Here is a 72,089-nt window from a genome sequence, read left to right on the forward strand (position 1 = left end):
GCTTTCAGTGGAGCCTTAGAGGCTTTAGATGAGTGTGGATTGAGAGCTCTGTTTGGTTCCTCAGGGCTGAGGGTGTGTCAAAGATGACACTCCCAGGTTAGGCGTGGTAAATCTCTCTTTCTTTTTTTTTTTTTTTTGATTCAAAAGGGAAGTAATTCCACACAGCTGAACGTAATTGGAGGTAGTTAGCAGGCAAATGATATACCCACAGGAGCCAGAGATCGGAAGCTCTTTCCCAAGGAGCACACAGGGAATCTGTGCTGCCCTCAGTGTGGGCTCCAATTCTCCTGCAGTCTCCCACTGGGTTGCCAAGTTAGATGCTAATCTCCTGTTATTTCACCCCTCCCCCCAGAGTCAGGTTTTTCTGCTAGGCTCAGGGCCGGTGCAGACCTGAGGTCGCCCTGCTTATGACGTATCTCCAAAATGGCGCCTGCTCTTTGTCTTGCTCGCCTTTGAGAGGTGAGCGGAGAGAGAGAAACTCATGTCTGTATCGGTCACGTTTTTTTTTTCCTCTCTCTCTTCTAGTTAGCCTGGTGAACTTTTCCCCACGGAGTTTCAAGCCTCGTTCCCTCTAGCCTCCTCTTTCCGCTTGCCCGCTGGTGTCTCGGGCTATGGAGGTTCGGCTCACCTCGCGTTCCAGCGCTGGTGTGTTGAGTCTGCCGCTGGTGTCCCGAACTTGGGCTCCCACGCTCTCCACGCAGGTCCACTGTGAATCAGTAGTTCCGGAAAAGTTTCCTCTGCTGTTTGCTCCCCTACTCTTCCTTGACCCTGCAGTATCTCCACTTATATTAAACTTTCTCTCCCTCCGGACTAATAGTGTGCTCCCTGCCTATTCCGCCATCTTCTTGTAGCCTCTACTAGTTGTTTCATTTCATTTTGATTCCTACTTAATATTTCATTTTCACGAGATTTTCTATCTTGTCCATTAAGGATTTCTGTAGTTCAAGAATTTGTTTTTGAGAACTTCTTAATGTTCTTATCAATTTTTTGAGATCTGCTTCTTGCATTTCCTCTATCTCTAAATCTTCATGACCTTGCATTGGGGTGTCTTGTTCATTTGGGGGCATCATAGTGTCTTCCTTGCTCTTGTTACCTCGGCTTGTACGTTTGTTGTTTGGCATGTTGGAGATAATTTATGTTTTTTTTTTTTTTGCTGTGGTGTTTTTTTCTCGTTATACTATGCCTCTAAGTGGGCTGTCTGCTTTGATGGATCCTTAGGGGCTGTGATGGGTGTGGCCAGAGAGCTCTGCTTGATTCTTCAGGTTTAAGGCTGTGCAAAAAGTGACTCACCCAGATTGTTCTCTCCCTTGCTCCTTGCTGGATCTCTCTCTCTCTCTCTCTCTTTTTTTTTCTTGACTCAGTTGGGAAGTAATTCCGCACAGCTGAGTGGAATTGAGGGTAGTTGAAATCTGGCCTCTGTGAGTATTCGTTTGATCTACCCCTGGGACCACACAAAGAGTTTATGCAGCCCTCAATGTGTTCTCAAGTTTCACTATAGTCCCAAAGTTACTGAGTTTTTGTACTGGTTGGCGCTTTACATATGTAAAATGGCACCTGCTCTTTGTTTTGCACAAGTGGAGAGAGAGGTCTGCCTTTCCCCACCAATGTCTCGGTTTTCTGAGGCTTTTGTCTTACCTGCAGTTCCCGTGCTGGCGAGATTCTGCGACTCAGCTCCCGAGGCGGGCTTCCACGTGGTGGGCTCCCTGTAGGTCCTCTGTGTCACATCCACTAGATCCGGAAGCGTTTCCTCTGCAGTTTTTTTCTTGAGTCTTTTCCTGAGGCTACAGTAATTCCACTTTTGTGAAACTTTATTTTCGCAGACTATCGACACACGTCCTCACTATCCGCCATCTTGGCTCCGACCCTGTTTCTGTGTGTCTTTCACATAAAATGAATATAAATCATGGTTCAGTGTTTGCAAAACAATCAGAGTGATACACCACATTAAAAGACTGCAGAAGAAAAACCATATGATTCTCTCAATAGACGCAGAGAAAGCATTTGATAAAATACAACACCCTTTCATGATGAAAACTCTAAGCAAACTGAGTATGAAAGGATCATTCCTCAATACAATCAAAGCAATATATGAAAAGCCCACAGCCAACATCCTATTGAATGCGGAAAAGTTGGAAGTATTTCCGCTGAGATCTGGTACCTGACAGGGATGCCCACTCTCACCACTGCTATTCAATATAGTTCTGGAAGTTTTAGCCAGAGCCATTAGGCAAGAAAAAGAAATTAAAGGGATACAAATTGGGAAGGAAGAATTCAAATGATCCCTCTTTGCAGATGATATGATTATTTAGGGGACCCAAAGAACTCTACTAAGAGACTACTGGAACTCATCAAAGAGTTTGGCAAAGTAGCAGGATATAAAATCAATGCACAAAAATCAACAGCCTTTGTATACACAGGCAATGCCACAGCTGAGGAAGAACTTCTAAGGTCATCCCATTCACAATAGCTACAAAAACAATCAAATACCTTGGAATAAACTTAACCAAGGACGTTAAAGATCTCTACGATGAAAATTACAAAACCATAGAGAAAGAAATAGAAGAGGATACCAAAAAATGGAAAAATCTTCCATGCTCATGGATTGGAAGAATCAATATCATCAAAATGTCCATTCTCCCAAAAGCAATTTATACATTCAATGCAATACCAATCAAGATACCAAAGACATTCTTCTCAGATCTGGAAAAAATGATGCTGAAATTCATATGGAGACACAGAAGACTTCGAATAGCCAAAGCAATCTTGTACAACAAAAACAAAGCCGGAGGCATCACAATACCAGATTTCAGGGCATACTACAGGGCAGTTGTCATCAAACAGTATGGTACTGGTACAGAAACAGATGCATAGACCAATGGAACAGAATAGAAACACCAGAAATCAATACAAACATCTACAGCCAACTTATATTTGATCAAAGATCCAAAATCAATCCCTGGAATAAGGACGGTCTATTCAATAAATGGTGCTTGGAAAATTGGATTTCCATGTGCAGAAGCTTGAAGCAAGACCCCTACCTTTCACCTTACACAAAAATTCACTCAACATGGATTAAAGACTTAAATCTACGACCTGAAACCATCAAATTACTATAGAGCATTGGAGAAACCCTGCAAGATATAGGTACTGGCAAAGATTTCATGGAAAATACCCCAGAAGCACAGGCAATCAAAGCCAAAATTAACTATTGGGAATGCATCAGATTGAAAAGTTTCTGTACTGCTAAAGATACAGTCAGGAAAATGAAGAGGCAACAGACAGAATGGGAAAAAATATTTGCAAACTATGCTACAGATAAAGGGTTGATAACAAGAATCTACAAAGAAATCAAGAAACTCCACAACATCAAAACAAAAATCCACTTAAGAGATGGGCCAACGACCTCAATAGACATTTTTCAAAAGAGGAAATCCAAATGCCCAACAGACACATGAAAAAATGTTCAAGATCACTAGCCATCAGGGAAATGCAAATCAAAACCACAATGAGGTTTCACCTCACCCCACTTAGAATGGCTCACATTCAAAAATCTACCAACAATAGATGCTGGAGAGGATGTGGGAAAAAGGGACACTAACCCACTGTTGGTGGGAATGCAAACTGGTTAAGCCACTATGGAAGTCTTCTGGAGATTCCTCAGAAACCTGAATATAAACCTACCATACAATGCAGCCATACCACTCCTTGGAATTTACCCAAACGAAATTAAATTGGCAAACAAAAAAGCCATCTGTACATTAATGTGTATTGCAGCTCAATTCACAATAGCTAAGACCTGGAACCAACCCAAATGCCCATCAAGAGTAGACTGGATAAAGAAGTTATGGGGTCTGGTGCCATGGCTCAACAGGCTAATGCTACGTGTAGCGGCTCCAGCACACCAGGTTCTAGTCCCGGTTGGGGCGCCGGATTCTGTCCCAGTTGCCCCTCTTCCAGGCCAGCACTCTGCTATGGCCCGGGAGTGCAGTGGAGGATGGCCCAGGTCCTTGGGCACTGCACCCGCATGGGAGACCAGGAGAAGCACATGGCTCCTGGCTTCGGATCTGCAAGATGCACCAGCCGCAGCGGCCATTGGAGGGTGAACCAACGGCGAAAAGGAAGACCTTTCTCTCTGTCTCTCTCTCTCTCACTATCCACTTTGCCTGTCAAAATATAAATAAAAAATAATTTAAAAAAAAGAAGTTATGGGACATGTACTCTATAGAATACTATACAGCAGTCAAAAAAAATGAAATCTGGTCATTTGCAACAAGATGGTGGAATCTGGAAAACATCATGCTGAGTGAACTAAGCCAGTCCCAAAGGGACAAATATCATATGTTCTCCCTGATTGACGATAACTAACTGAGCACCATGGGGAAAAATTTGAAGTGAAATGGACAGTATGAGAAACAGTAACTTGATCAGCTCTTGTCCTGACTGTTGATATACAATGTAATACTTTATCCATTTTAGTATTTTTTTGTTCTAGTACTATTGGTTGAACCCTGTAATTAACATACAACTATTCTAGGTATTTAAATTTTAACTGAAAAGTGATCCCTGTTAAATATAAGAGTGGGAATCAGAGAGGGAGGAGATGGACAATTTGGGACATGCTCAATCAGACATGCCCCAAATGGTGGAGTTAGGAATGTGCTAGCGGATTCCAATACAATCCCATCAAGGTGGCATGCACCAATGCCATCTCACTAGTCCAAGTGATCAATTTCAGTTCACAGTTGATGGCTCTGATAGGTCTAAGAGTCAAAGGGATCACATAAACAAGATTAGTGTCTGCTAATACTAACTGATAGAATCATAAGGGGAAAAAATGATCCAACATGGAAAGTGGGAGACACAGCAGACTCATAGAATGGCAGATGTCCTAAACAACACTCTGGCCTCAGAATCAGCCCTTAAGGCATTCGGATCTGGCTGAAGAGCTCATGAGAGTATTGTAGGCATGGAAAGCCAAGACACTCTGGTAGAAAAAAAAAGAAGACCTAAATGAAAGATCTCTGTGAGTGAGATCCCAGTGGAAAGAACGGGGCCATCAAAGGAGATACTTTTCTCTGAAGGGAGGAGAGAACTTCCACTTTGACTATAACCCTATCAGAATAAGATCAAAGTCGGCGAACCCTAAAGGCTTCCATAACCTTGGCATCTCATGACTAGAGCCTAGGGAGATTACTGACGCCATAAACAAGAGTGTCAAATTGTTAAGTCAACAACAGGAGTCACTGTGTACTTACATCTCATGTGGGATCTGTCCTTAATGTGTTGTCCAATGTGAAGTAATGCTATAACTAGTACTGAAACAGTATTTTTACACTTTGTGTTTCTGTGTGGGTGCAAACTGTTGAAATCCTTACTTAGTATATACAGAATTATCTTCTGTATATAAAGATAATTGAAAATGAAAAAAAAAACTTGGTTTTAATTGGAAATTGCGAGTCTCAGTGGAGCCAAGATGGCAGATAGTGAGAGCGCGCACCAATAGTCGGGGAAAAGATAGTTCAGGGATTGGAAAATCAAAGAAACACAAGAGAACACAAATAGCTAAAGCAATCCTAAACAACAAAAACAATGCCAGAGGCATCGTATTGCCATACTCCAGACATACTACAGGACAGTTATAATCAAAACAACCTGATAGTCAAACAAAAACAGACATGTAAACCAGTGTAACAGAGTAGAAACTCCAGAAATCAATCAACCAATCTACAACCAACTTATCTTTGACAAAATAGTTAAAATGAATCCCTGGAGCAAGGACAGTCTCCTCAACAAATAGTTCTGGGAAACTGTATCTCTGCATGTAGATGTGTGAAGCAAGAGCCCTGCTTTACTCTTTACACAATACTCTTCTCAAAGCCCTAAACTGTGTTAACTTACTAAAATTACTAAAGATGTTCAGAAAAATCATAGAAGACACTGGCATAGGTAACTTGGAAAAGACCCCAGAGCACAGGCAAAGACAAAATTGAAAAATGTGATTACATCAGACTGAGAAGCTATTGCACTGCAAGGGAAATACTCTCCAAAGTAAAGAGGCAAACAACAGATTGGGAAAAAATATTTGCAAACTATGCAACTGATAAAGCATTCATATTAAAGAGCTAAAGAAACTAACAACAACAAAACTAAAAATCCAGTTAAGAAATGAACAAAAAACTTGAACAGACATTTTTCAAGAGAGGAAATTCAAATGGCCAACAGACACTTGAAAAAATTCTCAGGATCACTAGCCATTTATGGAAATACAAATCAAAACCAAAATGAGGTTTCACCTCACCCCAGTTAGAATGGCTCTCATACAGAAATCATTAAACAACAAATGCTGCCACACATATTTGGACAAAGGTACCTAAATCCACTATTGATGGTAATGTATACTGCTGCAGCCACTGTGGAAGATAGTATGGAGATACCTTTGAAATCTGAATATAGACCTACCATATGACACAGCCATCCCCTACTGGGAATTTACCCAAATGCAAAGAAATCAGCATATGAAAGAGTGACCTGTACATCCAGGTTTATTGCAGCTTAACTCACAATAGCCAACATATGGGATCAACACAGATGTCCATCAGTGGAAGACTGGCTAAAGAAAATATGGTATATACATACTATGGAATAATACACAGTGGTAAAAAACAAATAAAATCCTTTCATTTGCAACAAAATAGATGTAACTGAAAACAATGATACTTAATGAAAAAAGCAAATCCCAAAAAGACAAATCTAGAAGTCTCAAAAATAAAAATGGGAATAGTAGAAGGAGGAGGAAGAGGGATGGGAGTCTGGGTGGGAGCGAAGGTCAGATGGGAAGAATCACTATGTCCCTAAAACTGTATATATGAAATGCATGAAGTTTCTATTCCTCAAATAATTTTTTAAAAAGAATATGTTTGAAATTCTTAGGTATTTTTAAAAACATTAATACTTATTCCATTATTTTTACTTGTTTCTATTTTGATTCAATTTTGTCATATAAAATACCCTATGCTTTTGATCTCAGGCTTTCTTTATTATTCAGTATATAGTGTGAACACCTTATAAATATTCTGCACATGCTTGAAGATATGTGTATGTATTTTCTGATGCCAATGCTTCCTTGTTAGTTATTAGATAATTTTTTTAAACTTTTATTTAATGAATATAAATTTCCAAAGTACAGCTTATGGATTACAATGGCTCCCCCACCCCGCATAACTTCCCTCTCACCTGCAACCCTCCCCTTTCCTGCTCCCTCTCCCCTTCCATTCACATCAAGATTCATTTTCAATTCTCTTTATATACAGAAGATCAGTTTACTATATATTAAGTAAAGATTTGAACAGTTTGCCCTCACATAGCACACAAAGTGAAAAAATACTGTTGGAGTACTAGTTATAGCAATAAATAACAGTGTACAGCACATTAAAGACAGAGATCCTACATGATATTTTTAAAAAATTAATTAATTTTCTATGCAATTTCCAATTTAACACCAGGTTTTTTTTTCATTTACAATTATCTTTATATACAGAAGATCAATTCAGTATATACTAAGTAAAGATTTCATCCGTTTGCACCCATACAGAAACACAAAGTGTAAAAATACTCTTTCAGTACTAGTTATAGCATTACTTCACATTGGACAACACATTAAGGACAGATCCCACATGGGATGTAAGTACACAGTGACTCCTGTTGTTGACTTAACAATTTGACACTCCTGTTCATGGCGTCAGTAATCTCCCTAGGCTCTAGTCATGAGTTGCCAAGGCTATGGAAGCCTTTAGGGTTCATTATTAGATAATTTTTTAAAGATGGTCTTCACACATACTTTTGTCTTATTCACTTAAGTTTGTAGGTCTTTTCTGTCAGGTAATAATTACAGTTGTGAATTTGCCTGGTTCTCATTTTTATTTCTCAGGTTTTGCATCATTTTTTGAAACTATGTTATCTTGACTATAAAATCAGGATTAGTACAAATTCCTAGTTGACGATGTATTTTCACATTATGAAATGTCTCTCCTTATGCTTAGTTGCAGGGTCTTAGTCCACCCACACAGGATGGACTGGGTCCGAGGAAACGTGAGTGCGCCGCTCGCCCATTCCCCAGCCTCCCAATCCCGGAGACAGTCAGACGCAGTGGGGAGCCAAGTCTAGTAGCAAGAACTCATTTACTTTGTGCATAATAGTACCTTTTATAGCACAAAACTACAGAGTCATTGGGGCAGGGCTAAGGACCAACAAATCACTTAAAAAATCACCTACAGGGGGATTTCTATAGGACTAGCCATGTCTATACACTTGTTACTAGTTTTGTTACCTCCCCTGATGTTGTGCAGCCAAATAGTTTTAGTGCTAAACAACTTTGGATTCTGCCCATCTTACTTCCTCTGGGCACCATCTTACTTGGCTCCGCGCGGCTCCGTTCCGTGCAGCTCGGGCGGGGGCACCTGGGGGCAGCTGCGTATGCAGAGCCCCTGGGCCTGGCCTGGCCACGCCATGGCTGCAGTCATGCCCCGCACTTAGTAACAATTTTCTCCTAAATTCTACCTGGTCTGATTATCAGTATAACTGTGCCTGCTTTCTTTTGACTAGTTTTCACATAGATTTTATTGTTTTTATCCTTTACTCTGCATTCTCCTATGCAATATTTACCTTAGTATTTCAATATATTTTGAAAATGTTTTATTTATTTATAGAACTTATTTCTTTGACTTTTATACATTGCTGCTATATTTGTGCAGAGAAACCATTCTTCTATGCATTTGTAATTTATTCTCTTTTATTATATTTTATATTAATAATTAATCAAACATTATTACATTTTCCTCACCCATTTGTTCAATTGCAAGATGATATATTACTCACCTTTAAGTGGTTGGCTCAGCAACTGTGAAATGTCTTAGCTCTATAATAGACTAATTTGTTAGTATTTTGGTAATTTATATTCTCTATGAGCCAAATTTTGGTGATTCCAAGTCTATGTTGTTTAGTGGAAAAACAATATAAAAGAATATCTATAGGATGCTATTCTTCAAGTAAGGAAGCTAGTAATAAAGTAAAATATGCATTAATAGAAAGAAAACAGTTGGGATGAAGAATAGATGACAATTCTCTGAATACATCTTTCTGTAAAGTTTTCTTAGAAACATAGTAGTTTTTCAAGTATTACTCCTCAGATTAATTAAAATTATAATTAATTAAAAATTAACTATTATCTATCAGAATGTGATTGTAACATAAATGTGATTTAAAATTCAATAAAATTTAAATTTCCAAAATAAATAACACAACCACATTAAAGGATGAAAAATACTCACCTAGGTGACATTGAGGAAACAAGTGTTTTGAAGAAATACTGCAAGGACACAAAAAGAGCTCTACACAAATCCCATCTTCTAGTTACTGTATCTTTCCCATGTTAAGTTTAGATAGCTATTCTTAAACTACTCTATATTTTATTAAAATATGTTACTAAGTAATCTACAAAATGTAAGTCAGTTTTTTCACTGTCAGAAAAAAATTGTAAATAAATAATGAGAGGATATCTGAATGAATTTTGTGATGTTACATGAATTGATGGTATTGGTATGACCTCATGGTTTTAAATATACATATATAGTATCACAGAGGGAGAGACAAATGGTAGTAAAATGTGTATGAATAGATTAACATATCTTCAGTAACAAGCATAATATCTGTTTGTTATGATGCAAAATGTTCCTATATTTTATTTCAAATTATCATTCTCTAATAAAAATGACCTTGGCTCCTTGGATAAATGGTAAATTTCAGGATTAAAGTAAGGTAAATACAAAATTACCTCGAAGTCTTGAAGTATCTTGTGATGTCAGAAAGAGTTTGTAAAAGGATAAGCATGTTGAAAAAGCACAAGAGCTAACAAGAATGACCTTCTAATGGCCAAAGTTGAAAGAATTTGAGCAACAGAACAATTAATGATAATATTGTGTAATAATCCATAAAATAAATATTGAGTAGTCCATTTTTAAGAAGAAAAAAGCACTGTTTTACAATAGAGACAAGGGCTGTAAATAATCATCAAATCTCAAAATGTCAAGTTCACTCCTATACACTACATTTTTGGTATTCTGTTAGTTACTAGAGATCAGGAAAAACATATGATATTTGTCTTTTTAGGACTGGCTTATTTCACTAACTATAATGGTTTCCAGTTGCATCCATTTTATCGCAAAAGATGTGATTTCATTCTTTGTTTACAGCCTAGTAATATTCAATACTATTTATATATAGATAGATACAGATATCAATATATATATATATGTGTGTATATATATATATATATGTATATATCACAACTTCTTTGTCCAGTCATCAGCTGATTGACATCTGACTTGATTCCATATCTTGGCTATTGTAAATTGAATTACAATAACCATGTGAGTACAGATAACTCTTTCATATGCTGATTTCTTTACATTTGGGTAAATTTCCAAGAGTGGGATGGGTGATCATATGATAAATCTATTTTCAGATTTCTGAGGAATTTCCATAATATCTTCCACAACAGCTACACTAGTATACATTCCCAGTGTATTATGGTACCTTTTTCTCCATATCCTCAACAGCATTAATTGTTAATTTCTATATGAGAGCCGTTGTAACTCAGGTGAGGTGAAACCTCATTGTGGTTATGAGTTATATTTCCGTGATGGCTAGTGACCCTGAGTATTTTTAAATGTGTCTCTTGGCCATTTGAAATTCCTCTTTTGAAAAATGTCTGTTAAAGTCCATTGCACATTTCTTAACTGGATTGCTAGTTTTGTTCTTGTTGAGTTTCTTGAGCTATTTATAGATTCCTGCTATTAATCCTTTATTAATTGCAAAGTTTGCAATTATTTTTGCCCATTCTGTCAGTTTTCTCTTCACTTTGTTTTTTTAAATTTTTTAAAAAGATTTATTTATGTTGCTTTTTTCTTTTTTTAACTTTTATTTAATAAATATAAATTTCCAAAGTACAACTTTTGGATTATAGCAGCTTTTAACCCATAACCTCCCTTCCACCTGCAACTATCCAATCTCCCACTCCCTCTCCCATCCATTTCAAATCAAGATTCATTTTCAATTATATTTACATACAGAAGATCAATTTAGTATATACTAAGCAAAGATTTCAACAGTTTGAACTGACAGAGAAAAACAAAATATAAAGTACTGCTTGAGTACTAATTATACCGTTAATTGACATAGTACAACACATTAAGGACAAAGATCCTACATGAGGAGTAAGTGCACAGTGATTCCTGTTGTTGATTTAACAATTGACATTCTTGTTTATGGCGTCAGTAATCTCCCTAGGCTCTGGTCATGAGCTGCCAAGACTATGGAAGCCTCTTGAGTTCGACAGCTCTGATCTTATTAGACAAGGTCATAGTCAAAGTGGAAGTTCTCTCCTCCCTTTAGAGAAATGTATCTCCTTCTTTGATGGCCCATTCTTTTCGCTGGGATTTCACTCACAGAGATCTTTCATTTAGGTCATTTTTTTATTTTCCACAGTGTTTTGGTTTTTCTATGCCTGAAAAACTCTCATGGGATTTTAGCTGGATTGAATGCCTTAAGGTCTGATTCGGAGGCCAGAGTGCTGTTTAGGACATCTGCCATTCTATGAGGCTGCTGTGTATCCTGCTTTCCATGTTGGATCATTCTCTCCCTTTTTAATTCAATCAGTTAGTATTAGCAGGCACTAGTCTTGTTTATGTGATCCCTTTGACACTCAATCCTATCACTATGATTAGTAATGATATGAAACTGATCACTTTGACTAGTGAGATGGTATTGGTACATGACACCCTGATGGAATTGAATTGTAACCCACTGGCACGTTTCTAACAATACCATAAGGGGCTATACATCTCCTCCTTCTCTTATTCCCACTGTTATATTTAACGGGGATCACTTTACACATAAATTTAAACACCTAAAAATAATTGTGTGTTAATTAAAGAGTTCAACCAATGGTATTAAGTAGAAAAAGAAAATACTAAAAGGAATAAAGCAGTAATTTGTTCCTCAATAGTCAACACAAGTGCTGATCAAGTCATTGTTTCTCATAGTGTCCATTTCACCTCAACAGATTTCCTTTTAGGTGCTCAGTTAGTTGTTACCGATCAGGGATAACATATGATATTTGTCCTTTAGGGATTGCTTATTTCACTCTGCATGATGTTTTCCAGATTACTCCATTTTGTTGCAAATGACCGAATTTTATTCTTTTTTACTCCTGTATAATATTATATAGAGTATATATCACATAATATTTTATCCAGTCTTCTCTTGATGGGCATTTAAGTTGATTTAGGTCTTAGTTATTGTGAATTGAGCTGCAATAAACATTAATGTGCAGATGGTATTTTTACTTGCCAATTTAATTTCCTGTGGGTAAATTCCAAGGAGTTGGATGGCTGGGTTGTATGGTAGGATTATATTCAGGTTTCTGAGGAATCTCCAGACTGACTTCCATAGTGGCTTAACCAGTTTGCATTCCCATCAACAGTGGGTTAGTGTCCTTTTTACCCACATCCTCGCCAGCATCTGTTGTTGGTAGATTTCTGTATGTAAGCCATTCTATGCTGGGTGAGGTGAAACCTCATTGTGGTTTTGATTTGCATTTCTCTGATTGCTAGTGGTCCTGAACATTTTTTCAGGTGTCTATTGTCCATATGGATTTCCTCTTTTGAAAAATGTCTATTGAGGTCCTTGGCCCATCTCTTAAGTGGGTTGCTTGTTTTGTTGTGGTGGAGTTTCTTAATCTCTTTGTAGATTCTGGTAATTAAACCTGTATTGGTTGCATAGCTTTCAAATATTTTTTCCCATTCTGTTGGTTGCCTCTTCACTTTCCTGACTGTTTCTTTTGAAGTACAGAAACTTCTCAATTTGATGCAATCCCAATTGTTAATTTTGACATTGACTGCCTGTGCCTCCAGAGTCTTTTACAAGAAGTCTTTGCATGTGCCTATATCTTGCAGGGTTTCTGCAATGCTCTCTAATAATTTGATGGTGTCAGGTCATAGATTTAGATCTTTAACCCATGTTGAGTGGATTTTTGTGTAAGGTGAAAGGTAGGGGTTTGCTTCATGCTTCTGCATGTGGAAATCTAGTTTTCCTGCCACCATTTGTTGAATACACTGTCCTTGCTCCAGGAATTAGTTTTAGAACCTTAATCAAATATGAGCTGGCTGTAGATGTTTGGATTGATTTCTGTTGTTTCAATTCTGTTCCATTGGTCTATCCATCTGTTTCTGTACCAGTACCATGCTGTTTTGGTTATAAAAGCCCTGTTATGTCCTGAAATCTGGTATTGTGATGCCTCAGGCTTTGTTTTTTGTTGTACAAAATTGCTTTAGCTATTCGAGGTCTCCTGTGCCTCCATATGAATTTCAGCATCATTTTTTCCAGATCTGAGAAGAATGTCTTTGGTATTTTGATTGGTATTGCATTGAATCTATAACTTGCTTTTGGGAAAATGGATATTTTGTTGATATTGATTCTTCCAATCCATGAGCATGGAAGATTTTTCCATTTTTTGTATCCTCATATTTCTCTCTTTAAGATTTTGTAATTCTCATTGTAGAGATGTTTAACGTCTTTGGTTAAGTTTATTCCAAGGTATTTGATTGTTTTTGTAGCTATTCTGAAAGGGATTGATCTTAGAAGTTCTTTCTCAGCAGGGACATTGCCTGTATATAATAAGGCTGTTGATTTATTTGCATTGATTTATCCTGCTACTTTGCCAAACTCTTCTATTAGTTCCTATAATCTCTTAGTAGAGTTCCTTAGATCCCTTAAATATTCATATCATCTGCAAAGAGGGTTAATTTGACTTCTTTCTTCCCAATTTATATCCCTTTAATTTCTTTTTCTTGTTTAAAGGCTCTGGATAAGACTTCCAGTACTACAATGAATAGCAATGGTGACAGTGGGCATCCCTGTCTGGTACCATATCTCAGTGGAAATACTTCCAACTTTTCCCCATTCAATAGGATGCTGGCCCTGCATTTTTCATAAATTGCTTTGATTGTATTGAGGAATGTTCCTTCCACACCCAGCTTGCTTAGAGTTTTCATTATGGAAGGGTGTTGTATTTTATCAAATGCTTTGTCTGCATCTATTGAGATAGTCATATGGTTTTTCCTCTGCAGTTTGTTAATGTGGTGTATCACGTTGATTTATTTGCAGACAATGAAACATCCCTGAATACCAGGGGTAAATCCCACTTGGTTTTGGTGGATGATCTTTCTTATGTGTTGTTGCATTCTATTGGCCACAATTTTATTGAGGATTTTTGCATCTATGTTCATCAGGGAAATTGGTGTGTAATTCTCTTTCAATGTTGCATCTTTTCAGGTTTAAGAAATAAGATGTGGCTGGCTTCATAGAAAGATTTTGGGAGGATTCCCTCTTACTCGATTGTTCTGAATAGTTTGGGAATTGGAGTTAGTTCTTCTTTAAATATCTGGTAAAATTCAGCAGTGAATCCATCTGCTCCTGGGCTTTTCTTTCTTGGAAGGGATTTTATTACTTATTCAATTTCTGTCTCAGTTATGGGTCTGTTTAGGTTTTCTATGTCTTCATGGTTCAATTTCAATAGGTTGGATGTGTCCAGGAACCTATCCATTTCTTATAGATTTCCCTGTTTGGTGGCATAAAACTCTTTGTAGTAATTTCTGATGACTTTATTTCTGTGGTGTCTGTTGTTACATTTCCTTTTGCATCTCTGATTTTATAGATTTGTGTCTTTTCTTCTCTTATTTTAGTTACTTGGGCCAATGGGGTGTCAATTTTGTTTATTTTTTCAAAAAACCAGCTCTTCGTTGTGCTGATCTTTTGTAATGTTTTTTTATTCAATTATGTTGATTTCTTCTCTAATTTTAATAATTTCACTTCTCCTACTAGTTTTCGGTCTGGTCTGCTGCAGTTTTTCTAGATCCTTGAGATGCATTAATAGCTAATTTATGTGGTACCTTTCCAATTTCTTTTTGTAGGCACGTATTGCTGTAAACTTTCCTCTTAACACTGCTTTTGCTGTATCCCATAAGTTTGGTATGTTGTGTTGTTATCCTCATTTACTTCCAGAAAGTTTTTGAGTTCTCTTTTGATTTCTTCTATGACCAAGGGTTCATTCAGGAGTATGTTGTTTGGTCTCCATGTGTTTGCATATGTTCTAAGGATTCCTGAGTTACTGATATCCAGACTGATCCACTGTGGTATTAAAAGATTCATGGTATGATTTTAATTCTTTTGAATTTGCTGAGACTTGCTTTATGACCTAGTATGTGGTCAATCCTAGAGTAGGTTCCATGTACTGCTGAGAAGAATGTGTATTCTCTAAGTGTAGGATGAAAAGTATTGTAGATATCTATTAGATCCATTTGGGCTATAGTGTCGAGTAAATCTACTGTTTCCTTGTTGATCTTCTGTCTGGTTATCTGTCTATTTCTGAGAGTGGAGTATTGAAGTCCCCCGATACTATTGTAATGGAGTCTAAGTCTCCCTTTTAGTTCCTTGGCATATCTTTTAAATAAACTGGTGCCCTGTAATTAGGTGCATATACATTGATAATTGTTATATCTTCCTGTTGAATTGATCCCTTAATCATTATATAGTGTCCCTCTTTGTCTCTCTTAACAGTTTTTTTGTTAAAGTTTATGTTGTCTGATATTAAGATGGCTATGCCCGCTCTTTTTACATTTCTGTTGGCATGGTATATCTTTTCCAACCTTTCACTTTCAATCTGCATGCATCTTTGTTGGAAAGATATGTTTCTTGTAAGCAGAAAGTAGATGGGTTTTGTTTGTTTAATCCATTCAGCCAGTCTGTGTCTTTTAACTGGAGAGTTAAGGTCGTTTACATTCAATGTGACTATTGATAAGTAGTGACTTTGCCCTGCCATTTTCCCAAAGATATTTCTAATATATGCTTTGAACTTCCTGTGATCTTTTACTGGGAGATTTTTTTTTCCTTTACCTGCTTTCATATTGGAGGCAGTGTTTCTGTGTTTTGTGTGTAACAATCTTTAAGTAACTTTTGCAGGAATAGATGAGTGGTCACAAATTCTTTCAACTTCTGTTTGCTATGAAAGCTCTTTATTTCACCTTCATTCACAAATGAGAGCTTTGCAGGGTATAATATTCAGGGATGGGAGTTTCTTTCTCTTTATACTTGGGCTATATCTTGCCATTCCCTCCTAGCCTGTAGGGTTTCTGATAAGTCTGCTGTGAGTCTAATTGGAGATCCTCTGAGAGTAATCTGGCGTTTCTCTCTTGCACATTTTAGAATCTTTTATTTGTGTTTCACTGTGTTGAGTTTGATTACAATGTGTCGTGATGAGGATTTCTTTTGGTCATGTTTATTCTGGGTTCTATGTGCTTCCTGTACTTGGATGTCTCTTTCCTTCTCCTAACCTGGGAAATTTTCTGCTAGTATCTCACTAAAAAGGCCTTCTAATCCTTTCTCTCTCCCCATGCCTTCAGGAACTCCTAGAACCCGAATGTTGAGTTTTTTAATAGTATCCTGTAGATTCCCAACAATATTTTTAGATTTCTAATTTCCTCTTCTTTTCTTTGGTTTGACTGTGTACTTCCCTGTGCTCTGTCTTCTAAGTACAATGTTCTCTCTTCTATCTCACTGATTCTGTTTTTAAGGCTCTCAAATGTGTTTTTCATTTGTTCTATTGAATTCTTCATTTCATTTTGATTTCTCTTCAATATCTTAATTTCATTTTCTACTAAATTCCTCATTTCATTTTGATTCCTCCTTAAGATTTCGTTTTCCGGGGCCATCAAAGATGGAGGTACCTTTCTCCGAAGGGAGGAGAGAACTTCCACTTTGACTATGACCCTATCGGAATAAGATCAAAGTCAGCGAACTCTAAAGGCTTCCATAGCCTTGGTAACTCATGACTAGAGCCTAGGGAGATTACTGACGCCCTAAACAAGAGTGTCAAATTGTTAAGTCAACAACAGGAGTCACTATGTACTTTCATCCCATGTGGGATCTGTCCTTAATGTGTTGTCCAATGTGAAGTGATGCTATAACTAGTACTGAAACAGTATTTTTACACTTTGTGTTTCTGTGTGGGTGCAAACGGATGAAATCTTTACTAATTCTATACAGAATCGATCTTCTATATAAAAAGATAATTGGAAATGGGAAAAAAACCTGGTGTTAAATTGGAAATGGCATAGAAAATTAATTTTTAAAAAATATTATGTAGGATCTCTGTCTTTAATGTGCTGTACACTGTTATTTAATGCTATAACTAGTACTCCAACGGTAGTTTTTTCACTTTGTGTGCTATGTGAGGGCAAACTGTTCAAATCTTTACTTAATATATGCTAAACTGATCTTCTATATATAAAGAGAATTGAAAATGAATCTTGATGTGAATGGAAGGGGAGAGGGAATGGGGAAGGGGAGGGTTGGGGGTGGGAGGGAAGTTATGGGAGGGGGGAAGCCATTTTAATCCATAAGCTGTACTTTGGAAATTTATATTCATTAAATAAAAGTTTAATAAAAAAAAAAGATTTCGTTTTCATGAGAGAGATTTTATGTCCTGTCCTGTATTAATTTCTGTAGTTCATGCATTTGTTTTTGATAACTTCTAAATGTTCTTTTCATAAATTTTTTAAATCTGTATCTTTTATTTCTTCTATCTCATCATCTTCATAATCTTCTATTGGAGTGTTATGTTCATTATGCGTCATAATGTCTTCCTTATTCTTGTTTCCTCATTTTCTCCATTTGTTGTTTGACATTGTGGAGATATTCTATGTTCTTCTTTTTTCCTCACTGTGGTGGCTTTTTTCATTATACTATGACTCTGTATTAAGTGGACTGTCTGCTTTTGGTGAATCTCTAGAGGCTTGTGGTAGGTGTGGCCAGAGAGCTCTGTTCAGTTCTTCAGGGTTAAGGGTGTGCCAAATGTGACACACCCAGGTTTGGTGTGGTAAATCTTCTCTCTTTTTTTTAATTCAGAAGGGAAGTATTTCCACTTAGCTGAGCTCATCTCCTTGATGGCAATCAGTGCCTGAGTGCTAGCCCCAGTGGATATAATATCCATCTGCTCTGTCCCAAGCACCACACAAAGGATCTGTGCTGTCCTCAGTGTAACCACAGATTACCCTGCAATGTCTCTCACCTGGTATCCAAAGCCACCCGAATTTGTCCCGTCTACCAGAGACTACTCATGCCTTAGCCACACTGTAAGTTCTCCCACTCACCCTCAGTTGTTGTTTTTTTTTCACAGTCCCAATTCATAAGCTCCACACATTCACTAGGTCTTAGTCTCCTATTATTTCTCCCCACCAGAGTCAGGTTTTTTCCTGCTTGGCTGAGGGCAGGCACAGCACCGAGCTGGTGCAGCTGTTACATATGTCCAAAAAGGGCACCTGCTCTATTATCTTGCTCGCCTTTGTAAGGTGAGTGGAGAGAGAGAATTGTGTCCATACCAGTCCCTTTTATTTATTTATTTCTCTCTCCTCTTGTTAGGCTGGTGTACTTTCCCCCAAGGGGCTTCAAGCCTCGTTTCCTCTGGGCTCTTCCTGCCACTTTTCCGCCAGTTTCTCAGGCTACTGCAGTTTTACCTCACTTCTCTTTCCAGTGCTTATGCATAGACTCGGAAGCTGGGATCCTGAGCCATGGGTGCCTGTGCCCTCCACATTGGTCCACTGTGTTCCTCTAATTCTGGAAGAGTTTTCTCTGCAGTTTTTCCCTAACCTTTCCCTCAGACTAATGTTATCTCCACTTTTATTAAACTATCTTTTCCCAGATTATCAGTGAGCTCCCTCCCTATTCCACCATCTTGGAGCCCTGTTTTATGTTTTTTTATGGTACAAGAGCTTCTTGGTTTGATGTAATCACATTTGTCAATTTGAGCTTTGCTTGCCTATGCTTCTGGGGTCTTTTCCAAAAAGTTCTGGTTTAGGAATTAGGGTGATGCTATACTCATGGAAGGAATGTGGGAGCTTTCCCTCCTTTCAATTGTCTTGAATAGCTTGAAAAGAATTAGAGTTAGTTCTTCCTTAAATGTCTGGAAGAATTCAGCAGTAAAGCCATCTGGTCCTGGGTTTTTCTTTTTTGAGAAGGTCTTTATTACTGATTCAATTTCCATCTTGCTTATTTGTCTGTTTATGTATTATATGTCCATTACTCAACATTGGTAGATTGTATGTGTTCAGGAATCTAACCATTTCTTCTAGATTTTCTGATTTGTTGGCATACAGCTCTTTGTAGTAATTCCTGATGATTCTTTTTACTTCTTTGGTGTCTGTTGCTATCTTTCCTTTTTCATCTTTGATTTTCTTGAATTGTGATTTCTCCCTCTTTTTTGTATAGTTTTTCCAATGCTATATCAGTTTTACTTTTTCAAAAACCAGCTTTTTATTTCACTGATCTTTTGTATTGTTTTTTGTTTCAATTTTGTTAATATCTACTCCAATTTTAATTATTTCCTTCCTCCTACTAAATTTGGGTTTGGTTTGTTGTTTTTCTAGGTCCTTGACATGCATTGACAGCTCATTTATCTGGTGCCTTACCAGTTTTTAGATGTAGGCACCAATTGCTATAAACTTCACTCATAACACTGTTTTTCTATCTCCCATAAGTTTCAATATGTTGTATTGTCATCTTCTTTCATTTCCAGATTTTTTTAATTTCCCTATTGATTTCGTCTATGACTTCCTGTTCATTCAGGGGTGTATTTTTCAGTCTCCATGTGTTTGCATATATTCTAGTTTTTTGAGTTGTTGATTTCCAGCTTCATCCCATTGTGGACAGAGAATATGCATGATATGATTTCAGCTTTTTTGAATTTTTTCTGTATTGTCCACAGAGAGAGTGTTGATATCCCCATAGTCAGATGCCTGTGGACATGCCACCTTGACATTTCAGCACCAGCTCCTGTGATTTGTTGAGAGGCTGGGGCTACTTCTCAGTATTATGCAGGTGCCCAGTCCTCTGTCAACCCTCTGTGCCAGACTCAAAAAACAATCAGAAACTCGTATATTTCTCTCTGGTAAAGTGCCACAGCCACTACTGGTGTCAAAATTATGCCTATTCCTGCATATTTCCAGGTGCCCTTGTGGGGGATTTGGAGAAAAAGAAACATGCTTCTCTTTTTATTGTTTAGTTAGATGCTTTGCCTCACATTAAGGTTCTGGGCCAGACTCAAATATAGTGTGGTCCACAAGGCTCTGCCTCTGGCAATATCACTGGTGCCTTGTGCTGCTGCAGTCTATCTTCCCCTTGCTCTCTAAATCTGGTGTATTACCCAGCTCTCAGCTGCAGTGGTTATGTCCAGGCTCATTGCTGCATGTCCACACCTTCCACATTAATACATGGCATCCCTCTTCCTTCAGTAGAATTTCTATTGCAAATTTCTGTCCAGCTCTCCCCTGGGAATGCACTCCTTCCACTTTTTTCTGCTATTTTTCCCTTATCCAAAGCAGCACAACTTTTCCCTATTCATCCATCTTGGAAAATAAATCCTTAATTAAAGGAAATGAGGAAGGAATGATGGAAAAAGTAAAGGGATGAATTGAAATTTCTCAATTTTAATTGAGAAATATGGAAAGAATGAAGGAAACAAAATTAACAGTAGACAAATACCACAGTAATAACTGTTGCAGGTAAGATCCACCAACAGATGCTAAAATTACAAGGTGACAATTTGAGGAGACACAGAGTATTTCCTCAGACATGAAGTATTTCTCCTAAGTTGTTTAATTTCAAATGGAAAATTGGTAAATTTACACTGAGAACACCCTTAACATACTTTCCTAACCAAGAGAACAAGGATAACATATGCATTCTGTTACCATAAATACATATGGGCACTTCAACCTAATAATGAGATAAAACCAGGCAAAATCAAATTCAGACTATGAGTAACAATAATTTGCAGGCTAGAAGACAGGGTTTTGAATGTTCCCAACACAATGAAATCATAAATGATTGAGGTAACAGATGTGCTAATTAACCTGACTTGGTCATCACATGTTATATGCATGCATAGAAATACCATACTTTACTCTATAAATATGTACAATTATTATGTATCAGTTTTAAGAAGATTTTTGCAAACCATCTGACCAGAACTCTTCAAAAGTGTCAAAGTCATAAAAGACAAGGAAACACTATGATACTGTCATAGATTGAAATAGTTTAAGAGATGTAACAACTGAATTCAATTTGGACCACTGGGTTGAATCCTGGAATAGAAAAAGTACCATATTTTTAAAAATTGAAATTCTAATTAGGTTTTTGGTTTATGTAACATGTATAATTGTACCCACATAAATTTTCTCATTTTGATCATTAATATTAAGGACATGTAGTATTAACATCAAGAAAGCTGGCTACAGTTAAATGAAATTTTACTATAAATTTGGAATAATTTCTAAAATACAAGTTTAATACAGCATATAAGCAATAAAAAGTATTGCCCAAATAATTACTAAGAATGCTGAATTCTTGAAAAGTTGCTCAAGGCAAGCTTCTAACTTGTGGATAATGAAGTGAATGTCGATAATAAGGGCCTTTTCTCTGTATGAAAATGCACTGAGCTCTACATTTGTAGTTTGTCCTCTATATTTATGCTATATTAAATTAAAATTTAGCTAAAAATTAAATCATTCGTTAAAAAGGTAAAGACTATATAGAAGTAATAAGATTTATGTGAGTTTGGGAATATCACTTTCATTAGTGTCTTCACCCATTATATGTTTAAAATTATAAGATTTTAAATTATTTTGGTAATCATATTGCTTGTTAGACATTTGAATGTCCTCATTCACCAAGGAAACTTTAATTTGAATATGAAATAGCTATAATTATTAATGCCAGTCAAATTATATTTTATAAATAATCATTTGGATACTTCAAAAAGTTAGTTTAAATATAATTAAGGAGGTATCTTTTCTGAAGGGAGGAGAGAACTTCCACTTTGATTATGGCCTTGTCTAAATAATGTCAGAGTTTGTGGACTCAAGAGGCTTCCATCATAGTCTTGGAGCTCATCACAAGAGGCTCGGGTGATCACTGACGTCATAAGAGTGTCAATTGTTAAATCAACAGTAGGAGTCACTGTGCACTTGCTCCCTATGAAGGACCTCTGTCCTTAATGTGTTGTACTTTGAGAAATCACTGTAAAACTAGTCTTCAAACAGTTCTTTATACTTTGTGTGTCTGTGTGGGTGCAACCTATTTAAATGTTTACTTAGTATACACTAAGTTGATCTTCTGTATATAAAGATAATTAAAGACCTGGAACCCACCCAAATGCCCATCAACAGTAGACTGGATAAAGAAATTAGGGGACATGTACTCCATAGAATACTATACAGCAGTAAGAAACAACAAAACCCGGTCATTTGCAAGAAGATGGAGGAATCTGGAAAACATCATGCTGAGTGAATTAAGCCAGTCCCAAAGAGACAAATATCATTTGTTTTCCCTGATTGGCGACAACTAACTGAGCACCAAAGGAGAAACCTGTTGAAGTGAAATGGATACTATAAGAAACAATGAACTGATCAGCTCTTGTCCTGACTCTAGATGCACAATGTAATACTTTATCCTTTTTAGTATTTGTTGTTGTTGTTGTAGTTGTTGTTCTAGTACTAGTGGTTGAACTCTGTAATTAAGACACAATTATTCTTAGGTGTTTATTTTAACTTAAAAGTGATCCCTGTTAAATTTAAGAGTGGAAAAAGAGAGGGAGGAGATGTATAATTTGGAAGATGCTCAATCTTACTTGCCGCAAATGGTGGAGTTAGAAATGTGCCAGGGGATGCCAATACAATCCCATCAAGGTGGCATGTACCATCTCACTAGTCCAAGTGATCAATTTCAGTTCACAACTGATGGCTCTGATAGGTCTAAGAGTCAAAGGGATCACACAAACAAGACAAGTGTCTGCTAATACTAACTGATAGAATCAAAAATGGAGGGAAAGATCCAACATGGGAAGTGGGATACACAGCAGACTCACAGAATGGCAGATGTCCTAAACAACACTCTGGCCTCAGAATCAGCCCTTAAGGCATTCGGATGTGGCTGAAGAGCCCATGAGAGTATTGTAGGCATGGAAAGCCAAGATACCATGAAAAAGAAAAAAAAGAAGATGACCTAAATGAAAGATCTCTGCGAGTGAGATCCCAGTGGAAAGAACAGGGCCATCAAAGAAGGAGGTACCTTTCTCTGAAGGGAGGAGAGAACTTCCACTTTGACTATGACCCTATCAGAATAAGATCAAAGTCAGCGAACTCTAAAGGCTTCCATAGCCCTGGCAACTCATGACTAGAGCCTAGGGAGATTACTGACGCCATGAACAGGAGTGTCAAATTGTTAAGTCAACAACAGGAGTCACTGTGTACTTACATCCCATGTGGGATCTGTCCTTAATGTGTTGTCTAATGTGCATAGATGCTGTAACTAGTACTGAAACAGTATTTTTACACTTTGTGTTTCTGCGTGGGTACAAACTGATGAAATCTTTACTAATTATATACTGAATCGATCTTCTGTATATAAAGATAATTGGAAATGAAAAAAAAAACCCTGGTGTTAAATTGGAAATGGCATAGAAAAATAATTAATTTTTTAAAAAATATGATGTTGGATCTCTGTCTTTAATGTGCTGTACACTCTTATTTAATGCTATAACTAGTATTCCAACAGTATTTTTTTTTCATTTTGTGTTGCTATATGGGGGCAAACTGTTGAAATCTTTACCTAATATATACTAAACTGATCTTCTGTATATAAAGAGAATTGAAAATGAATCTTGATGTGAATGGAAGGGGAGAGGGAGTGGGAAAGGGGAGGGTTGCGGGTGGGAGGGAAGTTATGGGAGGGGGGAAGCCATTGTAACCCATAAACTGTACATTGGAAATTTATATTCATTAAATAAAAGTTTAATAAATGAAAATAAATGAATCTTAATGAAGAATGGGATGGGAGAGGGAGTAGGAAATGGGATGGTTTGGGGGTGGGATGGTGAGTATGGAGAGAAGAACTGCTATAATCCAAAAGTTGTACTTATGAAATTTATATTTATCAAATAAAAATTTTCTACAAAAAAAACCCTTTATGCTCAACATGAGAAATTTTTTCATAAATTCTACAAAATTATATCAATTAAAAATAAATACCATATAAATGACAGATGCTAATATTTTTGTTATTTTTAAATCTATGTTCAGGTGGTGGGCACTGTGGTTCAGGGGCTTGAACTACCACTTGACATGTCCACATCCCTTATGTAAGTGTCAGTTTGAGTCCCAGATACTCTGCTTCAGATCCAACTTCCTGCTGCTATTCCTGGAAAGGCAGTCAGTGATGGCCTAAGTACGTGGGTCCATGCCACTCACATGAGAGTTCATGGATTCTGGCTTTAGCCTGGCCAAGCTCCGGCTGTTGGAAGCATTTGTAGAGTGAACTAGCAGATGAAAGCGCTCTCTCTCTCTCTCTCTTTCTCTCTCTCTCTTTCTCTCTCTGACTTTCATATAAGTAAACAAATTTTTAAAACTTTTTGAAAGTTATGTTCACCTGTGAAATTTAACATGCAGAATTAATGCCAATACTTAAAATTGTATTTGCATATTTTGTCTGAGATTCCAGGTTTGGAGCTAACAGGTTTGTCAAAAGGAATTGAGAACTATTTTGTGCTGTTGCAGGATGCCTAAGAAAGTTACAGAGTTACCCATGTCACTTCATCAATGTTTTCAGGTCAATGAAAATTCAGTCTCATGGCTTATCTCCCTTGACTGCTTGTTTTGTGGATGGGAGAAATCAGAAAAAAATCCGGGGTGCGCTTAATCTCAGATAACTGTTCTGAATGAATAAAAATCAACATCCCCCAAAGGAGGAAAACTGTTAGATGATTGTGGCTTTCGAGAAAGCCTTCACACTTTCATGTAAACTATGAAAAGAACACCACTGCCCAGAGAAATATTGAATATGAGATCTGGAAAGGAAGATAAACATTCTCAGGTAATTCAAACTTCTGTAGTTGTGATACAAACTGTACCTCCATGACTTATAAGATTCAATTCTGTAATGAGAAATGTTTGCCATAACTGTGTCAACATGTCATTAGACATTAGAACAATAACCCTTATGTTAATAAAACCATAATGATATACACATGCACATATCCACAAATATTTATCTGTTCATAGACTCTTCAGAAAATAAGTTTAAAAGGATACATAGAGGTTCCAGAAAGGAGGATGAGAAAGATTCAGTAGGTAAACTCAGGGTGTTACCAGAAGGAAATTCCTATCCACTTTTATTTAGCAAATTTAGCTCTGCTCATTATAAATGAAAAGAGAAACTGGATCATGCCAAAAGCCTCAAATTCCTAGGAATTCCATGAGTATATTTTACATTTTGTCCTAAATACACTTACATTTGGGTCTGTTGTCAGCAACTTTTTTATTGCCCACTTAACTTCCTTCTCAAGGTGTAGATTAAAGGGTTAAGTGAGGGTGTCACCACAGTATAGAAGAGGGTGAGGGAGCGGCAAGATGGCGGAATAGGCAGGGAGCACACTATTAGTCCGGAGAGAGAGACAGGTTAATATAAGTGGAGATACTACAGGGTCAAGGAAGAGTAGGGGATGAAACAGCATAGGAAACTCTTCCGGAACTAGTGATTCACAGTGGACCTGCGTGGAGAGCGTGGGAGCCCAAGTTCGGGACACCAGCAGCAGACTCAACGCACCAGCGCTGGAACGCGAGGTGAGCCGAACCACAATAGCCCAAGACACCAGCGGGCAAGCGGAAAGAGGAGGCTAGAGGGAACAAGGCTTGAAACTTCGTGGGGAAAAGATCACCAGGCTAACTAGAAGAGAGAGAGGAAAAAAAAAAGCGACCGATACGGACACAAGTTTCTCTCTCTCCGCTCACCTCTCAAAGGCGAGCAAAACAAAGAGCAGGCGCCATTTTGGACATACGTCATAAGCAGGGCGACCTCAGGTCTGCACCAGCCCTGAGCCTAGCAGAAAAACCTGACTCTGGGGGGAGGGGTGAAATAACAGGAGATTAGCATCTAACTTGGCAACCCAGTGGGAGATTGCAGGAGAATTGGAGCCCACACTGAGGGCAGCACAGATTCCTTGTGTGGTCCTTGGGAAAGAGCTTCCGATCTCTGGCTCCTGTGGGTATATCATTTGCCTGCTAACTACCTCCAATTACGTTCAGCTGTGCGGAATTACTTCCCTTTTGAATCAAAAAAGAGAGAGATTTACCACACCTAACCTGGGAGTGTCATCTTTGACACACCCTCAGCCCTGAGGAACCAAACACAGCTCTCAGTCCACACTCATCTCAAGCCTCTAAGGCACCACTGAAAGCAGACAGTCCACTTAATATAGAGCCATAGTGTAACAAGAAAAAACACCACAGTGAAGAAACCAAATATCTCCAACATGCCAAACAACAAACGCAAAAACCAAGCTAACAAGAACAAGGAAGACACTATGACACCCCCAAATGAAAAAGACACCCCAATTCAAGATTATGAAGATGATGAGATCGAAGAAATGCAAGAAGCGGATCTCAAAAAATTGATAAGAACATTAAGAAGTTCTCAAAAACAAATTCTTGAACTACAGAAATCCTTCATGGACAAGATAGAAAATCTCTCTCGTGAAAATGAAATATTAAGGAGGAATCAAAATGAAATGAAACAACTAGTGGAACAAGAAACTCTGATAGTGACGAGAAATCATAATGAAATGAAGAATTCAATAGATCAAATGACAAACACATTAGAGAGTCTTAAAAACAGAATGGGCGAAGCAGAAGAGAGAATATCAGACTTAGAAGACAGAGAACAGGAAAGGAAACAATCAAATCAAAGAAAAGAAGAAGAAATCAGAAATCTAAAAAATACTGTCAGGAATCTACAGGATACTCTTAAAAAACCCAACATTCGGGTTCTAGGAGTACCTGAAGAAATGGAGAGAGAGAGAAAGGATTAGAAGGCCTTTTTAGTGAGATACTAGCAGAAAATTTCCCAGGTTTGGAGAAAGACAGAGACATCCTAATACAGGAAGCTCATAGAACCCCTAATAAACATGACCAAAAGAGATCCTCACCACGACATGTTGTAATCAAACTCACCACAGTGAAACAGAAAGAAAAGATCCTAAAATGTGCAAGAGAGAAACGCCAGATTACTCGCAGAGGATCTCCAATTAGACTCACAGCTGACTTCTCTTCAGAAACCCTACAAGCTAGGAGAGAATGGCGAGACATAGCCCAGGTACTAAGAGAGAAAAACTGCCAGCCCAGAATATTATATCCTGCAAAGCTCTCATTTATGAATGAAGGTGAAATTAAGACCTTTCACAGCAAACAGACATTGAAAGAATTTGTCGCCACTCGTCCAGCCCTGCAAAAGATGCTTAAAGATGTGTTACATACAGAAACACAGAAACACGGTCACCAATATGAAAGAAGGTAAAGGTAGGAAACCTCACACCAAAAGATCACAGGAATCTCAAACCATATATTAGAAAGTATCTTTGGCTAATGGCAGGGCAAAGTTACTCCTTCTCAATAGTCACATTGAATGTTAATGGCTTGAACTGTCCAGTTAAAAGACACCGATTGGCTGATTGGGTTAAGGAAAAAAACCCATCCTTTTGCTGCTTACAAGAAACCCATCTATCCAACAATGATCCATACAGGCTGAGAGTGAAAGGCTGGAAAAATATATACCACGCCAACAGAAATGAAAAGAGAGCGGGCGTAGCCATCTTAATATCGGACAACATAAACTTTACCACAAAAACTGTTAAGAAAGATAAAGAGGGGCACTATTTAATGATTAAGGGATCCATTCAACAGGAAGATATAACGATTATCAATGTATATGCACCTAATTACAGGGCACCAGCTTATTGAAAAGACTTGTTAAGGGACTTAAAGGGAGACTTAGACCCCAATACAATAGTACTGGGCGACTTCAATACTCCACTCTCAGAGATAGACAGATCAACAGGACAGAAGATCAACAAGGAGACAGTAGATTTAAATGACACTATAGCCCAAATGGATCTAACAGATATCTACAGATCATTTCATCCTACATCTAAGGACTTTACATTCTTCCCAGCAGTACATGGAACCCTCTCTAGGATTGACCACATACTAGGCCATAAAGCAAGTCTCAGCAAATTCAAAAGAATTAGAATCATACCATGCAGCTTCTCAGACCACAAAGGAATGAAATTGGAAATTGGCAACTCAGGAATCCCTAGAGCACGTGCAAACACATGGAGATTGAACAACATGCTCCTGAATGAACAATGGGTCATAGAAGAAATTAAAAGAGAAATCAAAAATTTTCTGGAAGTAAATGAGGATAACAGCACAACATACCAAAACCTATGGGATACAACAATAGCAGTGTTAAGAGGCAAGTTTATATCAATAGGTGCCTACATCAAGAAAGTGGAAAGGCACCAAATAGATGAGCTTTCGAGTCATCTCAAGGATCTAGAAAATCTGCAGCAAACCAAACCCAAACCCAGTAGGAGAAGAGAAATAATTAAAATCAAAGAAGAAATCAACAGGATCGAATCCAAAAAAACATTACAAAAAATCAGCCAAACGAGGAGCTGGTTTTTTGAAAAAATAAACAAAATGGACACCCCATTGGCCCAACTAACTAAAAAAAGAAGAGAAAAGACCCAAATCAATAGGATCAGAGATGAAATGGGAAACATAACAACAGACGCCACAGAAATAAAAAGAATCATCAGAAATTACTACAAGGACTTGTATGCCAGCAAACAGGGAAATCTATCAGAAATGGACAGATTCTTGGACACATACAACCTACCTAAATTGAGCCAGGAAGACATAGAAAACCTAAACAGACCAATAACTGACACAGACATTGAAACAGTAATAAAGGCCCTCCCAACAAAGAAAAGCCCAGGGCCAGATGGATTCACTGCTGAGTTCTACCAGACATTTAGAGAAGAACTAACTCCAATTCTTCTCAAACTATTCAGAGCAATCGAAAAAGAGGGAATCCTCCCAAATTCTTTCTACTAAGCAGGAGAAAGATGCAGCATTGAAAGAGAATTACAGACCAATATCCCTGATGAACATAGATGCAAAAATACTCAATAAAATTCTGGCCAATAGCATGCAACAACAGATCACAAAGATCATCCACCCAGACCAAGTGGGATTCATCCCCGGTATGCAGGGATGGTTCAACATTCGCAAAACAATCAACGTAATACACTACATTAACAGACTGCAGAAGAAAAACCATATGATTCTCTCAATAGACGCAGAGAAAGCATTTGATAAAATACAACACCCTTTCATGATGAAAACTCTAAGCAAACTGGGTATGGAAGGAACATTCCTTAATACAATCAAAGCAATATATGAAAAACCCACAGCCAACATCCTATTGAATGGGGAAAAGTTGGAAGCATTTCCACTGAGATCTGGTACCAGACAGGGATGCCCTCTCTCACCACTGCTATTCAATATAGTTCTGGAAGTTTTGGCCAGAGCTATTAGGCAAGAAAAAGAAATTAAAGGGATACAAATCGGGAAGGATGAACTCAAACGATCCCTCTTTGCAGATGATATGATTCTTTATTTAGGGGACCCAAAGAACTCTACTAAGAGACTGCTGGAACTCATCGAAGAGTTTGGCAAAGTAGCAGGATATAAAATCAATGCACAAAAATCAACAGCCTTTGTATACACAGGCAATGCCACGGCTGAGGAAGAACTTCTAAAATCAATCCCATTCACAATAGCTACAAAAACAATCAAATACCTTGGAATAAACTTAACCAAAGACGTTAAAGATCTCTACGATGAAAACTACAAAACCTTACAGAAAGAAATAGAAGAGGATACCAAAAAATGGAGAAATCTTCCATGCTCATGGATTGGAAGAATCAATATCATCAAAATGTCTATCCTCCCAAAAGCAATTTATACATTCAATGCAATACCCATCAAGATCCCGAAGACATTCTTCTCAGATCTGGAAAAAATGATGCTGAAATTCATATGGAGACACAGAAGACCTCGAATAGCCAAAGCAATCCTGTACAACAAAAACAAAGCCGGAGGCATCACAATACCTGATTTTAGGACATACTACAGAGCAGTTGTTATCAAAACAGCATGGTACTGGTACAGAAACAGATGGATAGACCAATGGAACAGAATAGAAACAGCAGAAATCAATCCAAACATCTACAGCCAACTTATATTTGACCAAAGATCCAAATCTAATCCCTGGAATAAGGACAGTCTATTCAATAAATGGTGCTGGGAAAATTGGATTTCCACGTTCAGAAGCTTGAAGCAAGACCCATACCTATCACCTTACACAAAAATTCACTCAACATGGATTAAAGACTTAAATCTATGACCCGAAACCATCAAATTATTAGAGAGCATTGGAGAAACCCTGCAAGATATAGGCACAGTCAAAGACTTCCTGGGAAATACTCCAACAGCACAGGCAGTCAAAACCAAAATTAACATTTGGGATTGCATCAAATTGCGAAGTTTCTGTACTTCAAAAGAAACAGTCAGGAAAGTGAAGAGGCAAACAACAAAATGGGAAAAAATATTCGCAAACTATACTACAGATAAAGGGTTGATAACCAGAATCTACAAAGAAATCAAGAAAATCCACAACAACAAAACAAACAACCCACTTAAGAGATGGGCCAAGGACCTCAATAGACATTTTTCGAAAGAGTAAATCCAAATGGCCAACAGACACATGAAAAAATGTTCAATTTCACTAGCAATCAGAGAAATGCAAATCAAAACCACAATGAGGTTCCATCTCACCCCGCTTAGAATGGCTCACAGTCAGAAATCTACCAACAACAGATGCTGGAGAGGATGTGGGGAAAAAGGGACACTAACCCACTGTTGGTGGGAATCCAAACTGGTTAAGCCACTATGGAAGTCAGTCTGGAGATTCCTCAGAAACCTGAACATAACCCTACCATACAACCCAGCCATCCCACTCCTTGGAATTTACCCAAAGGAAATTAATTTGGCTAATAAAAAAGCCATCTGCACATTAATGTTTATTGCAGCTCAAATCACAATAGCTAAGACCTGGAACCAACCCAAATGCCCATCAACAGTAGACTGGATAAAGAAATTATGGGACATGTACTCCATAGAATACTATACAGCAGTAAGAAACAACAAAACCCGGTCATTTGCAAGAAGATGGAGGAATCTGGAAAACATCATGCTGAGTGAATTAAGCCAGTCCCAAAGAGAAAAATATCATTTGTTTTCCCTGATCGGTGACAACTGAGCGCCAAAGGGGAAACCTGTTAAGTGAAATGGACACTATAAGCAACAATGAACTGATCAGCTCCTGTCCTGACTTTAGATGTACAATGTAATACTTTATCCTTTTTAGTATTTGTTGTTGTTGTTGTTGTTCTAGTACTATTGGTTGAACTCAGTAATTAACACACAATTATTCTCAGGTGTTTAAATTTTAACTGAAAAGTGATCCCTGTTAAATCTAAGAGTGGAAAAAGAGAGGGAGGAGATGAACAATTTGGAACATGCTCAATCGGACTGGCCACAAATGGTGGAGTTAGAAATGTGCCAGGGGATTCCAACACAATCCCATCAAGATGGCATGTACCAATGCCATCGCACTAGTCCAAGTGATCAATTTCAGCTCACAATTGATAGCTCTGATAGCTCTAAGAGTCAAAGAGATCACACAAACAAGACAAGTATCTGCTAATAATAACTGATAGAATCAAAAAGGGAGAGAAAGATCCAACATGGGAAGTGGGATACACAGCAGACTCATAGGATGGCAGATGTCCTAAACAACACTCCGGCCTCAGAATCAGCCCTCAAGGCATTCGGATCTGGCGGAAGAGCCCATGAGAGTATAGCAGGCATGGAAAGCCAAGATATCATGGAAAAAAAAAGACCTAAATGAATGATCTCTGTGAGTGAGATCCCAGTGGAAAGAACGGGGCCATCAAAGAAGAAGGTACCCTTCTCCGAAGGGAGGAGAGAACTTCCACTTTGACTATGACCCTATCGGAATAAGATCAAAGTCAGCGAACTCTAAAGGCTTCCATAGCCCTGGCAACTCATGACTAGAGCCTAGGGAGATTACTGACGCCATGAACAGGAGTGTCAAATTGTTAAATCAGCAACAGGAGTCACTGTGTACTTACACCCCATGTGGGATCTGTCCCTAATGTGTCGTCTAAAGCGAAGTGATGCTATAACTAGTACTGAAACGGTATTTTTATACTTTGCGTTTCTGTGTGGGCACAAACTGATGAGGTCTTCACTAATTATATACTGAAGTGATCTTCTGTATATAAAGAGAATTGGAAATGAAAAAAAAAAAACAACCTGGTGTTAAAATGGTAATGGCATAGAAAATTAATTAATTTGAAAAAAAAATTATGTAGGATCTCTGTCTTTAATGTGCTGTACATTGCTATTTAATGCTATAATTAGTAATCCAATGGTAGTTTTTTCACTTTATGTTGCTATATGGGCAAAATGTTGAAATCTTTACCTAATATATACTAAACTGATCTTCTGTATACAAAGAGAATTGAAAATGAATCTTTATATGAATGGAAGGGGAAAGGGAGCGGGAAAGGGGAGGGTTGCGGGCGGGAGGGAAGTTACGGGAGGGGGGAAGCCATTGTAACCCATAAGCTATACTTTGGAAATTTATATTCATTAAATAAAAGTTTAATAAAAAAAAGAAGAGGGTGAGGAATTTACTGTGGTTCTGTGTGTACTGGCTTTTGGGTTGAATGTAGACAGACATGATAGTTCCAAAGAACAAAGTCACAACAATCATGTGAGACCCACAGGTCCCAAATGCTCTTCTCCTGCCTTCAGCAGAGCTCATCCCTGGCACACTCCTAACAATGCAGCCATGGGAGACCACAATAAGCCCCAGAGGTATAACCACACAGAGGACAGTAAATATGGAGAGCTCATTTTCCAGGAAGGCTGTATCCACAGAGGCAATTTTAATCAGGGCAGGCTCCTTGCATATGAAGTCATCCACCCTGTGGTGGTTGCAGAGGGATAAATGGAAAATGAGAATGGTCTGAATTGTCAACTCCACAAAGCCACTGATCCAGGCCACAGCCGCTACCTGTTTGAGAAGCTTTGGGTTCATGATAACACCATAGTGGAGAGGTCGACAGATCACATTGAAGTAGTTATAGGCCATAACTGTTAAGAGGATACACTCTGTGGAGCCCAGGCCCAAAGCAATGTAGAACTGGATCACACAACCAATATAAGTAATGGTCTTCCTAGGGCCCTTGAGGTTCCAGAGCATCTGTGGGACAACACTGGTTGTGAAACAGAGGTACAGGAAGGAGAGATTAGAAAGGAAGAAATACATGGGTGTGTGGAGTTTGAGGCTCAAATATGAGACAAGTATTATTGCTGTGTTCCCCATCAGTGTCAGAGCATATATGATGGAGATCACCAGAAGTAGGACCTTCTCCAGCTGCGGGTAGTCAGAAAAGCCCAGTAAGATAAAAACTGCTGGGGCACTTAAATTAATCCCTTTCATCATTTCTTGTGAATCAACTTTACTGAGCATTCCTACTTTATTCCTGTGGAAAGAAAAATAAAATATCAGAAAAAATGGAAAAGGAGCAAACCAATTAAAACGTAAACATTTAGATACTGGAATTATATGGAGAGAAACAAAGATAGAGATAAAATAACACAAGCTAAAAATATGTAGGCTGACCTGACCTATTATATAGAAAAAGAGACAAATGCACAGTATCATGAAAACAATGAACACAGTAAAAGAACTAGGTAAGCTGGGCCAGTGCTGAGGTTTAGTGGGTAAAGCCACTGCCTGCAGTGCCGGCATCCCATATGGGTTCCGGTTCAAGTCCAGCTGCTGTACTTCCAATCCAGCTCTTTGCTATGGCCTAGGAAAGCAATAGAAAATGGCCCAAGTCCAGTGGAGGAACTATGGATGGTTAAGTTGTTAGTGGAGTCTCTCTTCTACAATATTGGCTCAAACTATTTTCAAGTAATGGATGTTTAGATTATTTATTTACGAAGATCTCTGGAGCTCTCCTTCCCAGGCAACTTCCAATAACCACACTAAAGAGGGAAACAGGTCTCTGGAGAGAAAAAACACCACAGGGATGTGTGCCTCTATTTCCACTGGAAGACAATTGATTGCACACTATCATCCGGCCCATGCAAGAACAGCATTATTTTGTATTAAAATTATCTGTAACAGAAAGGGATGATGAATCAAAATTCTTGACCGTGAGACCATGTTTCCAATCTATTCATTCTCACTTTTTAAAGAAGAGGCAACTTTTTTAAGGGTCCGGCACTGTAGCGTAGTGGGTAAAGTCACCACCTGCAATGCCGGCATTCCATTTGGGCACCAGTTCCTATCCCAGTGCTCCACTTCTGATACAGCTCCCTGCTATTGGTCTGAGAAAAGCAGCAGGTATTTCAGCACCTGACATCCACATGGGAGACCTAGAAGAAGCTCCCATCTCCTGGTTTCAGACTGGCTAAGCCTTGGCTGTTGCAGCCATTTGAGGACTGAACAGTGGATTGAAGATTCATTCTCTCTCTCTCTCTCTCTCTCTCTCCCTCCCTCCCTCCCCTGTAACTCTGCCTTCCAAATAAATAAATAAATATTTCAAGATAAGTAAATGAAATCGAATACCAAAGAAAGTATGGTGCATGATTTTATTTATGCTTAGTTCAAAGAAACATAACAATGGTTACATGGGAGCAGGTACAAGTAGGATAAGGAATTGAGCTTGATAGTTCTTATAGAATATTCCTTATGTTCTTTATCTTGATCAAAGGATGTTCTAATAGTTTGTGGAAATTATCCTTATGAATATTTCACTTTTATGCAGTAAAAATTATTTTAAAAATCAATAGACTTTCATAAAAATCCATGTTTTACTAATAATTCTGTATATTTTGCAGTCCTGGGACTCAATTCATAGAAAATTGTTTGTATGGAGCTCAACAATTATTTAAGGTTCAGAAAGAATCTGTCCTCTGAAGTTAGTCACCACAGTCTTTTATTACCAAGTACAAACCTTACCTAAGTTACAATTTTTTTAAAGATTTATTTATTTACTTGAAAGTCAAAGTTACACAGAGAGAGAAGGAAAGGCGGCGAGCGGGGAGGTGGGGGGGTCTTCCATCCACTGGGTCACTTCCCAGCAACAGCTGGAGTGATGCCAATCTGAAGCCAGGAGCCAGGAGCTTCTTCCAGGTCTCCCATGCAGGTAGAGGGGCTCAAGAACTTGGGCCATCTTCCATTGCTTTCCCAGCCAAAGAGGAGAGCTGGATCACAGAGGGAGCAGCTGGGACTCACACGGGTGGCACCCATATGGGATGCCGGCACTGCAGACAACGGCTTTACCTGCTATGCCACAGCGCCAGCCCCTACCATTTGTTTTTGATTTGCTGCAATTATTTTTCTTAGACTTGATCCACTCAGTGATTATTAATTCCATCTGACTCAGACCTGAATGTGCATGAGATTTTCCTTTGGCTATAATATGTTGGAAGAGGGATTAATCTAAAACAAAAAAAGAGGCACACTTTGTTTTTGAGACCTTAAGATAAGCATGAAGCAGGTGAGTATTGCAGCAAAGCAGGTTAAGCTTCCACTTGGGACACTGACATGCCATATCAGAGTGCTGGCTCAAGTCCTAGCTGCTCCACTTCTGATCTAGTTTCCTGCTGAGGAGCCAGGGAGGTAATAGGTGATGAACCAAGTACATGAGTCCTTGTCACCCAAATGAGATATCCAGATGGTGGCCCTGGCTCCTGGCTTCAGCCTGGCCCAGTCTTGGCTGTAGCAGGGTTTTGGGGAGAATATCAGCAGGTAGAATCAATCAATCAATCAATCAATCTCTCTTCCTTTCAAGTGAACATTTTTTTTAAAAAAGGGTGAACATTGTGATGCAGTGGATGAAGCCATCACTTGGGACACCCACATCCTATATCAGGGTTTTGGTTGAATCCCTGCTACTCCTCTTGTGATCCAGCTTCCTGCTATTGCAACCTAGGAAGCAGTGTATAATGGCCCAAGTACTTGGATCCCTGTCACCCATGTGAGAGACCTGAATGGAGGTCCAGGTTGCTGGTTTCAGTGTGGTTCTATCCTGGCTACTGTAGTCATTTGGGGTCTGAATCAATGGATGATCTCTCTCTCTCTCTCTCTCTCTCTCTCTCTCTCTCTCTCTTTCTCTCTCTTTCCTCCTTCTCCTCCACATCTCTTTCACCTGGTCTTTCAAATAAATAAATAAATTTATTTAATTATTTTTTTACCTACAAATGTTTTATTTAAGTTACACAAATTTTACGCGTTTCCTATATACAAATTTAGGGCCAGCGCCATGGCTCACTAGGCTAATCCTTGGCCTACAGCACGGGTACTGGTCCTGGTTGGGGCACCAGTTCTGAACCGTTACACCTCTTCCAGTCCAACTCTCTACTGTGGCCTGGGAAGACAGTGGAGGACGGCCCGAGTGCTTTGGCCCTACACCCGCATGGGAGACGAGGAGGAAGCACCTGGCTCCTGGCTTCAGATCGGTGCAATGCGCCAGCCGTAGTGGCCATTTGAGGGGTGAACAAATGGAAGGAAGACCTTTCTCTCTCTCTCTCTTTCTCTCCTCTCTCTCTCACTGTCTAAATCTGCCTTTCAAAAAAAATTTAGAAAATACCGAAGACATTCTTCTCAGATCTGGAAAAAAGGATGCTGAAATTCATATGGAGACACAGGAGACATCGAATAGACAAACAATCTTGCACAACAAAAACAAAGCTGGAGGCATCACAATACCAGATTTCAGGGCATACTACAGGGCAGTAGTTATCAAAACAACATGGTACTAGTACAGAAACAGATGGATAGACCAATGGAACAGAATAGAAACACCAGAAATCAACCTAAACATTTACAGTCAACTTATATTTGATCAAGGATCTAAAACCAATCCCTGGAGTAAGGACAGTCTATTCAATAAATGGTGCTGGGAAAATTGGATTTCTACATGCAGAAGCATGAAGCAAGACCCCTACCTTTCACCTTACACAAAAATTAATTCAACATGGATTAAAGACTTAAATCTATGACCTGAAACCATCAAATAATTAGAGAGCATTGGAGAAACCCTGCAAGATATAGGTACTGGCAAAAACTTCTTGGAAAATAACCCAGAAGCACAAGCAGTCAAGGCCAGAATTAACATTTGGGATTGCATCAAATTGAGAAGTTTCTTTAATCAAAAGAAACAGTCAGGAAAGTGAAGAGGCAACTGACAGGATGGGGAAAAATATTTGCAAACTATGCTACAGATAAAGGGTTGATAACCAGAATCTAAAAAGAAATCAAGAAACTCCAAAACATCAAAACAAACAACCCACTTAAGAGATGGGCCAAGGACCTCAATAGATATCTTTCCAAAGAGGAAATCCAAATGGCCAACAGACACATGAAAAAATGTTCAATTTCACTAGCAATCAGAGAAATGCAAATCAAAACCACAATGAGGTTCCATCTCACCCCGCTTAGAATGGCTCACAGTCAGAAATCTACGAACAATAGATGCTGGAGAGGATGTGGGGAAAAAGGGACACTAACCCACTGTTGGTGGGAATCCAAACTGGTTAAGCCACTATGGAAGTCAGTCTGGAGATTCCTCAGAAACCTGAATAGAAACCTACCATTCAACCCAGCCATCCCACTCCTTGGAATTTACCCAAAGTAAATTAAATTGGCAAATAAAAAAGCCATCTGTACATTAATGTATATTGCAGCTCAAATCACAATAGCTAAGACCTGGAACCAACCCAAATGCCCATCAACAGTAGACTGGATAAAGAAATTATGGGACATGTACTCCATAGAATACTATACAGCAGTAAGAAACAATGAAACCCAGTCATTTGCAACAAGATGGAGGAATCTGGAAAACATCATGCTGAGTGAATTAAGCCAGTCCCAAAGAGAAAAATATCATTTGTTTTCCCTGATTGGCGACAACTAACTGAGCACCAAAGGGGAAACCTGTTGAAGTGAAATGGACACCATAAGAAACAATGACCTGATCAGCTCTTGTCCTGACTCTAGATGTACAATGTAATACTTTATCCTTTTTAGTATTTGTTGTTGTTGTTGAACTAGTTCTATATTGAACTCTGTAATTAAGACACAATTATTCTTAGGTGTTTAAATTTTAACTGAAAAGTGATCCCTGTTAAATATAAGAGTGGGAAAAAAGAGGGAGGAGATGTACAATTTGGGACATGCTCAATCGGACTTGCCCCAAATGATGGAGTTAGAAAAGTGCCAGGGGATTCCAACACAATCCCATCAAGGTGGCATGTACCAATGCCATCTCACTAGTCCAAGTGATCAATTTCAGTTCACAATTGATGGCTCTGATAGGTCTAAGAGTCAAAGGGATCACATAAACAAGATTAGTGTCTGCTAGTACTAACTGATAGAATCATAAGGGGAAAAAACGATCCAACATAGGAAGTGGGATACACAGCCGACTCATAGAATGGCAGATGTCCTAAACAACACTCTGGCCTCAGAATCAGCCCTTAAGGCATTCGGATCTGGCTGAAGAGCCCATGAGAGTATTGTAGGCATGGAAAGCCAAGACACTCTGGAAAAAAAAGAAGACCTAAATGAAAGATCTCTGCAAGTGAGATCAAGCAGAAAGAACGGGGCCATCAAAGAAGGAGGCACTTTTCTTTGAACGGAGGAGAGAACTTCCACTTTGACTATGACACTATCAGAATAAGATCAAAGTCGGCGAACTCTAAAGGCTTCCATAGCCTTGACAACTCATGACTAGAGCCTTGGGAGATTAATGACACCATAAACAAGAGTGTCAAATTGTTAAGTCAACAACAGGAGTCACTGTGTACTTACATCTCATGTGGGATCTGTCCTTAATGTGTTGTCCAATGTGAAGTGATGCTATAACTAGTACTGAAACAGTATTTTTATACTTTGTATTTCTGTGTGGGTGCAAACGGATGAAATCTTTACTTAGTATATACTGAATTGATCTTCTGTATATAAAGATAATTGGAAATGAAAAAAAAACCTGGTGTTAAATTGGAAATTGCATAAAAATTAATCAATTTTTTAAAATTAATCAATTTTTTAAAAAATATCATGTAGGATCTCTGTCTTTAATGTGCTGTACACTGTGATTTAATGCTATAACTAGTACTCCAACAGTATTTTTTCACTTTGTGTTGCTATGTGAGGGCAAACTGTTGAAATCTTTACTTAATATATACTAAACTGATCTTCTGTATATAAAGAGAATTGAAAATGAATCTTGATGTGAATGGAAGGGGAGAGGGAGGGGGAAAAGGGAGGGTTGGGGGTGGGAGGGAAGTTATGGGAGGGGGAAACCATTGTAATCCATAAGCTGTACTTTGGAAATTTATATTCATTAAATAAAAGTTTTTAAAAAATAGCTTTTTAGAATAAATTAAAAGATTGCCAGTGAGAAACCTAATAAAATTGTTTAACCTGTCAATTATATATTAAAGACATTTAAGTAATAAGGAAAAATAAATTTAGAATCATAGTGATTCTTCCATGCCTTCCTTCCCTCCCTCCCTTCTTCCTCCTCCCTCTCCTATTCCCATTCTTATTTTTTTACTAAGATCTACTTCAATTAACTTTATACACATAAGATTAGACTTACACTAAAGAAAAGTGTGAAGGAGGGATATGAATGTGGATAAGCTGATAGCTGATAGACATGCGTAAGAGATCAAGAAGAGTTATGCTTTATGTGTGATTCATGTTTACTTGCATGGATATGCATAACCATGAGTGCATTCATTAGAATTAGAAATATATAATAATATAATATAATGATATGTTAAAAATTTCCATCTGGGTCATCTGTTTTATCTTAGAAGTCAGAGAAATATGAATTGTATGTAGTAATGTGTGGCACAAGAGAGTGGGGAGGGAAGATTTAAGACTTTGTCAAACATTCGCTAGAGAGATGGAAGAGATGAACAAAGACACACAGAAAAAGATTTCTAGATAGATCAAGAGCCCATTTAAGTCAACAGATACTAGTTGTTCTTAAGGGCATGATTCAACATTTTTTATTTACATCTGCAGTAGCACTCAAGTGCCTGTATGAAGTGAGGAAAACAGCATAGTTGTAATGTTGGAGAACTGGAAATTCCCATAGTGATGTGAAAAAGGGACAAGGTAACAAAAATTTAAATTTATAATGATAATAATTTGAAGTTATCAGCCAGAAGGATATATTATGTCTCTAAACAAAAATGTTAGTTAGCAAAACTCAGTGGAAATGATGTCAAGGTTGAAATACATACTAGACCATTGATAAAAATCCAACATTAATGCAGCAGAAATCAGAAAACTGAGTACTGGGAGACTCTAAATGCAGGAGTTAAATATCTTTGTGATGTTTCCTGGATTTAAGCAATATCGAAAGAACAGAGAGCCAAATGTATATCAGAATGATCTCCTGGGACAGTGTATCTTTCGATACTACAGATTCAGGTATTAATTACCACACTGGGGGAGTCATGTCCTGGGACCTTTTAGGATCCAGTGACCTGTGTCCTCTCTAAGTTTTCCCTGATTTAATGGTCTTTGGGGATCTTAAATCTCAAATAGCAGCTGCTACAATCAATACATGGACCTTAAGCACTGATTTGTCACTTCAAGGTAATACAGGTTTGATATCTGCGGCATAAATTCCTTTTCTGTATTGAAACATGATTTATTTGGGTAAAAATGTAGAAAATGTCCTCTTTTAATTTGTTCACTTATTTTTAAGTATTGATTTTATTTTATTTACGCATCATGTCCATGATGATTAACTTTTAGTGGTAAATTGAGATTCAGATTTAAATTGAGATTCAGATTCCATTTGGGTTAGGTGATACAATATGGTGCATATGTTCTACTATATTTTACATCATAGTTAAATACAATTCTTCTACAAGCTAAACGTAAATGAGAAGCTAGTTCATGAATTTAAATGTATCTGTCATCATTCTATTTTAGATAATTGATGGGAGTGTTAAAATATAGTATAAAATGTCATTTAAGTGGAATGGGTGGTGTGATAACAAGAAAGATGTATTCAACAGATTAGAACAAGCATGGATATGTCTGGTTCCATTTTATTTATTGATAGAAGACAAATGAATGCTTTCTAAAAGTGTGACGAATCATATGGGAATTGTCCATGAATGAGAGACTGGGAAGTTAGTCATTATGTGTGACTTATGTTTGCTTGCATGGATATACATACCTATGGGTACATTTATTAGAATTAGAAATATATGTAATACAATGATATAAACTAGCTTGATTAATAAGAGTCTTTCTATTCTCTTTTTACCATTGTTCTTTTTTCTCCCTATCTTGAAGGATCACTCAGTGACTTCACTCTGATGTTGATGTCCATCCAGATCCTTGACCATATCAGTCTCTTGACTTCATGTTTTTTTACTGAATCCTTCTAGGATCATGTTTATAAAATAGGTAAAATCAATATATGATGCTAATCACTGAGACTTCCTTAATACATTTTCCTTCCATACGAATTTCCAAAATAAGCATTAAACAATTTCAGGTTATGCAATTATTATTAGGGAAGAATGTTAAGGCATGTTGAATTTTACTGGTGCCAAGTAAAAAGCACCTATTTTTCTAAACATGAAAAATGATTATGCTCTTTCATTGTATGTTTAACTGAATATATTTTAAACCATTATTTATAACTGTTTAGACTTTCTAAAATCTCACTAAACATCTTGGCCCTTTAGTCTCCTAGAAGGTAAAAATTCCACATAGGTTTGATACATATTGACAAAACCTCTTTCTTTCAAATAAAGAACTCTCATTATGTTGATAGCTATATTTGCATTCAGAGTCAACTGCCTTTCATTCAATAAATAACAGAAAAAACTGATACTATTCCCCAATACCACACATCAAAGAGAAGGAGGGTTTTTCAGAATGCACTGCATACATTTATAACATTAATACTCTGGTTGAGTAAATGAGTTAACTCATTCAATGTCTGAAGGAAATATGTTTTTGCAATTATGTTCCTACATGAATAAATACTTAGATATAAAGGTTAATATAAATTTCAATAATCAAATGTTGCATTTCTACATGAAAATAATATCTTTAATATGCAAAAATTAACTATCATTTGTATGTAAAAATATTTGAAAAAGGAAAAATATTTCCAACTCAGAATTTACTGTGGAAGAATGCAAGTGTCATTTAAAAGAATAATTTATATATTACATTTACATGAATAACAAATATTAATAATACTGATTTTCCGATTTCATATAAATGATTCGTTGTTGTAAGCTATAAATGAAGTGAGCATATTGTGCTCCTTTGAAATTCTTTTTCTTACTGTCTAGTTTTTCCTGTGATAAATTTTATCTTGACCTCTAATAGTAACTTCTCAGGAAAAAATTTCACATCCAAAATACACTTCATGTGACTTTCTGTAGAGTTATATTTTAAAGTTTAGGTTTGAATAATTGTAATGTGTTCTTCCTTTTTATAACAGCAACATGGGACTGACCAATGTAAGTGTCAAGAGGGACTTCACACTAGTAGGTTTCTCTGACCAGCCCCAGCTGGAAAAGATACTCTTCGTGATTGTCCTGATAGCCTATTTTCTTACATTGGCAGGAAATACAGTGATTTTTTTGATCTCCTCTGTAGACCCTAAACTCAAAACACCCATGTACTTTTTTCTTACTCAACTATCAATAGTTGATATTTGTTTTACCACCAGTGTTGTCCCTCAGCTGCTCTGGAACCTAAAAGGACCAGCCAAGACCATCACTTCCCTGGGTTGTGCCATTCAACTCTACGTCTCCCTGGCAACGGGCTCCACCGAGTGTGTTCTCCTGGCTGTCATGGCTTTTGATCGCTATGCTGCAGTTTGTAAACCTCTCCACTACACTACTGTGATGAACCCACAGCTGTGCCAGGCTCTGGCAGGGGTCGCGTGGTTGAGCGGGACAGGAAATGCTCTCATCCAGGGGACTGTCACCCTCCGGCTGCCTCGCTGTGGACACCGATTGCTCCATCACTTCTTCTGTGAGGTACCCTCCATGATTAAGCTTGCATGTGTGGACATCCATGCCAATGAGGTCCAGCTCTTCTTTGCTTCGTTGGTCTTGCTGCTCTTGCCCTTATCACTGATACTGACATCCTATGGACACATAGCCAGGGCGGTTGTAAGGATTAAGTCAGAGCAGGCCTGGCACAAGGCCCTGGGGACATGTGGATCCCACTTGATGGTTGTGACCCTCTTCTATGGGAGCATCACTGCTGTCTACATCCAGCCCAACAGTTCTTATTCCCAAACTCATGGAAAATTCATCTCCCTCTTCTATACAGTCATGACCCCAATGCTTAATCCCCTCATCTACACACTGAGGAACAAAGATGTGAAAGGGGCACTGGTAAGACTATTTCACAGAGACCCAACCACATAGAAATGAAGCAGAGTAAACAGTGGTCTATTGTTGATGAGAAAGCAACTTCTCAAGGTCATTTTGCATGACCTTTCCTCGGTAACTTCAGCAGCCTAAAAGGAAGAGATGCAAACCTCACAGTCTGTGCTATTGCATTTCACTTGGACTCAGAACAACCTTTGCTCTCCAATTCCTCCCCAGGCTTCTTTTGGCCCATATGTGATGCAATGTTCTCTCATATACTCAAAGTGCCTATTGTTCATATTACTCTGGTTTCTCACCGTCCCTCTCTTCTTGCCTTCTTTAATATTCTTCTGTTTCTTCCTTATTTTCTTTTGTTTCCACTTTTTATTCCTTTTTTCTCCCCATTTTTATGATTGCTTTATAATCATTTTCCTGGGTGGTTCTAGATTATGCTCCTTCCTATCCATACTCTAATAATTCCTGAAAACAATTATCTTTAAAATATTTTCCATAGAATGGGTGATCAAAGAAGCAGGTACCTTTCTCTGAAGGGAGGAGAGAACTTCCATTTTGACTATGACCTTGTCTAAATAAGATCAGAGTCAGCAAACTCCAAAGGCCTCCATAGACTTGGCAACTCATGACAAGAGCCTTGAGTGATTACTGATGCCATAAACAAGCGTATCAATTTAAGTCAACTTCAGGAGTCACTGCGTACTTACTCCTCATATAGGATCTCTGTCCTTAATGTGCTGTACATTGTGATTTAACGCTATAACTAGTACTCAAACAGTATTTTACACTTTGTGCTTCTGTGTGGGTGCAAACTCTTGAAAGCTTTATTTAATATATGCTAAATTGATCTTCTGTATATATAGTTGAAAATGAATCTTGATGTGAATGGAAGGGGAGAGGGAGCGGGAGAGGGGAGGGTTGATGGTGGGGGGGAAGTTATGGGGAGGGAATCCATTGTAATCCATAAGTTGTACTTTGGAAATTTATATTCATTAAATAAAAGTTAAAAAAATAAAATATTTTCCCATTTGTCTCAATAAATATCTTTCCTTTATCTTGTGGAGAACAGTGGAGAGACTAGACTAAAATATTTTTTAACTCTGCATCTTCCTTGTAGAGCTTCTGCAATTTTTGTTGGCTGTTTTTGTAGTCAAGTTAAATTCTGTAAAACAAATCATTTACACTGATTACAATATTTAGAATGCAACATATGTAAAGAACTTGTCAACAAATAATCAATGAATACCAGCTAACATATTTTCGACCTTTTACTCTCCAGGTTACACTATTTCATTCATGGTCACCTAATAGATACTTACTGCTTTCAACTGAATCTAATAAAAATTCTTACCAGTCTGTAATTAGTATTGATGTCTGAATGAGAAGACAACTGTCTTAAAAAATGAGAAAAGTTAGCCGGCGCTGTGGCTTAACAGGCTAATCCTCTGCCTTGCGGTGCCAGCACACTGGGTTCTAACCCCGGTTGGGGCGCCGGATTCTATCCCGGTTGCCCCTCTTCCAGGCCAGCTCTCTGCTATGGCCCGGGAAGGCAGTGGAGGATGGCCCAAGTGCTTGGGCCCTGCACCCACATGGGAGACCAGAAGAAGCACCTGGCTCCTGGCTTCGGATCAGTGAGATGCGCCGGCCGCAGTGGCCATTGGAGGGTGAACCAATGGCAAAAAGGAAGACCTTTCTCTCTGTCTCTCTCTCTTACTATCCACTCTGCCTGTCAAAAAAAAAATGAGAAAAGTAAGAAATCATTTTTTTATCTTTATACCATGGGAAAATATATTTACTTCTCTTAGGTTTAGCAAGTGTAGACTTACCTTAATGGTGAGTTGAAATTGTAATTTCTAAAAGAACAGAGTATGTAGGTGGTAATAAAGAATGATATTTGAACTTGGAGAGATCAGAATCTTTATCCTGCTGCTACCATTCCTTTACCCGTCACATAATTCTAAATCATTTCACATCTCTGAGGCTCCCCCACTTCAATTCTAATAGTAGGACAACCTCAGAAGTATTTCATATTAAGTAGTTAGCATATGGTAAGGAATATGTAACATATTATAGTTATTAGTAATAAACTATTGATTTTCTTAGTGATAATCATGATATCAGATTGAGAATTTTCAGTGGCAAATACACAAATGTTTTCCAGCATAAATTTTCTCTCAATTGTCAAGCAGGTTATGCTTTGGACATGTGACCATTGTGTTTGTCATATAAACACGCACTTATTAATAAATAAGCCAATAGTAATGAGTTCACTTTGATGCATCAGTATGGACTCAGTTGTGACTACTGATTGTGACTAAAACAGATATTTTGTTCTTGCTTCAATTTCTGTGGTTTTTCACTCCCAGAGTAGGAGGAACAATGAATGCTTCATACTAACACAAAACTTAAACTCTAAACAAGATATCCTTATCCAAGCATTGTGCAGCACACCTCACATTTAGTCATCTAGCTTATCTCCCCGTACAAGCCGAATTCACGTACTATGTACACATCAGATGAGCTCCTCATTGACAAAAGTCTCCTGAAAAGCTGCTTTAGTGAGATTTATTTTCACCTATACAATTATCCGTATTTTTTAATTATCACATTCACTTTCATCTATTTCTCTCTGTTACACATTTACTTCCTTCTTTTTTCATCTTCACAACACACCTGCTTAATTTCTCATGTTAAAATTCAACCAGTAAAACATGTATTATTCTATTTCCTTTTCTCAGGATCTGTTGCTAGAAAGTTACATCATTCCTTTACGCATTGTAACAGTTTGTTAATTTTACTCATGCCATGTCCAAATGTTGATATGTGTGCATCTCATGGGTCAGTTGCCTCTACCAACTTCATAGGGTGGCTTTCATAGACTTTCTGTTAAAGCTATTTCCTAGTATGTCAGTAGGGTAGGTGACATTAGCTTTGGTTCCAAGTAGTCTTTAGCATAGCATATGTGTAGTTTTCTTAGCCATAATCAACATCGGTAATGATTGCAGCCTTCTCAGTATTATAGGTTACAGTGGTTTTCAGGATTTCTCCATCTGCTATAATGCAGCTGTGTTAGCTGGGGCAAGTTTGCAAGTGTCTTTGTGAATGACATGCTCAGCTGTGGGTGTGGGTAAACTGTACTCTGGGCATGAGGACAGGATCACATTGAGTCACTCATGCAGCTGAATAAGACTAGTGCCTGTTGGGGTGGTAAACCTGTCAGTTTCTGAGGTCTGAGCAGAGGTGGGGCTGCTACAGTAGATCTGGGTATGCATAGAACTGTGTAGCTGATGATGAGGCCAGGATGCCTGCAAATATCTGAAGGCCATGCTGGGACCAGGCAACACCAGTGGGTCTAGAAGCAGGATTCATCAGTCCTTGAGATCTATATAAGTTCCTTCAAAGGGCTTCTCAGGAAAGGCTGCCCAGCTGCTTCCTGGGACCACGCATAGCTCAGTAGGACTATTCTTCTGCTTCCTGGGGCCATGGTACTCTTTGTGAGGCCACTTACTGCTTCCTAGGAATCTGAGTAGGATATAACTCAGGCCAGGCTGTTTAGTTTCTTCCCAGGATTAAAGATAAAAAGGAAACATGCTTACTGCTCATAGGAGACTCAGAGTGCAAGATGGAAATTAGGTGGGCAGGGGCACCTGTTTGGTTCACTTGAGTAGATTGGCTAATCGGCTGGAGGTGGCTCTTTGGCTCTTTCAAAAGACTCCAGCTGTGTGGATCTCAGTACAGATCAATACAACAGAAGCTTAGGTGAGGGAGGGACAAACATGCCCTGGGCCAATGTGGCAAACTGGGTCCATGCCTTCTAAGGACTGAAGGCCTATACAATAGGAAATATTTCTGGTGTGTGTTGCACTACTGAAGATTGCCATAATTCTGGTGCTTACCCTTTTCCCTGCCATGCAAAGACCTTCTTGATTCTGGGTTGATTTCAACTGGATGGGCAGGATGTTAGACACTGTGTTCTTGGTTCCCATTTTTCATAAGGTCAAATGAGTAACCATGGCCCATGACATCTTTGTGACATCTCCTTCTACTCCACCTGTGCTTTACCCAAATATGCTGGTAGAATAACTGTTGTTTTGCTTGTTTGTTTGTTTGTTAGTTTTTGACAGGTAGGGTTAAACAGTGAGAGAGACAGAATGAAAAGTCTTCCTTCCGTCGGTTTACCCCTCAAATGGCTGCTACGGCCAGAACTAAGCCAATCCGAAGAAGCCAGGAGCCAGGTGCTTCCTCCTGGTCTCCCAAGCGAGTGCAGGCGCCCAAACATTGGGACACCCTCCACTGCCATCCCGGGCCGTAGCAGAGAGCTGGACTGGAAGAGAAGCAGCCAGGACTAGAATCCAGCATCCATATGGGATGCCAGCACCACAGGCAGAGGATTAGCCAAGTGAGCCATGCTGCCATCCCCTGTTTTGTTTGTTTACCTCCTATCTTGTGAAAAGAAGTGTGCGAGGCACTGTAGTCATCTATAGAAGTCAAGCAAGATTTAGACTAATTATATAATTATAATTTTGTATATACTAATATAATTATGTCAGGTAAGATATATACTAATTCACATCCTTCTCTTCCCAACTCCTGTTGGATCTTTTTGAAAAAAAAAATATAGTTTGACATTTAAAAAGGAAAGTAAACAATGATACCACATTGATTACAAAACTTGAGATATTTCAATTCTGTCTTTTGATATGACCACTTGGAGTTTTTGTGCACAAAATGTGAAAGTACTAAACAGAGGCCAACACTGTGGCCTTGTGGGTTAAGCCATCACCTGCAACACTGGCATCCCACATGAATGCCAGTTCAAGTCCTAGCTGCTCTACTTATGATCCAGCTCTCTGCTAATGTGCCTGGGAAAGCAGGAGAAGATGGTTCAAGAACTTGGGTCCTTGCCACCCAGGTGAGAGACCCATATGAAGTTCCAGGCTCCTGCATTATACCTGGCCCAGGCCTGGCTGATCCACCATTGGAGAGGGAATCAGCAGATGCAGATGAAAGATCTCCCTCTCCCTCTCTTTCTCTCTCTCTCTCTCTGTTTCTCTCCACCCCATTTTTCTACCTTTCAAATAAATAAATAAATATTTTAAAAAAGAAAAGTAAATAAGAGAGAGCTAAGTCATGTGTGAATTGAAGTTACAGTATCTCTGCTTTACAAGTGTAGATTTTGCTCCTACCTGAAATACTTAGCAATATTTAGCTACTACACTGAAAGTAGAGATAATTTTCTTTTTAATTATTGATTGTTTTATGCTTAAAAATAAATTGATAAAATTAACAGTAATGACACAATTATACTTTTTGCAGATGCTTTGGTTTTGATATTGTAGTATTTGTTTAATTATTTATATTTTGTTTCTTCTAGTAGCACTATTATATATTCAAAGTTCATTGAAAATAAAAATTTTCTTACTGCATTTCTTTTCTACAGCACTTATTATTTTCGACAATATAATATTATTATATATATGATATGTATATATCATATATAAATATATATTATATATATTATAATATATGGTATATTTTATTATAATATGTTATATATTGTATATATGTTATATATTATAATAGATTATACATTATATGATAATATGTGATTTAATATATATTATGCATGTATTATATTCTTATATATAATAATTATTAAATGTTATAGTTATCACCAAAAATAATTTTACCATACAGAAAGTGCTAAAAAAAAACTCAAAGTGAAAGTAACTGTGCAGCAAAATGAAAGAAAAAAGATTCAGATAAAGATTTAGTGAGATTGCAATCACCAACAATCAAGCAAAAGCTGCAATTTCCCATGGATGGGAGTAGGGCTTGAAAAGTCATACTGTGTGTAAAAGTTGACAGGTAAATATGACATTTAAATTGGCAATAAGAATGTTGGTGCATCCTAAAGCAATAATTTCAAACACGTTTTATAATATTCATTTATTTAATTAGTTAAAATAGTTACAGAGAGAGAGAGAGGGAGGGAAAGAGAGTGAGATTTTTTCACCCACTGGTTTACTTCCCAGGTAATTACAATGGCCAGATCTAAGTCAGACCAAAACCAGGAGCCAGGAGCTTCTTCCAAGTCCTCCAAGTCTTTCATGGGGGTAGCAAGGATCCAAGAACTTGGACCATCTTCCACTGCTTTTCTCAGGCTATCAACAGAGAGTTGGATCAGAAGTGGAGCAGTCAGGTCATGAATCGGTGCCCATATGGAATGCTGGCATTGCAGTTGGCAGCTTTACCCGCTAAGCCACAAAACCGGCCTCAATAATTTCAAATCCCACTAAAGTGGAATTTATTTTATAGTACTACATAGTAATAAAATAAAATAAAATAAAATAAAATAAAATAATAAAGTACAGAAAACAATGAGTTTAATGAAGGAGCAAATGGAGATAAACATTGACTACATCGCATCAATGAATATGAAAGCATATACACTCAAGAGGCCTGAATATAAACAAGAGAATTTGCCTATGATATTTTCTAACTAAAGATCCACCAAGGTCCACTTGAGAAATGCTTTTCTTCATGATTCTCCCTTGAGAAACACTATTCTGGACAACAAATAACTCCATGTTAATTAGCAATTTGGATATACATGTCCCCAGCGTATTGGGAAAAATCTAAATCTTATGTATGTTTCATTTTTCTAAATTGATTTTCTCCAGGGTCTGTGGCACGGTAAATATTTACTTTCACCAGGCTCATGGATCCTTGGCAGTGAGTTACTGCAGGGAGAAACTCAAACATAACTGAAGTGTAGACAGCAGTATTCACTACACTCTGGCAAATGTACAAAGAGGTGACCCTAAGGAGGTATGTCTGTCTTAATGTCTCATAGCATCATGTCTTGTCTTTCTTGAATTTCTCCAATAACATTATACAGAACTGACACATCTACTGAAGCTTTTTATCTCTGTTATAGATTCTTTTTGTTCCTTTTTTATTTTTATTTTTATTTTTTGACAGGCAGAGTGGACAGTGAGAGAAAGAGACAGAGAGAAAGGTCTTCCTTTGCACTTGGTTCACCCTCCAATGGCAGCCGCGGCCCACGCGCTGTGGCCGACGCACCGCGCTGATCCGAAGGCAGGAGCCAGGGGCTTCTCCTGGTCTCCCATTCGGGTGCAGCGCCCAAGGACCTGGGCCATCCTCCACTGCACTCCCAGGCCACAGCAGAGAGCTGGCCTGGAAGAGGGCAACCGGGACAGAATCCGGCACCCCAACCGGGACTAGAACCTGGTGTGCCAGCGCCGCAAGGCTGAGGATTAGCCTATTGAGCCACAGCGCCGGCCTGTTATAGATTCTCATTCAGGAATCTATTCGGGTGGTCTGACCATTATAAATCTTCATGAAAAGTAATCATTGTTGGCCGGTACCATGGCTCAATAGGCTAATACTCTGTCTGCGGCGTCGGCACACCAGGTTCTATTCCCAGTCGGGGTGCTGGATTCTGTCTCGGTCGCTCCTCTTCCAGTCAAGCTCTCTGCTGTGGCCCGGGAGTGCAGTGGAGGATGGCCCAGGTCCTTGGGCCCTGCATCCGCATAGGCGACCAGGATAAGCACCTGGCTCCTGGCTTCAGATCAGCGCGGTGCGCCAGCCACAGCACGCCAGCCACAGCGGCCATTGGGGGCTGAACCAATGGAAAAAGGAAGACCTTTCTCTCTGTCTCTCTCTCTCTCTCACTGTCCACTCTGCCTGTCAAAAAAAAAAGTAATCATCAATATAAGAAGAAATCCAGGAAAAAAGGCTGAGGGGAAGGAAAGTTCTTGCATTTATTCATATTTTAGATGTGCAATGATAGCATCTCATAATTCTATTTTGGGATAAAATTATACACTCATATGTATCCACAAAAATCTGATCTACCTGGTTGTCAGATCCAGCTCAGAGACCCCCATCAAGGCACAGGCTTGAATCATGGAAAAGATAAAAAGCTACACCTGTAGCCCCAATGTATAAGCTGGTTATCAGGGAACTGGAGAGGACAGAGTTACACCTCAAAATAATCAGAACGAACAGTAAAGTAAGAAATGTGTGGGAGAGTAAGCTGAATCAGGAACCAGGGTTGGCCACTGAACCCAGATACTCTATACAGGAAGCAGACATCCAAACTGACATCTTAACTGCTAGACCAAACACCTGACCCTGATTGGAATTCTTTATAAGGTATATAGATATCTAGATATTTATCTTCAGATTTTAATTTTTTATGTTTTAGTCAACCAATTTAAGACATAAATTTACTCTTCAAAATATCATATCTGAATAAAATGACAAGTTGCTATTATTCCTAAAAGAAAATGATTCAATAAGTTACTGTCTTAAGAGCAAAAAACTTTGGAGTACAGATGACAGCTTAAAAATTGTAAGTGTAGAATTCTTATGGAATGTGTATTGTAAAACAGACCTTTTTAAGAAGAATTAAATGGAACAGTGAAAATAATTTTACAATTGGCTGGCAAAAATTTAAGTTCCCCTTTCATGTTTCCATCAAATGGTATTACTTTGTTTTTAAGTGAGTTTGTGTAGGTGAGATTTTCCTTCATATTTATCAACATTTTGTGGCTATTTGGCTCAACAAATATATGCCTATCAGTGATTGTATGTCCATGAGTTTTAGGTCCACATATCACAAATGTATTTTCCATAAACTTGAAAAGACATCATAGTTTGAGTTAGATATGCATAAGTAATCTGTTAAAGAAATCATAAAATTACTTAGCTCATCTATGTCTGTCCCTGCATCACTCTAATTAAATAATTAATTGTAAAAACAGCATAACCTTCTTGTCAGTAACACAAAGTAGACGTGTATTTTGCTGAGGTCCTTTTTTTTAATTTGTTAGAATGAGCAGTGGTCACACAAAATGCATTCCATGCTGGATATATAAATTGTTCTCAGAGTCTATCTAAGGGGTCATAAAAAAGTTCACAGAATGTGTGATTATGAAGCGACTATGTGAACATTTCAAAGCTTGTTTTTTAGTTCCATTTTTTGGAATTTGTGGTACCTTATTTTATTATTTGCCTTATAAGTGACTGTATAGCCATCCAGACTGGAAGCTTTCATGCTCATCTCTCCGTAGGTTATCTTTGATAATAATTAAAAACAAAGAGGGGAACGAGATGGTCGCATGAAAAAGAAGAAGTGGATCAAATGTTCATTGAAACAAAAAATAATTACAGGAGGGAGTGCCTTAGTTATTATGAATGCTTTTAATTTTTTATCTATTATTTTCATTGTATTTGAAAGCCAGAGAGATAGAGAGGTTTCTTCCATCTACTGGTTCACTCTTCAAATACCCATGACATATGGGAATGGGCCAGGCAAAAGCCACATGGGTGGCTGGGACCCACATACCCAAGCCATTATCTGCTGCCCCCCCAGGAAGCACATTAGCAGGAAATTGAATCAGAATTGGAGCTGGGACTCAAATCTGACATTGTGATATGGAATGTGGGTGTCTCAGCTGTCATCAACCACTGTTCCAAATGCCAGCTAGTCCAAATTCCTGCCCAAGAAAGCTTTTAATAATTACCCTTTTCCATCTGTTTGAAACCTCACTAGTTAAAATCCTCACCCGAGAGTCTGTGTCAAATATGGTAATATATAATAATGATATTTCCCTAGATTGAATTACCTATGTCCATTTTTATCTTTTGCCTTAGAAGACTGATGGAACAAAAAAATGAAACTTCTGAGGGAGACTTCATTTTGCTTGGATTCTCAGATCAGCCCCAAGTGGAAGCCATGCTTTTTGTGGTAGTTTTGATATCTTATCTTCTGACCCTTGTGGGCAACACAGCCATTATCCTGGTTTCCTGCCTGGACTCCAAACTGCACACACCTATGTACTTCTTTCTCACAAATCTCTCCTTTCTTGATCTTTGCTTCACCACTAGCATTGTCCCCCAGCTATTGTGGAACCTTAAAGGACCAGCCAAGACCATCTCACCCATGGGCTGTGCCATACAACTCTATGTGTCCCTCTCCTTTGGCTCCACCGAATGTGTCCTCCTTACTATCATGGCATTTGACCGCTATGTAGCTGTCTGCAGACCTCTCAATTACACTACTATCATGCACCCGTCATTTTGCAAAACCTTGGCAGGAATATCATGGCTCAGCGGAGTAGGAAACACTCTCATCCAAGGTACCATCACTCTTCGGCTTCCTCGATGTGGGCATCACCATCTCCACCATTTCCTGTGTGAGGTGCCTGCCATGATTAAGCTGGCTTGTGTTGACATCCATTCTAATGAAGTTCAGCTTCTTGTGGCTACATTAGTTCTCCTCCTTCTTCCCATGGCATTGATAGTGGTCTCCTATGGATTAATTGTTCAAACCGTGATAAAACTTAAGTCATCTCAAGCTTGGCGGAAGGCCCTAGGGACCTGTGGGTCACATCTACTAGTGGTGTCGCTCTATTTTGGAACCAGCTCAGTCATATACATTCAACCAAAGAGAACCCTTGGCCATAGTCAAGGCAAGTTCCTCACACTCTTCTATACAGTTGTGACTCCCACCCTCAACCCCCTCATATACACTCTGAGGAACAAGGATGTGAAAGGAGCACTGAGAAGACTGTTCAAAAGAAAGCAAAATTTACAAAGAAAAATCAGGAAATAGTGATGTTAGTTGGAGTATTGTTTAAGATATATAATATTAAAGAACCAGTACCAAATGTACAGTATATGGGGTACTTACCTGTTTGTATTTACTACAGAATGACTGCCATGTCTTAAAAAAGAGAACTTTATATGCAACGTCCATAGCTTATAGGGCCTTATTTTTCCACACTGTTTTATCAAATATGTTTGGGAGAGAACATTTAGATTACAATTCCCATTCCCACATTGGAATGCCTGGTTTGATCCCAGCTCCAGCTCCTTTCTCCAGTTTCCCAAAAGAGCAGATCCTGAATTGAGCTCCTTTCTCTAGCTTTCTGCAAATACAGACCCTGAAAGTAGTGGTGATGGCTAACGTAATAGGGTTCCTGCCATATTGGAAACCTAGATTAATTTCCCACCTCCTGGCCTTGGCTACAACCCAGTCTCAGCCATCATAGACATTTTGGTAATGAATCAGCTGGCAGGAGCTCTCTGTTTCTCTCTGTCTCTCTGTCTGCCTGTCTATCTCCGTAGCTATCAAATTCTGTTCATGGTAGAATGATTCAGTGTGCATTATTAAAACAAAAGAAAAATAATTTTATTCTGTCATCAATGCTTCCCATACCCTTGTGGCCTTCTCCAAACTCCTGGATCACAAATTTATAATTACCCGTTATTTTTCAACTTCTTTTTCAGTTTGTAAAAAGTTCACTTTTAGTAAATAACTCATATCAGTAATTAAAATGTGTGCTCTTGTGCCACACGTGATTTGAATTAAGGCTACCGTCCTCCACATCCCCAGTATGAGCCTGGCTGGCCCTAAGGAGGGGGTTAAAGTGTTGTGAACGTCTCAAGTTCACCTTGCACATGTTTCTCTGTGTCTCTAGCCTGACAAATATGGTTTCAGAACCAGCCAGGCCAAAGCTCTGCAGATGGACAAAGAAGAAGTTAGGCAGCAGAGTGTATCTTAGTGTAAGCTCGAGACTGCTTCACTCTGTCTCTGATGTTTATGTACTTTCAGCTATTTATTACAAAATCATCCACTAGCTCTGCTCATAAAACATCCAACACAACCTAAAATCTTTTTATCATCCTTGCACATACCTTGTGTCTGACCTGAGGTAAGAAGGAAGTATGCACAATTTGACCCTCACCACATAAATCCACCTTTAATTTTTCAAGCTATAGCTCTCATTTCTCCCACCTAAAAAGGGATAATCAGCCAAAGGCCATCAGAATAAGTACTCATGATGATTTCCATATATTTTCAGCTCCTTTGGTACATAATAGGCTGTCCCTCTGCATCCTAGCACACAGATGTACTCTTGGAGGTTGAGAGGACATAAATTACTTCTGTCATATTAGCTATGGCAGAAAGGGACATGTTCATTTCAGGCCATAACATTTAATTGCCACTACAAGATTCTACAGGGCTCTGTCATCTCTTCTCTTACAGCTTCTGGGAATTCTGGGGATACTAACTTACTCTGCCTGGCTGTGATCCTGAGGGGAAACATTAGAAAAAATCTAGCAGAATTCCATAAACCATATTGTATGAATGAGAAATAAATATTTATTGTATTAACCCATGGCTATTTTGAATGCTTTCTTACTGCAGCACATCCTAGACTCCCTGATTCATTCCCAAAGCAAGTTATGAGTCCACTGCACCCAAAATTCATACCTAAATATGTAAGTATCTTCATTTGGAAGGAAGCAAGTTCTTCCAAATTTCTTCTTGACTTTTCCAGACCTCAGCTGAAACAGAAACTGAACCCATTTAACAAACATTTCCATTGTTATGAGAATTATTATTAATATTTAAAGGTAAAGCAGAAAAGATACTCAACATAAAGTTATAACACATTAATAGTAATATGAGGCCGGCGCCGTGGCTCAACAGGCTAATCCTCCGCCTAGCAGCGCCGGCACACTGGGTTCTAGTCCTGGTCGGGGCGCCAGAATCTGTCCCGGTTGCCCCTCTTCCAGGCCAGCTCTCTGCTGTGGCCAGGAAGTACAGTGGAGGATGGCCCAAGTGGTTGGGTCCTGCACCCCATGGGAGACCAGGATAAGCAACTGGCTCCTGCCTTTGGAACAGCGCGGTGCGCCGGCCACAGCGCGCCAGCCGCAGCGGCCATTGGAGGGTGAACCAACAGCAAAGGAAGACCTTTCTCTCTGTCTCTTTCTCTCACTGTCCACTCTGCTGTCAAAAAGTAAAAAAAAAATAGTAATATGAATAAGAGATGGTGATGCATTTCTCAACCTGAAACAAAGGAACACCTGAGAAGGTATCCTGTGACACAGTCTGGAAAATGTAAATTTATAGTATGGTGATTAAGATAGGCAAATACATGAGAAAGTAAGTCACCATGACAAAGAAGGCAGGATGTAAGGTGTTTGCAGATTGAGAGAAAGAAACTAAAAATATATATACTTACTCAGCATCATGTTTGGCCTATTTTTAGCAATCATTTACACACTTTGTTCTAAGGCTTTATACTTTCCAAGGAACAAAACTTAAAATAAACTTCTATCTAATTAGTCACAAATGCAATCTTTTAATTTTTTGTTTTTTGTCTTTTGCCCATACACATGAGTATTATCTGACACATGTTTTCTTTGTGGCAGCTGACTCCTGCCACAGCTGTGTTTGGCTGAGTTCACAAATCTCTTGAAATCTATAGCTTCCTGTGATTTATCTGCCTTTCCTCTCCTGCTAAGTGCTGTTTCCTGGCAGTTATTAAAACAGTCTGCCATTGCCATAGCTACTGCTGCTGCTAGAGCTGTCATAGCCACTTTGTATGATTTGACAAAATATTGGCCACCACTGCCAAAGAGGCCAGAGATTCTGCCTCCTCACCTCCTGGGTCCAAAACTTGAAAATTGATGCCTATAATTGCCAAAATCACTGTAACTTCCACCACATCCAGAGTTGCTTCCACCATTACCAATCCATCGTAAACATCCCCACTGTCACCATATCCACCCACACCATGGCTGCCACCAAAGCTGCCACAATTGCTGGAGTTTCTTCCATGCCCACGGCTGTCATTGCCACCAAAACCACCTCCAGAATCACCACCACAGTTCCCAGAACCACTCTGACCTCTTGGGTCCTCTCTTCACAGTCTTGACCACTCTCAGGATGGCATTTCTGAATGACAATCTTACCCACAGAGTCATGGTCACTCAACATCACAAAAGCAAAGCCCCTCTCCTTGCTCTGCCTCAGCAGTCATTCTCTCAATTCATTTCAGCTTTCCCATGGTGTTAAATTAATCTCTGAGGTGTTGTTCAGTCTTTCTCATGGTTAGATGGGCACCTTGTCTCTGGGAATCTTCTCTTGAGACATGTGGCCTTGCATTCATGACTGCATCTTCTTCCTCCACTACACCCAGGTGACAAACCCAAAGCCCCCAGAGTACTTGGTGTTGAGATCTCTCATTACAGTCCATGAGCGCTCCCCATGGCTCAGAGGAACTCGTCACACTCAGCCCCCAGATGAAGAGCTTCCACAGCTGTTTGGGTTCTTCAGGTGGCCCTGAACTTAGACATGACTGTACTGGGAAGAAAGGCTTTGGTGGTATTTCCTCAGTGTGCCCAGTGGCCAAAAGGCCTTCCCAACTTCTGTTGCTTTACTGTCGTGACTTAAAAATACCCAAATATCTCATAAATTTAAACACATTCTTTTGAAATTTTTCCTATTTAACAAAATTTAAGACAGAAAAATTGTGCTTATTTCTGGATAACCAATGATGTTTCAACACATGTATACATTGTATAACAGCCAGTAAAGCAATATTTTTATGCTGAAAATATCCAATATCTGAAAACATATTTTCATTTTTTAATCCCATTTAGCTACTTCTCTCCATTTTTCCTTTTGCTCAAGGGTAAAATTTATCAAGTAAGAGATTTCCTTCTTTATATCTACTATCTCGAGATAGTCACTACCAAAACATGGATCCTTATTAATTAAGCTACAACTGACAGTCAAAAATTATTCTATACAACTATTATGAGAAATCTTCAAAAAGCTCATGGAAATGCATGTCATGAAAAAAATGCATGAATTAAAATATGTTTTGAATCAAAATAAACTTATCATTTAATTCCATTTTGCAAAAATCTTTTGAATTCCTCTTGAATTCATCATCTTGTAGAACAATAGAATTGCTTTTTCATAGAATTAAAATCAATGCTCCTTGTTTCATAAGGTAAAGCTGCCCATTATCACTGCCAGGACAATATCCTCTTTTATTTCATTTTCATTGTAATTTTATTACTTACTCTTCGTTTTTCATCTCATCAATCACCTACATCACATTCAGATGGATTTAATGTACAGCCTTGAATATGTGTAGTTCCTTCAGAGAATACATTGTGTTTTAGAAAATACTTTTTAAGAACAAAATTGAAATGTTCTATAGATAAATTTACATATAATATCAAATTAGCAGATACTATTTGAATAACCACATGTATTCAAAAAGCAATAAATGTGTTTCCTGATTCAAATAAGAAATCACAAGATAAATTACATATATTGAAATGATAATAAATATTAGAATGATAAAACTTCTATATCATGCACTATGATTTAAAAATGCAGTGTGAGAAATATATAACTTTAAATATGTATGCAAAAGAAAGGAAGAAGGGGCCAGCATTGTGGCATAGCAGGCTATGCCTCAGCCTGCAGTGCCAGCATCCCATGTGGGTGCCAGTTTGTGTCCTGGATTCTCTTCTTTCAAACCAGCTCTTTGCTTTGGCCTGAGAAAGCAGTAAAGTTGGCCCAAGTGCTTGGGCCCCTTCACTGATGTGGGAAACACAGAAGAAGCTCCTAACTTCTGGCTTCAGATCAGTTCAGCTTCAGCCCATGGAGCCATTTGAGGAGTGAACCAGCAGACGGAAGACTTTTATCTTTGTCTCCCCCTCTTTCTGTCTGTAAAAAAATAACAAAGGGCAGAAAATCAATGGAATAGAATCTTAAGAATTTATAAGAATGACAAACTAAAACCTGCAAGAATATAAGTGGAGTATAATAAACATGAAAATGGAATCTAAATACAAACCAACATACAATTTGTGAGAAACAAATAATATTGTTAATTGTTTGACAAGATTGTTTAAGGAAAAATAGAAGAAACAAGGCACAGAAACCATTATCAGTTATAAAAATGAGATTTTAGGGCCAGGTCCACAGCTCACTAGGCTAATCCTCCACTTGCGGCGCCAGCACTCCAGGTTCTAGTCTCGGTTGGGGTGCTGGTTCTGAGCCGATTGCTCCTCTTCCAGTCCAGTTCTCTGCTGTGGCCCTGGAAGGCAGTGGAGGATGGCTCGGGTTCTTGGGCCCTGTACCCTCATGGGAGACCAGGAGGAAACACCTGGCTTCTGGCTTCCAATCTGCACAGCACCAGCTGTAGCGGCCATTTAGGGGGTAAACCAACGGAAGGAAGACCTTTCTTTCTGTCTCTCTCTCACTGTCTAACTCTGCCTGTCAAAAAAATGAGATTTTAGTAGGAAGGTAATAAGAGGCAATAATGAATAACTGCACACTTGAAAGAGGAGCATGTTTTTTTGTACTTTAAGAACAATGAAACAGATTTGAGGCAAGCAAAATCTGAGCCCTACAAGAGAGTTCAGGGGGGTTTAGTGCAAATTCAGGAGAGTGTTAAAAACCCCAGATATAGGACAATTAGGAGAGGAAGATATAAGAAAGGGAAGAATGTACTAATTAGAATAGGAGGAAATGTTTATATAGTTGGAAAATTATAACTAAAATAAAGAATATTGTGAAAAAAGAAGAGAGAATCTTTCTTGAAGAATCAATCCGAGTGATTAAAAAACTTTTTCAAAAATCTTTATGTATTCAAATCGATCAAACTTTCCCTTTATATTTCAAAATTCAGGATTATTGATTTATTTTTAAAAATACATTAATTTGGGCTGCTACTGTGTCGTAGTAGGTTAGGTCGCTGATTGCAATGCCAGCATCCTATACTGGTTCAAGTCCTGGCTGCTCCACTTCTGATCCTGCTCTCAGCAAGGCCTGGGAAAGCAGTGGAAGATCACCCAAGTCCTTGGGTCTCTGCTCCTGGCTCCTGGCTTCAGATTGGCTCAGCTCTGGCCATTGCGGTCACTTAAGGAGTGAACCAGTGGATGGAAGACCTTTCTCTGTGTCTCTCCTTCTTACTGCCTGTAACTCTACCTCTCAAATAAAGAAAATAAAATAAATAAAAATACTTTAAATGCATTAATTAAGGAATTGCTCCTGTGGTGAGGTGGTAAATATATTATTTCCTTTCACGAGTGAATCTACAGTCATCTGGAAAGTTATGTGTAGGTGTTGTGAGATAGTGATGCTATTACTTTTTTCCATATTTACAATTAATTAGTGCATCATAATTTACTTTTAAAATCTACATTTGGCCTGAAGTTCTAGAGTGTGCTTCAGAGGAAGGGCCCATAAATATTTGGCTTAATTCTAGGTTCTCTATTTTATACCATTAGTTTATGTGTCTCTTCTTTTTAAAGAAAAAAAGATTCAATTATTTATTTGAGAAGCAAAGTTACAGAGAGAGAAAAGGAGACACAGAAAGACATGTTCTATCCAGTGGTTCAGTCCCCAGATGTCTGCAATGGCCAGAGCTGGGCCTATTAAAGCCAGGAGCTGGAAGCTTCTTCTGGGTCTCCCACTTAGGTGCAGAGGCCCAGGTACTAAAACCATCTTCCACTACTTTCCCAAGCCATTAGCAGTTAGCTGTATCAGAATTGGAACAGCCGGTGCTGGTGCTGTGGCATAGCGAGTTAATGCCCTGGCCTGCAGCATCGGTATCCATATGGACGCTGGTTCAAGACCCAGATGCTCCACGTCCAATCCAGCTCTCTGCTATGGCCTGGGAAAGCAGTGGAAGATGGCCCAAGTCCTTGGGACCCTGCACCTGCATGAGAGACCTGGAAGAGGCTCCTGACTCCTGGCTTCAGATCAGCCCAGCTCTGGCCATTGCCACCAATTAAGGAGTGAACCGTTGGAAGGAAGATGTCTCTCTTTCTCTCTCTCTCTCTCTCTCTCTCTCTCTCTCTCTCTGTCTCCCCTCTCTCTGTTTAACTCTGCCTTTTAAATAAATAAATAAATCTTAAAAAAAAAAAAACAGAAGTGGAGCGGCCAGTAATTGAACTGGTATCCATATGGGATGCTGGTGCAACAGGCAGAGGCTTAACCTACTACACCACAGCACCAGCTCCTCTGTGTCTTGTCTTGTGCAAATATCACACTTCCTTATAAACTTAAGGTTTATTAATAGCACTTGAATGACAATGAAGTCTATCATTATGTCTTGTGCTTCTGCTTCAAAATTTTAAATTCTTTAAAATTATTGATATTTTGCATTTCTTTTTTTAAAGCTTAATTTATTTATTTGAAAGTCAGAATTACACAGAGAGAGAATGAGAGGGTGAGAGAGAGAGAGAGAGAGACAGAGAGACAGAGAGAGAGAGAGTCTTCCATCCGCTGGTTCACTCCCCAATTGACCATAACTGCCAGAGCTGTGCCAATCCGAAGCCAGGAGCCAGGAGATTCTTCTGGGTCTCCCATGTGGGTGCAGGGGCCCAAGGGCCAACTTCTAGTGCTATCCCAGGCCATAGAAGAGAGTTGGATCAGAAGTGGAGCAGCCAAGAATTGAATCTGTGCCCACATGGGATGCTGGCACTGCAGGCAACAGCTTTACCCACTTTACTAAAGCACTCGCCCCATTTTGCAAATCTTTATAAAGCTTAGAATCATCCTATAGATTTCACAAGTAAACTTGGAGTTTTGATTGAGTTTACGTCTCTACAATTAGCAATCTTCTAATCTACGAGAAATTGTAATCTAGTTGTTTAGTATGTAATAGTTCTCCCAATATTTAAAAGAGTTTATCCTTCTTCATATTTATTCCCACTATTTTAGTTATTTATTCAATCTTAAATGATATATTATTAAACATTAATTTTATTTTTGTCATACTGACCTCTCTAAATACTTTCTCATTTATATTTTAATTTCTTTGTAAATAATCACATCATATAATAATGGCACTTTTATTTTCTACTGTAATCTTCCTTTCTCCTTATCTTATTGCCTTATTATACTGAATAAAACCTCTACAATAATATTACTGAGTGAAAGTGGTAATAGAAAGTCCTTGTCATCCTTAATTTCAAAGGATGATTTTTTCTTGCATGCATAATTTCTGCTGAAAGTTTTTTCAGATCTTGTTTAACACATTAAGGTGTTTTTATCTAGTGCTAGTTTAAAAAATCATTAGGTAATTTTTAAGAAACTTGAATTTTACCAAATATTTGATTTTGAATCTAATGAAATATATATGCATTTTTCTTCCTTTATTCTGTTATTTCTACAAATTATATTTATTCATTTTGGTTATGAAATAAACTATTTAGGAAATGTATAATTTTAAAATTGACTTACATTGATTATTTTCAAATCTGTATTAACTATGAAACTCTGTTTTAATGTCCTTCTTTTCCTGCTGCCAAAGTTCTACTTGACAACACAAGTATGTGAATCTTGTCTTATTTTTCAAACCTCTGACATGCATGAAATAGACAACAAATTAATTTGAAAACAGCATACAAACTTTTTTTAACTTTTATTTAATGAATATAAATTTGCAAAGTACAGCTTATGGATTACAATGACTTCCCCCCTCCTATAACTTCCCTCCCACCCGCAACCCTCCCCTTTCCCACTCCCTCTCCCCTTCCATTCACATCAAGATTCATTTTCAATTCCCTTTACATACAGAAGATCAGTTTAGTATATATTAAGTAAAGATTTCAACAGTTTGCCCACACATTGCAACACCACGTGAAAAAATACTGTTGGAGTACTAGTTATAGCGTTAAATAACAGTGTACAGCACATTAAAGACAGAGATCCTACATAATATTTTTTAAAAATTGATTAATTTTCTATATAATTTCCAATTTAACACCAGGTTTTTTTTCATTTTCAATTATCTTTATATACAGAAGATCGATTCAGTATATACTAAGTAAGGATTTCATCAGTTTGCACCCACACAGAAACACAAAGTGTAAAAATACTGTTTTAGTACTAGTTATAGCATCACTTCACATTAGACAACACGTTAAGGACAGATCCCACATGGGATGTAAGTACACAGTGACTCCTGTTGCTAACTTAACAATTTGACACTCCTGTTCATGGCGTCAGTAATCTCCCTAGGCTCTAGTCATGAGTTGCCAGGGCTATGGAAGCCTTTAGAGTTCGCCGACTTTGATCTTATTCCGATAGGGTCATAATCAAAGTGGAAGTTCTCTCCTCCCTTCAGAGAAAGGTACCTCCTTCTTAGATGGCCCCATTCTTTCCACTGGGATCTCATGCGCAGAGATCTTTCCTTTAGGTCGTTTTTTTTTTTCCAGAGTGTCTTGGCTTTCCATGCCTACAATACTCTCATGGGCTCTTCAGCCAGATTCGAATGCCTTAAGGGCTGATATACTACACATATGATTTCTTAGTGATCTATAAATGTAAAATTACTCATCAACTTGCACTCTTATCGGGAGAAGATAAACTAAAAATATAATTAGATAGTCACTACATACCAACACCAGAATGGCTAAATTTAAAAAGTACAGTGGGTATATATCCAAATGAATTGAAATCAGAGTATCAAAGTGATGTCAGAATTCGCATGCTTATTACAGTGGTACTCACATTAGCCAAGACAGGAAATCAGCCTAGACGTCCATCATCAGATTACTGAGTAAAGAAAACATGAAATGCATACACAATGAAAAAAAGACAGAGGCAAAGAGAGAGAGACGCAGATCTTCCATCTGCTGGTTCACTCCCCAGATGACTGGAATGGCCAGAGCTGCACCAATCTGAAGCCAGGAGCCAGAAGCTTCTTCTGGATCTCCCTCGCAGGTGCGGGGGCCCAGGGACTTGGGCCACTTCTACTGCTTTTCCAGATCATAGCAGAGAGCTGGATGGGAAGTAGGGCAGCCGGAGTTGTACCAGCACTCATATGGGATGCCAGCACTGCAAGCGGCAGCTTTACCTACAACTGTTAGAATAAGTGGTACCTTCTGAAGTTGAACTTATGCATACTTCCTTAGTAAGCAATTCTTCTCCATGGCAGAGTACCAAAAGAAATGCTTAAAAATTTTGTTCAGCAAAGGAAATGACAAATTATTTACTGTAGCATTCTAAAAAAAAAAAAAAAAGGCAGTAATTAGAAATACCAGCAAATGGGGCCGGTGCTGTGGTGCAGTGGGTTAACGCCCTGCCCTGAAGCGCCAGCATCCCATATGGGTGCCGGTTTGAGACCTGGCTGCTCTATTCCGATCCAGCTCTCTGCTATGGCCTGGGAGGCAGTAGAAGATGGCCCAAGTCCTTGGGCCCCTGCACCTGCGTGGGAGCCAGGAGGAACTTCCTGGCTCCTGCTTCGGATAGGCGCAGCTCCGGCCTTTGTGGCCATCGAATGGAAGCTCACTCTCTCTCCACCCTCCCTCTCTGTGTAATCTCTGACAATAAATAAATAAATAAACAAATAAATAAATAAAATCTTAAAAAAAAGAAATACCAGTAAAGATTGGGCACAGTTATTACTAGCACCTGCAAAATTAATCTCAAAAACATAATGCTGAATAAATTAAGGTAGAAATAAAGAAAAGGGCATTATTTCCTTTCTATCCAGTTTAAAAAATAATGAAGTTCCTGGCTCCTGGCTTCAGATTAGCCCAGTATTGCCTATTGTAACAATTTGGGGAATGAACCAGTGGATAGAAGAGTTTCTCTCTCGTCTCTTCGCTCTGTGTAGCTCAGCCATTCAAATAAAGATGAATCTTTAAAATATATTTTTAGGAAGCTCCTTATACTTTGATAAAAATCAAGATTCCATTGAACATTATGAATATTTTGCTGTCCTTGGACTCAGTGCATAGAAAATTGTTGCTCTGGAACCAAGCAGATGCTCCATTCTGACTGAATATCTTCTGTGAAGTTTGTCAAAATCTCCACCACTCTTTTAGTACTGAGCATAGACATTAGTTAAATATTTGTCACCACTTGTTGTCTTACTGCATTTGCTATTCTTAGTTCTGATCCACTTGTTAGTTAATAATGCCTGCCTGGGAACCAAACGTCCATGAGCCTTTCTTTGGACTCTAATAAATTGGAAGACGGAATAATGTATTGCTAGGTAAAGAGGTTCACTTCATGTTTTGAGACCTGAAGACAAGCAAGAAGGATGGACATGAATGTGTATATATTTAAAGGTGGTAGACAGGGCATTAACAAAATGTCTACCTGTACCTATTGTTGCATTGTAAAAGTCAAAGTGGATGCTACGTGTAGAGATACAGGACACTGGTAAAGTTTAAGACTTGACAGATGGAGCTGGAAGAGACAAACAGAGGACACAATCATTAAGACTTGGAGACAGAAATGAGAGCTCATTTGAAGTTAAGAAAGACCAGTTACTGTTAAGGATATGAATCAGCATATGTGTATGACTAATTCCAACATCATAAATGCAGCTGTAACAAATAGTGAAAAAAGCCCTATTGATGGTGCTGTGACACAGTGTGTTAAAGCTCCAACCTGGAGAACCAGCATCCCATATGGTCGCTGGTTTGAGTCCCAGCTGCTCCACTTAGGATCCATCTCCCTGCTAATGCACTTGGGAAAGAAACAGATGGACAAAGTCCTTGGGACCCTGCAACCACGTGGGAGACCCATAAGAAGCTCCTGGCTCCTGGCTTCACATCTGCTCAGCTCCAGCCATTGCAGCCATTTGGGGAGTGAACCAGCAGATGGAAGACCTCTGTCACTTGCTCGGTCTCTACCTCTCTCTGTACCGGTCTTTCAAATAAATAAGATGCATATTTTTAAAAAAAGAAAGAAAGAAAATAAAAAGGTCTTCTTGAAATGTTCCAGGCCTGAAGTTTTTCAGAGTAGTTGTGAAAAAGAGCAATGTGATGGCAATTTAGTTATGATGACAAGAATCTGAGGTTATCAGCCAGAAGGATATATCATACCACTATGTATAAGTAGTGGTATGGAATGGAAGTCAAAATGAAAACACATACATATCACTGATGGAAATGTAACTGGAACAGCAGAAATCAGAAACTCAACATTAGGAGATTACAAGGGCAGAAGTCAACCATCATTGTGATTTTTCCCAGCTTTAAGCAATATTGTAAGATCAGAGAGCCAAGAGTATCTCAGAATGATCTCCTGGGGCAGTGCCTCTTTGGATACTACAGAGTCAGATATTAATTACTACACTGGCAGAACTGTGTCCTGGGACCCATTTTTGCATGCCTGTGTCCTCTCTCATTCTCTCCCAATTGGCTGGCCTTCAGGGATATTCAAACTCAAATAGCAGCCACTACGACAAATACATGGACCTTAGGCACTGATTTGTCACTTTAAGGTAAAAACACTTTGAATTCTATGGCATAATTTCTTTTTTATTGAAATGTGATTATTAAGGCAAAAATATTTTAATGTCTTCTTTTTAATTCATTCACCTTTCTTCATGCCTTCATTTTATGTCTACACCATATCTTCCATGATTATTAGTTTACAATGTTAAAATGAGATTATGGCTTAAAGTTATGCTCATTTACATTAGGTAAGATACTATAGCGCATATGTGGTATTTACTTAGCACATAGTGAAATAAAATTATTTTACACACCTAAAATGAACATATTCTTGTAAATAACTCATTGATGATGTGTCATTACATTCTCTTAAGGTTGTGTGTATGTGTGTGCATATGTTTGTGTGTTTGTGCATTTTTGTGGAATGAGTAGGGTGGTAGCAAGAGGCTGTATTAAAGAGATTAGAATAAGAGTAATATGTGAGTTTTATTTTATTCTTTTGAAAAACAAAAATGAGTACTTAATACTATCACAAAATGGATTGGCATTAACAAAGAGTGAGAAAATAGGAACAGTAATTACAGTATGTGTGTGATTGTGTTTGCATGGACCACACACACACACACACACACATACAAACACGAAGGATATCTCCTTGGGGCACTCCTCACAGAATCATTCATTTCCCTTCTTTCTGTTTGTGCCTTTCCATCCTGAGTGACCACTCAGACTTCATGTATTACTGCAGCGCTCCCCTCACTCTGGATTTGACATCATTTCCACTTAGTTATGCCGAGTCTAATTTCTATATGTGAAATTACATAATATATTAATACTTTAAATATCTATTTCAATGACTAACTTTTACTCTAAGTAGCAAAATAATGTTGGGATACATAATTATCATTAGGGGAGAATTTTAAGATCTGAGTGACTGTTGCTGTTGCCAGGTAGAAAATGCATATTTGTGGGCCGGCACCGTGGCTCAGTAGGCTAATCCTCCACCTTGCGGTGCCGGCACACCGGGTTCTAGTCCCGGCCGGGGCCCTGGATTCTGTCCCAGTTGCCCCTCTTCCAGGCCAGCTCTCTGCTATGGCCCGGGAGTGCAGAGGAACATGGCCCAAGTCCTTGGGCCCTGCACCCGCATGGGAGACCAGGAGAAATACCTGGCTCCTGGCTTCGGACCAGCATGGTGTGCCGCCACAGCGCGCCAGCCACAGTGTCCATTGGAGGGTGAACCAACGGTAAAAGGAAGACCTTTCTCTCTGTTTCTCTCTCTGTCTCTCTCTCAATGTCCACTCTGCCTGTCCAAAAAGAAAAGAAAAGAAAATGCATATTTGTGCTGAATTAGGAGTATTATTATGATCTTTCAGTATATTCTTTGAATAAATAAATATATTTTAAAACTTTTCATTTATAATTTTTTATATTTTAAACCCCATTAAATATCTTGGCACTTTTGTGTTCTAACCATTTTTTCCCAAAACACTAAAAATTAACATCATTTGTCTAATTAAACCTATTAGTGACCTTTTCCATTGAATTTGAATATTTTTCACAACAAACAACTAATGTACTTCTTCGGTGAATTTTTTTTTATTTTTTTTCTTTGCTGTATTTTGTCTCATCTAATAGTTATATCTCAGGAAAATACTTTGCATTCCCAATGGCCTTGATGTACCTCCTTTTAGAATGTCTTTTCTTTAATGTCACATGCTTTGGTTTCTGCAACAAAATGTATTCAATAACTCCCTGAAAATTGCCTCATAGTGTTTCAAAGATTGCCAGCATGACTGTAGTCAACAAATTATTTACAAACTGATTGCTTGTTATGTTTTTTCTCCTTTAAGGAACAAGGTAATGGGAATGTCCAACAAGAGTTTCAAGGGAACCTTCATTCTGGTGGGCTTCTCTGACCAGCCCCAGCTGGAAAAGATACTCTTCGTGATCGTCCTGATAGCCTATTTTCTTACATTGGCAGGAAATACAGTGATTATTCTGATTTCCTCTATAGACCCTAAACTCAAAACACCCATGTACTTTTTTCTTACTCAACTATCAATAGTTGATATGTGTGTTACCACCAGCATTGGCCCTCAGCTGCTCTGGAACCTAAAAGGACCAGCCAAGACCATCACTTCCCTGGGTTGTGCCATTCAACTCTACGTCTCCCTGGCAACGGGCTCCACCGAGTGTGTTCTCCTGGCTGTCATGGCTTTTGATCGCTACGCTGCAGTTTGTAAACCTCTCCACTACACTACTGTGATGAACCCACAGCTGTGCCAGGCTCTGGCAGGGGTCGCGTGGTTGAGCGGGACAGGAAATGCTCTCATCCAGGGGACTGTCACCCTCCGGCTGCCTCGCTGTGGACACCGATTGCTCCATCACTTCTTCTGTGAGGTACCCTCCATGATTAAGCTTGCATGTGTGGACATCCATGCCAATGAGGTCCAGCTCTTCTTTGCTTCGTTGGTCTTGCTGCTCTTGCCCTTATCACTGATACTGACATCCTATGGACACATAGCCAGGGCGGTTGTAAGGATTAAGTCAGAGCAGGCCTGGCGCAAGGCCCTGGGGACATGTGGATCCCACTTGATGGTTGTGACCCTCTTCTATGGGAGCATCACTGCTGTCTACATCCAGCCCAACAGTTCTTATTCCCAAACTCATGGAAAATTCATCTCCCTCTTCTATACAGTCATGACCCCAATGCTTAATCCCCTCATCTACACACTGAGGAACAAAGATGTGAAAGGGGCACTGGTAAGACTATTTCACAGAGACCCAACCACATAGAAATGAAGCAGAGTAAACAGTGGTCTATTTTTATGACAAAAAGATCACCTTACATAACCCTTCCCTCATTAACTTCACGACCCTTAAAGAAGAGATGCAAACTCTACAGTCTGCATTGTTGTATTTGCCTTGGCCTCTGAGCCATCTGTCCTCTCATCTTTTTCCAGGCTTCTTTTGGGTCATATGCAAAGCAATGTTTCCCCACACTCTATAAATGTCTATTATTCATGTCACTTCTGTTTCCTCACTCTCCCTCCCTCCCTGCCTTTCTCTTCAATCTTCCTTCCTCCCTTCCTTCCTCCCTTCCATTTTCCTCCTCTCTTCCTTCCCTCCCTCACTCTCTCCCTCCCTTCCTTCCCTTCTTTCCTTCCTTCCTTCTTTCTCTCCTTCCTTCCTTCCTTCTTTCCTTCCTTCCTTCCTTCTTTCCTTTTACAACTCATATCACTCTTATTAACAACTAATTTCTTCTTTTCTTCCCTTTTTTATAATACACTTTATAGTCATTTTTCCTGATGGTTATACATTATATTCGTTCCCATAAATATTCCAACAATTATTGCAAACATTCAGCTCTACATCCTCATTTGTCACAATAAAAAGCTTTCAGAATTTTTTTGTGGACAATAATAGAAATACTAGGCTAGGAAATTTAGATTTTAGCTTCATAATTTTCTTTTTGACCTTGTGCAATTTTTGTTAAAAAATTTGTATACTAGTATACTTTCGAGAAAAATATGAGTCTTCCAGTATAAATTGAATAAAAGATTATAAACATAATGCCTGATAATAAATTATCAATAAATACCCATTAACATGCTTCAGTCTTCTCCTCTTTGGGTCATAATACTCCTAAAATTTTTTTTATTTTTAAATTGCCCCACAAATTTTTTTTATCTTCTCAATAATTGTTTATACATTTGTATTTATATCCAAATGGAAAAATAATAATATGAAAATATGAGAAAACAATCTAAACCTTGTTTTTGTATTATGGCAGAAAGAATTTATTTTCTTCATGCTATAAAAAGTATTTTTAATGGTTATAACAGAGTTGAAAATGTTGTTTATAAAAAGAAAGATAGTGTAGTGTGGCACTAAATTATGTTAATGGCATTATGGAGAGGTCAGTCTGTAGACTCTCTACACCATTTATTTTCACTGTATAATCCTAGGTAAATTATTTAGTGTTTATGAGCCTTAGTTTTTTATTCCTAACATAAAAACAACCATAAAGTTTCATTGTTTTTAATAGATAGTTGAAAGGCATAGTAATAAGGACTATACAACAAGTTATTTAGTATTAAAAACTCTTGATTTTCTTATAATAATCATGATGTCACATGGGGTAGATTTGATGACAAATATACATGTTTTCCATCCTGGATTGCATTGTCACTAGTTACCATTAACACTTTACTAAGATTACGTTCTATAGTCAGTGGGTACTGCTTTGGACTGTGACCAATATGTCAGTTGTTTTCTGTAAACAAGCTCTTTTTCATAGACAAGTTAATAGTGATTAGTCTACTCTGATTTAATGCTTTTGACTCAACTGTTATCTAATGGTTATCAGTTAACTATAATATTTCCTTTTTTATTTATTTGCATGCATTTCATAACTACAACTTTAGGAACATAGTAATTCTTCCCACCATACCCTCCCTTCCACCCACACTCCTTTTTTTAAAAGATTTATTTTTGTTTATTTGAAAACAGAGTTACAGAGAGGTAGAGACAGAGAGAGAGGTCTTCCATCCACTGGGTCACTACCCAGATGCTCACAATGGCCAGAGCTGCACCAATCCGAAGCCAGGAGCCAGGAGTTTTTCTGGGTCTCCCATGTGGGTGCAGGGGACCAAGGACTTGGGCCATCTTCTACTGCTTTCCTAGACCATGGCAGAGAACTGGATCAGAAGAGGAGCAGCGGGACAAGAACTGGCACCTAAATGGGATGCCTGTGCTTCAGGCCAGGGCTTTTACCTGCAGTGCCACAGCAGCACCCACACACACTACCCCTCCTTCTCTTCCCACCCCTGTTCCCAGACTTGTTTTCTACTAAGATCTTTTTTAGTTAACTTAATACACAGAAGATTAACTCTATTCTAGGTAAAGTGCTCAGCACTTTGAGAGAGAAAAAGAAAGAGAAAGAAAGAAATGAAAAAAAAAAAGAACAAAAACTTTTCCTCAACAGTTCAGGTAAAGGCTGTTCAAAGTCATTGCATCTTGATGATAATATCACTTTTTTCTAAACTTAATTATCTTTATAGAGAAACCCAAGAATGAAACATCTTTTGCAAGCACTTGTACATAACTATAATATGGGTGACATAAGAATATCCTCTATGGCCAGTGCCACGGCTCACTAGGCTAATCCTCCACCTGGGCGATGGCACCCCGGGTTCTAGTCCCGTTTGGGACACCGGATTCTGTCCCGGTTGCTGCTCTTCCAGTCCAGCTCTCTGCTGTGGCCCAGGAGTGCAGTGGAGGATGGACCAAGTGCTTGGGCCCTGCACCTGCATGGGAGACCAGGAGAAGCACCTGGCTCCTGGCTTCAGATCAGCGTGGTGCCATTGGGAGGTGAACCAATGGAAAAGGAAGACCTTTCTCTCTGTTTCTCTC

The 72,089-nt window shown here is 38.5% G+C and overlaps 4 protein-coding genes across 4 annotated transcripts; 3 read left to right on the forward strand and 1 right to left on the reverse strand.

Annotated features, from left to right (window-relative positions):
* Positions 1 to 21,204: 21,204 nt before the first annotated feature.
* On the reverse strand, positions 21,205 to 33,687 carry LOC133756451 (olfactory receptor 2H2-like). The gene is made up of 2 exons (XM_062187136.1): positions 32,847 to 33,687; positions 21,205 to 21,251 (listed from the first exon to the last, which is right to left on the reverse strand). Exons 1-2 carry the CDS (start codon positions 33,685 to 33,687, stop codon positions 21,205 to 21,207), a joined length of 888 nt encoding a protein of 295 aa, XP_062043120.1.
* A 9,041-nt stretch (positions 33,688 to 42,728) lies between these two features.
* Positions 42,729 to 43,664, forward strand: LOC133756790 (olfactory receptor 2G3-like). Its single transcript, XM_062187381.1, has one exon. The coding sequence runs from the start codon at positions 42,729 to 42,731 to the stop codon at positions 43,662 to 43,664; it is 936 nt and encodes a 311-aa protein (XP_062043365.1).
* A 9,428-nt stretch (positions 43,665 to 53,092) lies between these two features.
* Positions 53,093 to 54,267, forward strand: LOC133756452 (olfactory receptor 2G3-like). The gene is made up of 2 exons (XM_062187137.1): positions 53,093 to 53,100; positions 53,307 to 54,267. The coding sequence occupies exons 1-2, from the start codon at positions 53,093 to 53,095 to the stop codon at positions 54,265 to 54,267; spliced, it is 969 nt and encodes a 322-aa protein (XP_062043121.1).
* Positions 54,268 to 68,534: 14,267 nt separating this feature from the next.
* LOC133756791 (olfactory receptor 2G3-like) lies at positions 68,535 to 69,470 on the forward strand. Its single transcript, XM_062187383.1, has one exon. It carries the CDS (start codon positions 68,535 to 68,537, stop codon positions 69,468 to 69,470), a length of 936 nt encoding a protein of 311 aa, XP_062043367.1.
* The last annotated feature ends 2,619 nt before the right edge of the window (positions 69,471 to 72,089 follow it).

Source organism: Lepus europaeus, chromosome 3 (genome assembly GCF_033115175.1).
Source record: "Lepus europaeus isolate LE1 chromosome 3, mLepTim1.pri, whole genome shotgun sequence".
Taxonomy (NCBI): Eukaryota; Metazoa; Chordata; class Mammalia; order Lagomorpha; family Leporidae; genus Lepus; species Lepus europaeus.

What these genes read in the sequence shown, in the direction of transcription:
- LOC133756451 (XM_062187136.1), bottom strand. Translation starts at nt 33,687, where the DNA reads ATGCTCAGTAAAGTTGATTCACAAGAAATGATGAAAGGGATTAATTTA. An exon ending in CCAGTACACACAGAACCACA is followed by an intron (nt 21,252 to 32,846) that starts GTAAATTCCTCA and finishes TTTCTATTCCAG; the next exon opens with GATTCAACCCAGTGGTCCAA.
- LOC133756790 (XM_062187381.1), top strand. Translation starts at nt 42,729, where the DNA reads ATGGGACTGACCAATGTAAGTGTCAAGAGGGACTTCACACTAGTAGGT.
- LOC133756791 (XM_062187383.1), top strand. Translation starts at nt 68,535, where the DNA reads ATGGGAATGTCCAACAAGAGTTTCAAGGGAACCTTCATTCTGGTGGGC.